General features: G+C 39.2%; 1 protein-coding gene and 1 pseudogene across 2 annotated transcripts; one reads left to right on the forward strand and one right to left on the reverse strand.

Annotated features, from left to right (window-relative positions):
- Window positions 1-3,626: 3,626 nt before the first annotated feature.
- On the forward strand, window positions 3,627-9,415 carry LOC138168025 (carbonyl reductase [NADPH] 1 pseudogene; annotated as a pseudogene).
- Window positions 9,416-14,800: 5,385 nt separating this feature from the next.
- Window positions 14,801-59,973, reverse strand: PPP1R16A (protein phosphatase 1 regulatory subunit 16A). Of its 2 annotated transcripts, XM_069096986.1 has the most exons (5): window positions 59,691-59,973; window positions 54,923-55,067; window positions 42,926-44,612; window positions 18,723-18,793; window positions 14,801-18,494 (listed from the first exon to the last, which is right to left on the reverse strand). In XM_069096986.1, the coding sequence occupies exons 3-5, from the start codon at window positions 43,302-43,304 to the stop codon at window positions 18,321-18,323; spliced, it is 624 nt and encodes a 207-aa protein (XP_068953087.1). In that variant the 5' UTR covers window positions 43,305-44,612; window positions 54,923-55,067; window positions 59,691-59,973; the 3' UTR covers window positions 14,801-18,320. The 2 variants fall into 2 exon arrangements, with proteins under 2 accessions (XP_068953087.1, XP_068953089.1); XM_069096988.1 differs by lacking the exon at window positions 54,923-55,067 and having other exon boundaries at window positions 59,691-59,972.
- Window positions 59,974-72,089: the final 12,116 nt, after the last annotated feature.

The following is a 72,089-nucleotide window of genomic DNA, read 5'->3' on the forward strand; positions in this document are numbered from 1 at the left end:
ATGTATTCCAATCTGCTCCTTTCAGAGCTAAATCTGCTAAATCATATATGATTTTGACTTAACACCTCACTCCTTGAAAATTTTCTGGCTGCTTGCAGAAGTTTTTCTTTGACCTGGAATCTAGAGATTTTGGCTATGATTTTTCTGAGAGTTTTTGTTTTGAGGTTTCTTTCAGGAAATTACTAGTGGATTCTTTCTATTTCTACTTTGCCCTCTGGTTCTAAGAGATCTGTGCAGTTTTCTTTTAAGATTTCTTGAAATTTGATGTCAAGGCTCTTGTTTTGGTCATGGTATTCAGAGTCCAATGATTCTTAATTTTTTTCTCCTTCATTTGCTTTCCTTGTCAGTTGTTTTTGCTAGGAGATATCTTATATTTGGGGCAGAGCCAAGATGGTAGAGTAAAAGCAGGAACTTGCTTGAGCTCCTGCTCCAACCACCTCCAGAACTTGTAAAAAAAAAATGACCCCAAACAAATTTTAGAGTTACAGAACCCATAAAGTGACAGAGAGAAACAAATCTCCCACTGAAGGTAGCCTGGCAGGTCAACAAGCTGGGAGCAGCAGGAAGTCCCTCGTGAGTCAGTCACACTGGCCCAAACCGGCCTGAACAGATTTCAGGGGACTGATTCACTGTGGTGGTTTCCACACTCCTCAAGCCATAAACACCAAAGAGAAAGTAAAAGGTCAGTCAGGAATTTATCTCTGTGCTTTTATCAGAAAGAAGCTTGCATACATCTTCTTCCCATATTATAATATACTTGTTTAGTCCTTTATGATTTGCTGTTTTATCTTTTTTTTTTTTTTAACTCCTGTGCTAGAATTTCAAAGTTTCCACACAGCTGTGGTCTTTTTATCAGGAATGCTTGGAGATTCTATATTTCATTAAAGGTCAATTTTTCCTCTGTCAGATGATGACACTCAGTTTTGTAAGATAAGTTATACTTGACTGTAAGCCTAATGTTATCATTTCATTTTGTGAATAATTCATTCTAATCTGATCCTTTCAGAGTGGTGGCTGCTAAATCATATGTGATCCTGATTTGGCACTTCATTCCTTGAAAACCTTCTTTCTAGCTGCTTGCCTTCCACCATTTCCAGCCAGAACACTACCCTGGGTGCACATCTCCTCTTTAGTCCTCCCTGGATTGTGACCCAAAATTGGATAATGGGCAACAAAACTTCTAGTTGGTACATATTCCTGTCTCAGTGCCTTGGCAGGGTATCACTCTATGAGTCTGGGACCTTCTCTTCCTTGGTATACAGCCTTTCCCTGGGCACCAGAGTGCTCCTAGCCAAACCCCTTCCCCAGCATTCACAGTCCTTTCTCTGTATCTCTCTGTGGTGACCTAAGGTGGAAAAATGATTCACTATGACTTTTTCTTGGATTTCCCCATCTGGATTAGGCCTGCTGAATTTGCTACACCTGTTTGGAGTTGTTTTGTTTTTTGGTGCTTTTTTGTTTTGTTTGCGGGGGAGGGAGAATTGATAGTTCATTGAACTGTTTCCTGGTATTGCTTCATCATGGTTCCCTTTCTAGATTGGTTTATTTTAAACAAGGTATATTTCTTTCCCACTGCTATATTTTCTATGATTTCTATGAAGCCAAGGTTACCTCTTGTGTTCACACATACACAAAGCCATTAATGTTATTTTCAGCTTCTCAGTTTTTTTCCTCTGAGAACGGTAATTAATGTGCACCTCCTCCACTGTCAAATCTTCCACACCATACCTCCACATAATAACCATGTTTAATCTGGGTATTCCTCAACCTCCTCCCTCTTGTCATTTTTAGTTTAAAGCTTTCTTAACAAATCCATTCTTCTTAATCCTGGTGACGGATTCTAGATTTTAGAGGTAATCTTCACCTCTAAAAAACAGCACATATTCTGGTATTTTAGGCCATGGTCTAGAACATCTAATCCTATTCTGTCATCATCTGTTCACTTCTCATATCTTCCTTTCTCATGTGAAATTCTAATCCAGAGATGAAACTGCCATCCGTGGCCCCAAGGCCTATTATTTGTGACCCAAAATTTCAGAATCTCTACATAATTTTTAAGGGCTTTTTTCCCCCCTAGCCATATCATTTATGCTCACACAAATTATCACAACTGGTTAGGCTGATGAGTCTTTTAGCAAATTCTTGGTCACCACCCAACTATACACCATATAAAGACAGACCACCTCCTAAATGTTCCCATTAGGTTTATATCCATACCTCTTGGCGCTGAATTCCTGAACCAAGCCTCCTAGAGAAAAGAAAAGTAAACGCTACACCTGGGGGAGTTTTAAGGGACTGAGTCAGGACGCTGAGGAACAAAACTGCTATTCAGATTGTATAGGTCTTATTGGAAAGGTGCTGCCTCTCCACCAAGCCTAGACCATCTTCTATTTGACTATCCTTAAAATACTTCCATATTTGCTAGCTAAACAACCCTAGTTTCACCAACCAGTTCTCATATGGCATTATCTGCAGTCTCTTCATCATCTTGGTTACTCTGCTAGGAAGCTCTCCAGCATTATCAAATGTTAATTCTATGCTGTGACACTGAAACTGAGTACAATGTTACACATGTGGTATGAACAGAGCAAAATACAGAAGTACTATCACTTTCCTGATGCTGGAAACTTTGCCACTCTTAATGCTGCCTAGGACTGTATTAGCTTTTTGGCTGCCATATTACATTTGGGACTTATACTGAGTTTGCAGTCTACTAAAACACCCAACTTTTTTCAGATGAATCATAAATTTGAGGGTTTTTAAAAATGCAAATGTAATGAAAGCAGTCCCTATCTTTAATACCAATATCCTACTCATACAATATGGCTATAAGTCACTGAACACTACAATTTTTGAAGAATTATGAGTGTTACTCAGAGAACAATGGACAAGCACAAAAAGGATATGAATAGGCTACCAATTTTTGACAAGTAAGGAAAAATAAAGTATTGGAGTAAAGGATGTCAACCTAACTCAGTAAGCAGTCCCAGACAATGCTTCCTCTATCATCTAGTCATCCACCATGATACCAAACCCTGACATGGGCACTTTACCATGTGCCTAATGCTATGGGAATCCTCTCCACAAGAGGTTTCCATTTCTTGCTGTCATACTGGGAATAACAATTAAATCAATGCTACCATTGTCACTGGAATGACAATCTACTTGCCTTATATTTCCACAACCTCCCCTAGACCTAAACTCCTTTTCTTGGTCCCTATTCGCCTACATATGCTGTGACTGCCTGGTTCTCCTACCTTTCCTTCTAAAATTACCTTGCATTCGCAATGTACGTGTCTTAGATGTGCACAGCTGTTTGTACATGGTCTCTCCCATTAGGATGTGAGCTCACTGAGAGCAAGAACCATATTTTTGTTCTTCTTTATACCCTAGTACTTAACACATTGCCTGGCACATAATAAGTGTTTAATAAATGCTTGTTGATTTACTGTCTCCTGCTAGAATGAAGGCTCTTTGATAGTATCACCCTAAAAGATAAGAAAGAAAAGGAGGCTGGACAGCTCCACATGCTTCCCTGTACCAGTGAGCTGTATTTGTTGGCTTGCATCCCCAGATCAGTCCTTGGTCAGTGTCTTGGAACTCCTGCCCTCTCCCACAGTTGAGTCATGTCTTGCAGCAGTTGAGTGGCTGTGGTAACCAGGAGTAATAAGAGGATGGGCTTCACCATCGTGCATTATCTGTGCAAGAAATTCTCCAGAGATATTATTCTTATCTCTTGGGACATGACCTGGAACCAGGAGGCTATGGAAAACCTGCAGGAGAAGTCCTCTTTTCCAACAGCTGGACATCAATGATCTGAGGTTTTGACCCTGTGGGATTTTCTGAAGGAGCAGTGTGTAAGGGTGTGGACGTGCTGGTCAACAATGCTGGAATCATGCTGATAGCATACCTTTTCCTATTCAACATGAAATGACAATAAAAACCAACTTTTTTAGCAACAGATCTATATCTACAGAATTACAGCCTCTAATAAAAATCCAAGGTGGAGTGGTGAATGCCTTTAGCATGATGAGTTTACATTCCCTTGAAAGCTGCAGCCCAAAACTATAGCAGAAGTTTTAGAGTGACAGAATCACAGCAGAAGACTCAGTGGGGCTCATGAGAAAGTCTGTGGAAGCTACAAAGAAGGGAATGCATGAAAAGGAAGGCTGGCCTAATGGTGCTCATGGAGTGACCAAGATGGTCCTGTCTAGATCTGTGTCAGGCAGCTGAATAAGCAGAAGAAAGGTGATTAATGCCTGCTGCCCAGGATGGGTGAGAACTTACATGGTGGAGCCTAAGGTTACCAAAAATCCAGGAGGAGGAGCTAAAACCCCAATTTATTTTGTGTTTTTGCCCCCAGATATTGCAGAACCTCATGGCCTGTTTATAATGGAGAAAAAGATTGAAAAATGGTAAACTTAATATGTGAATCTATTCTAGTAATAAAAGAGTATTAAATATGTTAGATTTGACTTAAAAATACATTTAGAAAGAAATAAAAAAAATTGGGAATGGCTGAACAAATTGTTTTATGTGACTGTGATGAAATACTACTGTGTTATAAGAAATGACAAGTAGGATGCTCTCAGAAAAACTTGGAAAGACTTACATGAACTGATGCAAAGTAAAATGAGCAGAACCAGCAAAATATTGTACACAGTAACAGCAATATTGTATGATGATCTATTGTGAATAACTTAGCTATTCTCAGCAGTATGATGATCCAAGACAACTCTGAAGGACTTATGATGAAAGGTGTTGTCTATCACCAGAATAAGAAGTGGTGGAATCTGAATGCAGAACGAATATACTTTTTCTTTGCTTTCTTCATTTTTCTTGGTTTTTGTTTTGTTTGTTTGCTTTTACTTTGTGTTTTCTTTCACAACATGATTTACATGGAAATGTGTTTTGCATGACTACACATGTATAGCCTATGTCAAACTGCTTGCCTTCTCAATGAGGAAGAGAGGGGAGGGAGAGAATATGGAACTCAAAATTTGAAAAAAGAATTTAAAAATTGTTTTTACATATATTTAGGAAAAAATAAAATGTTAAATTAAAAGAAGGAAAGAAAAATAAAAGTACATTTTGTAGCTTTACTAATTGTCACAGCTAAATCCTATTAGGTATTCTCCTTGAGTTGCCTACTAATTATGTGATTTTATAATAACTGAGATTTGTAATGTTGTAGTAAAAACATGTACAATTCATACTGTTTAAATGGAAAAGTTTTCAAAACAAATAAAAAATAAAAGAAATTAATTGAAGCATTTTTTAAAAAATATACAGATGTTCAGAAGGAAACACAGATAAGCAGGATACCTTGAAAGTAATATTTTAAATTTATTATTTTATAAAAAGCAAGTTGTACACATAGTAGAGATTCATGGTTTCACATTTTTCCTCTTCTGCTTTGTATATGCAAATTGAGTTGGTTTTTTTTGTTGTTGTTAATCTCAGAATTTAAAATTTTACTGAAATAAAAAAGTGTTCTTGAAAAAACTTCAATAAATAAATTTACTGAAATAAATAAAGTGTTCTTGAAAAAACTTTAAATAAAAAAGCTTCTTGAAAGCAGGAACTGTCTCAATTTTGTCTTTGTATTTCCAGAGTTTGGCACATAGTAGAGGCTTAATAAATGTTTGCTTGCTTGTTGTACTGATCAAGAAACATATGACCTGGGGGTGGCTAGGTGGCACAGTGAATAGAGCACCAGTCCTGGAGTCAAGAGGACCTGAGTTCAAATCCAGCCTTAGACACTTAACACTTAAGTAACTGTGTGACCTTGGGCAAGTCACTTAACCCCAACTGCCTTCCAAAAAAGAATAAAAAAGGCAAAAAAAAAATATATGACCCTAAAAGAAGGCTGGGGGGAGGTTAGGTGGTGCAATGGGGTGGCTGGGCGGTGCAGTGAATAGAGCACCAGCCCTGGAATCAGGAGGCCCTGAGTTCAAATTCGGGCTCAGATACTTAACACAAAACTTGCTGTGTGACCTTAGGCAAGTCACTTAACCCCAATTGCCCTGCCTTCCCCCCTCCAAAAAGCAAAATAATAATAATAACAAAAATAAAATAAGGCTGGCTGATCAAACAATATATAACCAATAATCAGCCCATTTGCTCCACTGTGAGGTCAAGAGGAAGGCCCACAGTACATTGGGTAGAATGACTGCAGTGAATTTATGGGAAGACCTAACCAAAAGTCACATAGAAAGGGCAGGTATACACAGAATGGGATTTGTACTGATGAAATCATGGGTCCATTGGAGTAACTAAGTAATGTAAGGCCTTCAGTTTACAACCATAAAATCTCATTTGTTTGATTTGACCCAATATGCCGGCCTGCCAAGACCTTGGGATCACTACTTCTTTTCTAGATGTCCACTGACTATTCCCTTAATAATAACATATACTAGAATTCTGTCAGGAAATTAAATAAGGTCACTGGCCTATAGTTTGAAAGACCATTCTCTTCTTTTGAAAATCGGGGCATCTAGGATACTGTTCTTCATGACATCTTAAAGATTGCTGATATTGGCTCAACAGAGAACTGAAAAAAACTTAAGAGGCCAACTGGTCCATACCATACCCGAATAATGTCCCCTGGTCAGAACACAACAGAAACGTAGTATTCACTTCTAATTGCCATATTTTAGGATGGACAGAGATAACCTGGAAGGCAATCAGGCTGGCAGGTATATTGTAGAGCAGTGGTGTCAAACTCAAATAAAAATGAATCCCTGCCAGCTACATATTGACTTAAAAAACCAGAAATCAATATTGTGTTTTAATATATTTTCTTTATTTTGTTAAACACTTCCCAATTACTTTTTAATCTGGTTTTGGGCCTCAACAGACCACAGGCCATGAGTATGACCCCTCCTTTGTAGAGGAGATTCTTGTTCAAGTATGGACTAAACTGGCCTTTGAGGTCCCTTCCAGTGCTGAGAATTTTTGTTCTCCTTGGCCTTTCTGCAACTCTGGCCAATATTAATCTTTCTTTCTGGTCAATACTGTACTATTCCATCTCTTCCTACCTACTGTTCTCCAGCTCTTCGTTATGGTGTTGTCTTCCTCCAGTAGAATATAATAAGGCCCCTGAGGACAGAGACTGCTGTTTGTATTTATAACCTCAGTGCTTAGCACAGTGTCTGGCCCACAGCAAATGCTTAATAAATGCTTTATCTCTACATTTAATCTGCAGCTATTATTACTGTTACACTTGATTCTGCCTATTAGTGACCCATGTAGGAGGAGGGAGTGAGGAACTGTGACAATAAGCTTTATCTTATCCTATATATATATCTCAAGGTCAGTTTTCTTCATGACAGGCCAGCACCTTCATGTGTTCCAGTTGAGGTTATGCTGATAACTTAAGTATACTCTGAACCAGTTTAGATGTGATACCTTTTAATAAGTTCAAATATACCCTACCCACTCAGGAACTGCCCAGGAGATTTAAGAGGCCTCCCAGAATACACAAGGTGATAAACAAATAAAACTAGACAGATGAAGTTGGACCTTTGACCATTCTAGATATCATTCAGATATCATCTCCAGAATGGAAGTGATGCAAAGTCTAGGTCTAAGGTTCATTCAGAACAAGTTCCATCACATACTCAACTCTTCCCTCATCCTCTGTTACCTTTGAACTAACCCCTTTATACCTGTGCTTTAAGATCCTAACCTCATCCCCAGGATCAATCTCATTTCTATTCTTCTTCTTTTTATCTACAATCTTCACTCTTTCCCTCTCCTGGCTCCCTTCCCCCATATGTCAATCCTAAAAAATATCCTTCCATGGACATCAGTGCCTACACAAATTCTTTCTTTCCTTGCACCACCAAGCACACTAGATGGATTGGAAGTCAAAATACCAGGACTTTAGTTCAGGCTGGCCCCCTTCACTAGATGTTTTAAGAAGCATTAAGGGAGTGGATCCAAGATGACAGAGTAAAAGCAGGACCTCCTCTGAGCTATCCCAAATTCCTCTCCAAACAACTTTAATACTGCCCCAAAATCAAATTCTGTAAAGACACAAAACCAACAAAAAGTCAGAGTGAAACAATTTTCCAGTCCAAGACAACTTAGGAAGTAGGCAGGAAAGGTCTGTCTCACTGGGGTAGTGATCAGGCCTGGAACACAGTGCAAAGCAGACTATGCCTCAGGAAGCTAGCTGTGGGCTTTGGGGGCAGCTGATGTCTTTGGGAACGCTCCTCCCTCAGACAGTAAAGGGGTCAGACAACTGGTCAGAAGAAGATTACAGAGGATTCTTTGGGTGTAGGACTCTGCATTACCCATACATAGTTCTGGGCCGCAGTCCCGGGGCAAGAAGCAGCACTAGTTCACAAGTATACAGCTACAAGGGAGCAGGAATTCTGGATAGAGTTTCAGGGCTGAAAAGAGTACATGTAGTCACTCATAGCTTAGAGCATAGGTCAAGAGAGCAGTGACCTCACCTCTCCTTAGATAAGACCACCTTGGAAAAACCAAAAACTTACATTCCCACTGAACTAGCTCTGAAGACTGCAGCAAGAAAAACCTGAAACTTAACTCCAGAGCAGAGCCTAATTTTAACATAAACTTCAAAGCCAAGAAATAGGCTGGGATAATAAAAGAACCTGATCACAGCAAGTTACTATAGTGACAGGGAAGGGTAAGACAGAAACTCAGAAGAGGACAGCAAAGTCAAAACACCTAGATGTAAAGCTTCAAAGAAAAATGTGAATTGGTCACAGGGTTAAAAAAATTTGCTGGAAGAGCTCAAAAAGGATATGAAAAATCAGAGAGGTAGAGGAAAGACTGGGAAAAGAAATGAGAAATGCTTAAAAAGCATATTTAGCCAAATGGAAAAGGAGATACAAAAGCTCACTTAAGGAAATAACTTCTTAAAAATTAGAATTGGGCAATGACTCCATGAAACATCAAGAAACAATCAAACAAAACCAAAAGGATGAAGAAATAGAAGAAAATGTGAAATTTTTCATTGGAAAAACAACTGACCTGGAAATACAACAAGGAGAGATAAGTTTAGAGTTATTGGACTACCTGAAAGCTATGATCAAAAAAAGACCCTAGAAATCATCAGAAATTATCAAGGAAAACTACCCTGATACTCTAGAAACAGAGGTTAAAATAGAAACTGAAAGAAATCCCAAATTGAAAACTTCCAGGAATATTACTGCCAAATTCCAGAGCTCTTGGTTCAAGGAGAAAGTACTGCAAGCAGCCATAAAGGAATAATTCAAACATCATGGAACAAGAATCAGGATAACACAAGATTTAGCAGCTTCTACATTAAAGGATCAGAAGATTTGGAATGTGTTATTCCAGAAGGCAAAGGAGCTAGGATTACAACCAAGAATCATCTACCCAGCATAACAGTATAATTCTTCAGGGTAGAGGTGTGGGGTAGGGAAGGGGGATGGATATTTAACAAATAGAGGACTTTAAAGTATTCCTGATGAAAAGACCAGAGCTGAAGAGAAAATCTGACTTTCAAATATAAGACTCAAGAGAATCATAAAAAGGAAAACAGTAAAAAGAAATCATAAAGGATTTAATAGGGTTAAACTATCTACATGGGAAGATGATACTTGTAACTCCTAAGAACTTATCATTATTAGAGGAGTTAGAAGGATTATACATAGACAGAGGGCATGGGCATGAGTTGACTATGATGGGATGATTTCAAAAAAATAAAATTAAGGGATGAGAAAGAGGAATGCACTGGGACAAGGGAGAAGGGAGAGGTAGAATGGGGTAAATTATCTCATATAAAAGAGGTGAGAAGGGGCGGCCAGGTTGCGCAATAAGAGCACTGGCCCCAGCATTGGGAGACCTGGGATCGGTTCCGGCCTCAGATACTTGGTACCCACACAAAAATAACTGGCCATGTAACCTTGAACAAGTTACTTTACCCCAACTGCTTTAAAAAAAAAAAGAGGTGAGAAAGGAAGAGCTTTTACAGTGGAGGGCAAGATAGAGGTATGGTGTGCAACACTTGAACCTTACTCTCACTGGAACTGGATCAAAGAGGGAACAACACACACACAGTTGGGAATAGAAATCTATCTTACCCTATAGGGAATTAAGAAAGGAGGGGAATGGGGGAGGGGGAGGGAATTGCTGATAGAAGGGAAGGCAGATGGTGGGAGGTGGTACTCAGAAGCAAAAGAGACTTTTGAGGAGAGACAAAATAAATGGAGAGAGAGAGAGAGAGAGAGAGAGAAGGACAAACAAAGGAAAACATAGGATGGCAGGAAATACAGTTAGTAATCATAACTGTTAATGTGAATTGGATGAACTCGCCTATAAAGTAGAAACAGACAGCAAAGTGGATTTAAAACAAAAATCCTGGGGGTGGAGACAAGATGGCAGCATAGAAACAGGAAAACATTAACTCTCCCCATAACTACCTCAAACACCTATAAAATATGACTCTAGACAAACTCTAGAGCTACAAAACCCACAAAGTGTGACAGAGACACAAATTTCCCACTGAAGGCAGCCTGGCAGGCTGGCAGGAAGGGTCCATCACAGCCCTGCATGAGCCCATGGTTTTAGCCTCAGGGTGGCCCTGACCAAAAGTAGCTGAAGTTGACTTCAGGACAGTGGATCACCAGCAGCTGTGGCAGTTACCAGAATTATCAACCCACAAATGCCAAAGGCAAAGTAAAAGGTCAGTGTGAACTTTGTGGGAACAGGGGGACTGAAAGTGTGGTCTGGCCTCTGCCCCTGGGGCAAGAAGGTGAGAAGAGGCGGAGGCACTGCAGCATACAACCACCACAGTGTGGCTGCTTCAGAGCTCCTGGCGCGCAGATTGTAGAGGGACCAAGCAACCATTCTGAGGGGTAATTGCTCTTTTTTTAATCTGCTTAGATCTGGATTGCTGTCTTGGGTGGAGGTCCTGGGGTATGTGACCAGGTGCCAGAGCCTGTGGAGGCTTCAGAGAGGGCACCCAACTAATAGCTCCAGCAGCTGCAAAAAACCCAGTGATTTGGGACAAAGCTCTCTTCTCTGAAAGCAGAGTTCTACTGTGGCAAAAAGCTCAAAAGTCAAGTAATTGAGTGGCAACATGAGCAAGCAAAGGAAGCAAAGCAAGCACAGCAATCCAACTTTGGATTCCTTTTTTGGGGACAAAAAGGATCAAAGCATGGAATAGGAGGAAGACAACAAAGTCAGAACTCCTGCACCAAAAGCTTCCAAGAAAAATATTAACTGATTACAGGCAATAGAGGAGCTTAAGAAGGATTTTGAAAACCAAATAAAAGAAGGGGAGGAAAAATTGGGGAGAGAAATGAGAATGATGCAAGGAAATTATGAAAAGAGAGTCAATAACCTGACTGAAGAAAATAACACCTTAAAAAACAGACTAACTCAAATGGCAAAAGAGACTCAAAAAGCCAATAAGGAGAAGAATGCCTTAAAAAGCCAAATTTGCCAGATGGAAAAAGAATCTCAAAAGCTCACTGAAGAAAATCATTCCTTCAGAATCAGACTGGAGCAAATGGAAATTAGTGACTTTATGAGAAATCAAGATACTATTAAACAGATCCAAACAAATGAAAAAATAGAAGGCAATGTGAAATATCTCATTGGAAAAACCACTGACCTGGAAAATAGATCCAGGAGAGATAATTTAAAAATTATTGGACTAACTGAAAGCCATGATAAAAAAAAAAAAGAACCTAAGATGCAGTGAGTAGAGCACTGGCCCTGAAGTCAGGAGGACCTGAGTTCAAATCCGGCCTCAGACACTTAACACTTACTAGCCGTGTGACCTTGGGCAAGTCACTTAGCCCCAACTGCCCTCCAAAACAAACAAACAAAAAAGAACCTAGAAATCATCCTTCAAGAAATTCTCAAGAAAATTGACCTGATATTTTAGAACCAGAGGGCAAAATAGAGGTTGAAAGAATTCACCAATCACCTCTTGAAAAAGATCCCCAAAAGAAAACTCCTAGGAATATTATAGCCAGGTTCTGGAGTTCCCAGATCAAGGAGAAAATATTACAAGCAGCCAAGAAGAAACAATTTGAATATTGTGGAAACACAATCAGTATAACACAGGACTTAGCAGCTTCTACACTGAGGGACCAAAGGGCTTGGAATATGATATTCTGGAGGTCAAAGGAACTGGGATTAAACCAAGAATCACCTATCCAGCAAAAATGAGTATCATGTTTTAGGGGAAAATACTGTCATTCAATGAAATAGAGGACTTTCAAGTATTCTTGATGAAAAAAACAGAGTTGAATAGAAAATTTGACATTCAGATACAAGAAGCAAGAGGTGCATGAGAAAGTAAACAGGGAAAAGAAATAATAAGGAACTTATCAAAATTGAACTATTTATATTCCTACATAGAAAAACGATCATTGTAACTTATGAAACTTTTCTCAGTATGAGGACAGTTGAAGGAAATATAAATGTATATATATGTATACATACATATATGTGTCTATATAGGAGGGTATATATGCATATGAATACTTATGTGAGTGTGTGTATATATGTGTACAGGTATACATAGACAAGAGGATACAGGATCAATTGAAAAGGAAGGGATGATATTTAAAAGGTGAAACTGAGAAGTGAGAGAAGAATATAATGAAAGGAGATGGAGACAGACAGAACGGGGTAAATTATCTCATATAGAAGAGGCAAGGGAAAACTGTCACAATGGAAGGGAAGAACAGGAAGGCAAAAGGGAATGGGTCAACCTTACTCTCATTGAATTTGGCTTAGGGAGGGAATGACATACACACTAAATTGGATATCTTGCCCTACAGGAGAGTAGGGGGGAAGGAAATGAGAGGGGGAATGATCGAGGAGAGGGCAGATGGGGGTAGGGAATTAGAAGCACACACTTTTGAAAAGGGACAAGTGGGGGACAGGATAGGATGGAGGGAAATATAGTCAGTCTTTCACAATATATCCACTATGGAAATGTTTTACGTAGCTACACATGTACAACCTACATTGAATTGCTTATCTTCCCAGTAAGGGTGGGTGACGAGAAAGGAAGGGAAAGAATCTGGAATTCAAAGTCTTAAAATCAATTGTTAAAAAAAATATTATTATTATTATTATTATTTTACATGCAACTGGAAAATAAGACATACAAGCACTGGGATATGGAGATCCATCTTGCTCTACGGGAAAGTCTGAAGGGCAATGGGGGATGATATAGGAGAGAGCAGATTGGGGGAGGGGGTATATAGTGGGATCGCTGTTTTAGGGTAGTGAGTAGGAGAAAGATGGGAAGAAAATGTGTAACTCAAAATCTTGTGGAAATGAATGATATAAACTAAAAATAAACATAAAATTTAATTTTAAAAAATTAAAAAAAAAATCCAGAATCCTACCATATCTTGTTTATAAGAAACACACTTAAAGCAGAAAGACATACAAGGTAATGGCCCAGAGAAAAATCTATTATGCTTCAGGTGAAGTAAAAAAAGCAGGGTTAGCAATCATGATCTCAGACAAAGCAAAAGCAAAAAGAGATCTAATTAGAAAGACATAGGGGCGGCCAGGTGGCTCAGCGAGTAAGAGCACCGGCTCCAGTGTTGGGACGACCTGGAGATCGAATCCCAGGCTCAGACACTCAGCACCACACCCAGAAATAACTGGCCGTGTAACCTTGAGCAAGTTACTTAACCCTAATTGCTTAAAAAAAAAAAAAAGACATAAGCAAGGAAACTACATCTTGATAAAAGATGAAATAATATCAGTAATAAATATATGTGCACCAAATGGTATAGAAACCAAATCCTTTGGGTGGCTAGGTGGAGCAGTGAATAGAGCACCGGCCCTTGAGTCAGGAGGACCTGAGTTCAAATCTGGTCTCAGACACTTAACAAAAAAACTAGCCATGTGACCCTGGGCAAGTCACTTAACCCCAATTGCCCTACCTTCCCCCCTCCAAAAAGAGAAAGAAAGAAAGAAAGAAAGAAAGAAAGAAAGAAAGAAAGAAAGAAAGAAAGAAAGAAAGAAAGAAAGAAAGAAAGAAAGAAAGAAAGAAAGAAAGAAAGAAAGAAAGGAAGGAAGGAAGGAAGGAAAGAAAAGAAAGGCAGGAAGGAAGGTAGGCAGGAAGGAAGGAAGGAAGAAAGAGAGAGAAACCAAATCCTTAAAAGTTACACTGAGTTAAAGGAAGAAATAGACAATAAAACTACACTAGTGGAGGACCTCAATTTTCCCCTCTCAGAACAAGATAAAATCTAACCACAAAATTAGCAAGAACAAAGTTAAGTAGGTGATGTGAATTTCAGAAAAGTTAGATGTGAAAAACCTCTGGAGAAAATTGAATGGGAATAGAAAGGAATATACCTTTTCCTCACTGGTATGTGGCACCTATATAAAAACTGACCCAAGTATTAGGGCATAAAAACTTCACAGAAAAGCAGAAATATTAAATGCATCCTTTTCAGACCATAATGCAAAAAGAATTACATTCAATAAAGGGTCATGGAAATAGAGATTTAAAATTAATTGGAAACTAAATAATCTAATCCTAAGAAATGACTGGGTCAGGGTGGCTAGGTGGTACAGTAAATAGAGCACCAGCCCTGGAGTCAGGAGGACCTGAATTCAAATCCAGCCTCAGACACTTAACACACACAAAAAAACTAGCCATGTGATCTTGGGCAAGTCACTTAACCCCAACTGCCCTACTTTACCCCTTCCAGAAAGAAAAAAGAAATGACTGGGTCAAAGAACAAATCATAGAAACAATAATTTCATTAAAGAGAATTAAAATAGTGAGACAACATACCAAAATTTATGGGAGTACTTGGGGGAAAATTTCTATTTCTAAACACTTATATCAATAAAAGAGAGAAAGAGCAGGGCATGAACTGGGCATGCAACTAAAAAGAAAAAACCTATAAAAAGAACAAATTAAAAATCTCCAATTAAACACCAAACTGGAAATCCTGAAAATCAAAGTAGAGATTAAAAAAACTGAAAGTAAGAAAACTACTGAATTAATAAATAAAAGTAGGAGCTGGGGTTTTTTTTATGAAAAAACAAAACAATAAATAGATAAACCATTGGCAAATTTTATTAAAACAAAACAAAACAAACTGCCAGTATTAAAAATGAAAAGGGTGAATTCATCATTCATGACAAGGTAATTAAAGCTGTTATTAGGAGCTATTTGGGCCAATCATACGTCAGTAAACCTAATAATCTAAGTGAAATGGATGAATATTTACAAAAATACAGATAAGCCAGATTAACAGAACAGGAAATAGAATACAACCCCATCTTAGAAAAAGACATTGACGAAGCCATCAATGAGCTCCCTAAGGAAAAATCCTCATTCCTGGATGGATTTACAAGTGAATGCTACCAAACATTTAAAGAACAATTCATTCTAATACTATATAATCTATTTGGAAAACTAGGCAAAGAAGTAGTGCTACCAAATTCCTTTTACAGTACAAATATGGTACTGACATTAAACCAGAAAGAGCAAGGACAGAGAAAGAAAACTCTAGATCAATTTTCCCTAATGAATATTGATGCAAAAAAAAAATTAAATAAAATACTAGCAAGAAAATTACAGCAATATATGACTGGGATGATACACTATGATCAGGTGGGATTTATACCAAGAATACAGGGCTGTTTCAATATTAGGAAAACTATTAGCATAATTGATCATATAAATAATAAAAACAGCAAAAATCATCTGATTATCTTAATAGATGCAGAAAAAAGCTTTTAACAAAATACAACTCATTCCTATTAAAAACACAAGAAAGAATATGAATAAATGGAGCTTTCCTTGAAATAAATAGTATCTATCTACAGAGATGGGGAACCTGTGGCTTCCAGGCCACATGTAGCCTTTAAATCCTTAGGTATAGCCTTTTGACTAAGTCCAAGTTTTACAGGTTAAATCCTTTTATTAAGGGGATTTGTTCTATGAAGTCTGGATTCAAAGAGCCCCTTAATAAAGGATTTGTTCTTTAAAACTTGGACTTAGTCAAAAGGCCACACCCAAGGACCTAGAAGGCCACATGTGCACTCAAGGCTGCAAGTTCCCTAAATTAAAATTTAGATTAAAATCTAAAAGGATCAGTAAAAATTATCTATAATAGGGATAATGATAAGAACCTTTCCAAGAAGATCATGGGTGAAGCAAGGATGGCTATTATCATCACTATTATTCAGCAGTGTACTAGAAATACTAACTTTAGCAATAAGAGAAAATGAAATTGAAGGAATTGGAAGAAGCAATGAGGAACAAAACTATCACTCTTTGCAGACAATATGACAATATACTTAGAGAATCCTAAGAAATCAACTAAAGAACTAGTTGAAATCACTAGTTGAAATCATTAAAAACTTCAGCAAATTTGCAGGATATAAAATAAACCCACAAAAATCATCAGTATTTCTATATATCATGAACAAAGTCCAGCAGAAAGAGATAGAAAAATTTCATTTAAAATAACTGTAGACAATATAAAATACTTGGGAGTCTACCTGCCAAGACAAACCCAGGAACTATATGAACACAATTGCAAAACACTTTTCACATAAATAAAGTCAGAGTAAACAACTGGAGAAATATTAATTGCTCATGAGAAGACCAGGCCAATAAAATAAAATATAATTCAATATAATAGAAATGACAATTCTAACTAAATTAATTTATTCAGTGCCACACCAAGGAAACTATCAAGCATTATTTTATAGAGCTACAAAAAATAACAAAATTCATCTGGAAGGTCAAGAATATCAAGGGAATCAATAAAAAAAAAAAACCATGTGAAAGAAGGTAGTCTACCAGTACCAGATCTCAAACTGTACTACAAAGTGGTAATAATCAAAATAATCTGGTGTTGATGCCCATTGACTGGGAAATGACTGAACAAGTTGTGGTATATGACTGTGATGGAATACTATTGTGCTATAAAAAAATGATGATCAGGATACTGTCAGAAAAACCTGAGAAGACTTACATAAACTGATACAAAGTGAAGTGAGTCAAACCAGAAGAATATACACAGTAACAGCTATATTGTGCAATGATCAAGTGTGAATGACATGGCTATGCTCTGTTCAGCAATATGATGATTCAAGATAATTCTGAAAAATGCCATCCACCTCCAGAGAAAGAACTGATGCTGTCTGAATACAGATTGAAGCATACCTTTTTAAACTTTATTTTTCTTGTGGCCTTTCTTTGGGGGAGATTCAGGGGTTTGTGTTTTCTTTCTCAATGTAGTCAATGTAGAAATATATTTGGCATGACTGCATATGTATAATCTATATAAAATTGCTTGCCTCCTCAAGGAGGGGAAAGGGAAGGAAGGACGGAGAGAATCTGAAACTCAAAATTGTAAAAAACGAAGGTTAAAAATTATTTTTACATGTAATTGGGAAAAAATAAAATATAAAAATTTAAAAATAAAAAGCATTAAGTAAAATACATAGGGTTACAAAGTAAACAAAATTTTACTAACCAAAAGGTAGCAAAAATAAAGATGCATTTTTCACACCATTCAAGTTCATAAATGAACTAATAAAAATGAAATATCTATTAAGCAACTTACAAACCTTAAAATACTATATAAATGCTAGCTATGATGATGATTATGATAATGACAAACTCCCTGAAATCTATTCATTGACCCCCTAAAGTCCACGGATGCCAGGTGAAGAACTACTGCCTCAGTTTTAAGATTCCGATCAGCTATGCATGATGTAGTAGAAAAAGTAAAAGATTTGGAGTCAGAAGACCTGGAAACAAGTCCTAGGAAAGGGGAATTGACTTCCCCAGCTTACTCTATTAGGTGGAAGAAGTTGATTCACCTTTCCTAGGCTCAGGAATTCATGGTCTGAATTACGTAGGATTTAAACTAGATGAACTCTGAAGTTCATTCTAACCCTAAGAATATCTTTTAAAAACTAGGCCATGATTTAAGGTTTCCTTATAAGTAGTAACTTTGAGCACAAATATTTGTCCTCACTGGGCTGCTGGAAGTATCAAAAAATAAAACGCTTTATAAACCTTAAAGCACTAAGAAACATGAGCCATTCTTAATAGTGGATCCTGCTGCCTGGGCTCTTTGTTCAATATCTGGAGAGTGGTCTTGGACATGGCTGGTTATTGAGGCAGCAAATTCTATCCAGAGAACACCCAGAGCCATATGCTCTCTCCCCTGTGGCAAGGTCAATATTCTTTAGAGCCCTAGTCAGTTGTCCTCACATTTTCCAGACCCAGAGTTGAGTCTAACCCTTGAACCATCCCTCCAACTTAATTCAAGAATATATGAAGTGCCTGCTGTGTGTACTTGCTAGAGGCCTGGCCTCACATCTACATACTTGGAAATAAGCAGCTCCACGAGGTGGAGGTGGCCACAAGTAGCAGCAGCATGCAGGGGCGTCCAAAGTTCACTGTCACAGGCATTCACATCAGCCCCAGCCTCAAGAAGCTGCTGCACCATCTCCCCGTAGTCATCGATGCAGCACTGTAAGCCACAGAGCATTCCCTCAGAGACCCATCAGAAAACCTTCCAACTCCCGACTCACCCCCAGAGTCCAGACAGACTTTACCTTATCTGTTGAAGGCATAAATCACTCACTGCTGCAATGTCCAAAATGGACATTAGTGACCCCACATCATCCCCAGAAATCTGTTACTTCATGCCCCTGGTCAGCATCCCCCCTGGCTTGTAAAGAGCTCTCAAGATACTAACCTGATGCAGGGCAGTAAGGCCATCCTCGTTGCACAAATTGGGGTTCACACCATTCTGAAGGAACTGTCGGACTGCCAGGAAAAACCAGGACACAGTTAGAGGCCAGGATTGTTGGGAGCAGCTGCAAATGTGTCTATATCAGTGGGGGGGGTCCGGGGAGAGGGGGTGTTGTGTTAGAGGAGAACTACTATACCATTACCTAAGAGATATCCCAGGCGAGCCTCAAGGACAAGGCTTGCACACAGTCCCTTCTCTAAAGCCCCAAACTCCTCATCTCCTGGAGGCAGATGAGATCAGGTTAAAAGACTGGGCTGTGGCATAAACCAAGAAAAGGAGAGGAATTTCTTTTCAGAAATTTTTCCTTTTTCCACTATATCATTTAGGTCCATGTGGATTAAATAAAAGACAGTTTAGTAGAGCCTGAGAAGCTTGATTTCTTTCCCACCTACATCTGCCTATATTCAAATGATAACCCTGAGCAAGTTACCTTAGGCCAGCTTTCTGGTTAAAATGGCAGAAAGGCCCCTAACCTCCCAAAAAGCCTGCTTAATTAGGGCTCTGACCAATCCCAGCCAGCAAAACACTGACCCTGTAGTGTTTGGTCATCTTGGTAGGGTATTGGCATGGTATGTTATGTGGGGTATACTGAGGTCCCACTTACTCTATATCCCCTTTAAAGAGATGAGCTGAGGCTGCAGCAGGTCATAGAGAGGAAACTTCCCAAAGGGAGATCCTGGAACTGATGCCAGAAGGAGACTGAGGACTAGCCATCTAACACCCCCCAGTCTCTTGTGTACCTCTGGATAGGGTAGGACAGTGACAGAACAGGGAGGAGCAAAGCAGGACAGACCTAAAGAGAGCTAAGAAGCATAAGGATCCATCATTTTGACCTGCACCTCCCAAACTTCACACTCCCCAAACATCAGAGAAACATGGTAAGGGATAGCTTCTCCCTCCCCCCAACCAGGGTTAAGGGTATCCTCCATAAAGGGAAGAAGAGATTGTCATCTAAGCAGCCTCACATCTGCTCCTAGGCACTGCCCAAAGTCAGGGGCCATTTCCTGTTTTCTCCTCTTGCCCCACATTCTGCATTTATTTACTCTTTTTCTTCTTTTTTATTTTATTTTATTTTATTTTATTGGAGGGGGGAGAGCAGGGCGATTGGGGTTAAGTGACTTGCCCAAGGTCCCACAGGTACTAAGTGTTAAGTATCTGAGGCCATATTTGAACTCAGGTCCTCCTGACTCCAGGGCTTGGTGTTCTATTCACTGCGCCACCTATCTGCCCCCATAAATATACTGGGTATCCATCACTGGTATTCTTTTTTTTTTGGAAGGCAATTGGGGTTAAATGACTTGCCCAAAGTCACATGGCTAATAAGTGTGTTAAGTGTCTGAGGCTGCATTTGAACTCAGGTCCTCTTGACTTCAGGGCCGATGCTCTATTCACTACACTACCTAGCTGCCCCTATTTACTCTTTTAATAATAATGATGTTTAGCATTTATAAAGCACTTTAAAGTTTGCAAAGTGTTATGTGTTAACTTATTTGATCATCACAACAACCCTGAGAGGTAGGTGCTATTATTATCCTCATTTTACAGATAAGGAAACTTAGGCAGACATAAGTTAAGTGACTTGTCCAGGGTCACAGCTATTAAATGTATAAGGAATGATTCAAACTCAGGTCTTTCTGGGGTATTCCAGTGTTCTATCCACTGTGCCACCTTGCTGTCTCATCTTCCCCTTTGGCTTAAACTCTCCTCCATCTTGACTTCTCTACACTTTCCAAATTCTCTTCCATTTCTTTTGTTGTTTGGTTATTTCAGTCATGTCCAACTCTTCATGACCCCATTTAGGGTTTTCTTGGCAAAAATACTGGAGTAGTTTGCTATTTCCTTCTCCAGCTCATTTTACAGATGAGAAAACTAAGGCAAATAGGGTTAAATGACCTGCCTAGGGTTACAGAGCTAGTAAATGTCTGAGGCCAGATTTAAACTTAGGAAGATGAATCTTCCTAATTCCAGTCCTGGAACCCTATACACTGATCCACCTAGCTTCCACCTTTAAGGCCCAGATATACTTTAGGCAACAATTACCTCCCATTTCTGGTTATTTAGAACAAACTTTTAAAATTATGAGCCTCAAACAGTAAAACATTTTTGAACATTCAACCCCAATATGTCCACATTTACTTATTTATTATATACTTGTACTAATAATTATATCTATTATAAAACATTAAAAAATGAAAATAAAAAAGGATGAGATAAAGATGAAATTACATTTGACCTTAAAATCAATACTCTACTGAGTAGGAGAGTAACATGGTCTTTAGGAAAATTACTTTAGCAGCAATGTGTAGGATAGACAGAGAAGTGAGAAATTTGAGACAGAGAGATGGAATAGGAAGCTATTGCAATAATTCAGGTTAGAGGTTATGAGAGCCTAAGCTAGGGTGGTGACTCTGTGACTAGAGAGAAGGAGATGGATGAGAGGTTATAGAAATAGAATCAATAAGATTTGGTAACTGATCAGATATGTGAGGTGAAGGAGAGTGATGAGGCATAAGTCTAAAATTATACAGAGACTGTGAACCTAGGCAACTAGAAGGTTCATGGTTGTTCTTTCCAGTAACAGGGAAGTTTGGAAGAGGCCTGGATTTGGAGGATAATGTATTAAGATCTGCAATACAGATCACAACTCAGTCCATGCCTGCTTTTCTCTGTGAGTCACCCTGTCTCCTGCCCAATTTAAAAAAAAAAAAGAATGGGCAGGAGAATTCTTAGAAATAGTATCCTAGAGCACAGAGCTCACCCACTGAGAGAAGGCACCTGCTGAAGCCAGGAAATGATCTGGGGAGCAAAGTATGGAGATGCTGGGATGTAAAGCATATAGTTATGCCTGGGCAACTGCTCCAGGGGTCTGCACTGTGCTTACATTATAACTGCCCTGTAGAGCCAATGCCTGTGCCCAGACAACTTAGGAGTTCAGAGGTGAAAGAGAGTGTAGTGGGGGAGTGTTGCATGATAATGGGTGAAAGACATGGTGTAGCATTGGAGACAAGCTTATGACTGGCCATTTCGAGAAGGATGGGATTAGAACTATCTTCCTGAACTCCAATTAGTTGATTGCATACTACTTGGGGTCATGCCGTGACCTCCCCAGGAGTGCACAGCCCCTTTTCCAGAGACCAATGTTTTACAATTAATTACTTAGTACTACCATGTGCTCTAGGCCTCAAGATCACAATCAAAAAGGAAACAGAATAGGAAGCACCCTTACTGGCCACCAAATCTAACTCTTTAACTATCCAAAGGAAGATACCAAGGCCAGGGAGCAGAAAGGATATAGTCAGGAACACATAGAATTAGTGCTTCTAAATGTTAGCCACATAACAAGTCAGCAAAAAACTTAACCTGATCTTGCTGGTGGCGCACTAATAAAGCAAAGTCCTGTTGTCCTCAGCCTTGGTCAGAACATCTCTGGAATACTGTGTTCAGTTCCAAGAGTCACATTTAGAAGGACACTGATCAGTTGGAGAGCATCCAGAACGCAGGTGGCAAAGAACCTCAAGACAATGTATAGGAGCCCTGGATCAAAGAACTAGAGCTGTTTACCCTAGAAAAGAAAAAACTTACAAAGAAGCACTGTTACTGCCTTCAGGTATTTGAAGAGCTTTCCTGTGCAAGAGTGATTAGGCCTGTTCTTCTATGCCCTAAAAAGAAAAGAGGCCAAAGCTCTAGTAGAGGAGGAGCTCTTTGGTGTGTGCAGATCTGATGAAAAAGGGGATTACCTCTTCAGCTGTCATGTGCAAGACTGATTAGGCTTGGTCTGCTTTGGATCAATCAGGTGAAGTTGCAGTTAGATATTAGTTCAATGAAAAGAAAAACTTCCTAGCAATTGAGAGCTGCCCAAAAGCAGAATGAGCCTCCTGGTGAGGTAGTAGGGAAACTGAAGGTCTTCAGGCAGAGGCTGAAAGATCACTTGTCCAGTATTCAGTAAGAGGGGATTCCTGTTAAGATGAAGTTAGACTAGGATCACAGGATCATAGATTTAGAGCTGGAAGAGACCTTAGAAGTTATTTAATCCTACCCTCTCACTTTACAGATGAAGAAACTAAGGACCCAGAGAGGTTCTTTTGCCCTGGGTCACACAGTAAAGTCCTTTGACTCTAAATTCAGTACTATTTCCATTGTTCCACACTACCTCCCATAGATTACATCTGAGGACCCTCCCAACTCTGAGATTCAGTGAACTCTGTCCAGAGTCCCTGTCTCTCAGAATCCTCTAGCCTGTGAAGGTGGGGAAGAGAAGTCACCTGGCAAGGGTAGTTCAACCTATACTGTTTTGCCCTAGGGAAAGGCCTCCCCTACCCTTGGTACTGTGGGGGAAGAGATATCTAAATTCACAATGGAATGGCACTGGGTACTTCATGGACATGAACTTCACTGACTGTAACCACTCCCTGTCCTTGTGCAGTATAGTAACCTGAGGGTGATGTCTGGCTTTCTTAGTTCAGTTCACATGCCTAGGAAAGTGAAGAGACTTTCATCACTGAGCAGCACCACTGTAAGGAGACATGGCTCTGTGGTGCACCAAGGACAGACTGTAAATTCAGCAACTGCCAGAGCTAGCAAATAAGGATGTCACAGAGTGCGAAGGCCTTGCCAATTTCACTGGGCAATCTCCTAGGCTTCTGGCAGCAAGAAGGGAGAATTATATGGAAAGGGCCAAGAAGAAAGAGGAGAGCAGAGACAATAGTTAGAATACCATGTTATTTCTACAGCTCAATCAGGTCAGATTCTGTGGCAAGAAAAACTGTATTGCTTGACACCAATGGTGGAGGTGAAATCAAGACTACCTCCCTGTCCACCTTAGGGTAGCAGCTGTGCCCAGAAAGATGTCAGCATCAGGCAAAGGGCAGAACCATGACAAAGGGCATGGGCAGGATCTCTGTGATAGACAAGAAACAGGAGGATAAACACTGCCTCAGGCTCTGATAGGTTCTCAGCTGGAAGGACTTTGGAGGTCATCTAGTCCAATGTATATATGAGCAGGGATCCCCTATACACCATTCCCAAGTCTTCATCCTGCTCTACCTTCAGACCTATAGAAATGAAGTATCCACTATCTCCCAAGAAGCAGAAATCTGTCTTCCTATAACTTCCACCCTTTGCTCCTTCACAGGATAAGGAGAAAAAGTTGAATCCCTCTTCCAAATGAAATGTCCTTTAAGTACAAGGACAGTTGTCATGTTCCCACTGTCTTCTCTTTGCCAATCTAAATATCCCTAGCTCCTCCAGCCAATCCTCATATGACATGGTTTCTAGGCCCCACATGACAATCTTAGCCACTCTCCTCTGGATGAGCCCCAGAATTTAGGGAGGGGAAGGTTATTTTCTTATCTCCACTTTAAAAAAGTATAAACTAGGAAAATGATAAATATTGGAGATGTGAGAAAATTGGAACACTAGTGCATTGTTGGTGGAGCTGTGAATTGATCCAACCATTCTGGAAAGCAATTTGGAACTATATACAAAGGGTTATAAAACTCTCCATACCTTCTGACCCAGCAATACCACTTCTAGGGCTATATCTCAAAGAGATCATCAAAATGGGAAAAGGAACCATTACAAAATGGGTCAAAAATACTTATAGCAGCTCTTTTTGTGGTGGCGAAGAATTGGAAATTGAAGGAATGTCTATCAATTGGGGAATGGCTGAACAAGTTATGGTATGCAAATGTAATGGAATACTATTGTTCCATAAGAAATGATGAGCAGGTAGACTTCAGAAAAACCTGAAAAGGTTTTCATGAACTGATGCTGAGTGAAGTGAGCAGAACCATGAGAACATTGTACACAGGAACAGCACACTGTGCAATGAACAACTTCGATAGACTTCTAAGCAATGCAAGGATCAAAGACAATTCCAAAAGACTCATGATGGAATATGCTATTCACATCCATAGAAAGAACTATGGAGTCTGAATGCAGATGGAAGCATACTATTTGCTCTCCTTTTCTTTCGTTGCTTTGTTTTGTTTCTTCTTTCTTGTGATTTTTCTCATTGGTTCTAATTCTTCTTTACAACATGACTAATGCAAAAATAAGTTTAATATAAATGTATATGTAGAGACTATATCAGATTGTATGCTCTCTTGGGGTGCAGGGAGGGGAGGGATAGGGGGAAAATGTGGAATTCAAATTCTTATGGAAGTAAATGTTAAAAACAAAAAATAAATTAATTGATAAAACTTTTTTTTAAATAAAACTCTAAAACCAGGGTAAAGTTTGACAAATGAGAGGGGATTAATCACAGGGGTGGCTGAGAGCCTATATGAATACAGTTGCAGAAAAACAGATTAGACAAAATTAATCATAAGGTACTGCTGTAAAAGAAGAACAAAATAAATCCTTGTTTATTTTATTTTATTTTTGGAGGGGGAAAGACAAGGTAATTGGGGTTAAGTGACTTGCTCAAGGTCACACTGCTAGTAAATGTTAAGTGTCTGAGGCCAGATTTGATCTCAGTTCTTCAGAGAATATGCACAGTTCAGTGATTTAGGAGGCATTGTTCCAAACTGCTTCCCAGAATGGCTGAACCAATTCACAGCTTTAACAATGCATTAATATACCTAATTATCCCAAACTCTGCAATTTTCTGAAAATAATCCAGTCTATTACCTTCCTCTTGGTTCAACTCATCAGTTTGCATACAGTTAAACTTACTTTGATATGGCAAGCTCTACAGGATGTAAATCCAAATGCAAGTTGAAATCTGGACAGCAGACATTATTTATCCACTCAGTCTTTCCTATGTGGATGGACAAATCAAACTATTTTGAGTGATTTCAAGTCTCTGTAATGTTCTGGAGCTGATATAATCAATATGATGTTATTCAAAAATAGGAGCATCTGAAGGACCTTATCATTTACAATCATTCTTTCTTCCTGTATTCTGTACTGGATCTCCTCCATAACAGTAAAGAATATTTTTGGTGAGCTTACACCTCCCTGTTTCATGGTTCATAACCAAAGGGTAATTAAACAGGGTTATTTCTGTTAAATTTTTGAAGGAATTCAGAATGATCATGGTTCTTAATGTACAAATGCAATACATTGTGTTGCAAAAGAACCCGTTATGGAAGGAGATAGAAGGAAGAGAAAGCAAATTTTTGTTGATTGAAAAAACCTTTTAATTTTATAAAAAAAAAAAAAAAAGAAAAAATTTAAAAGCCTATAATGCAGCTTTCATTTTTTACTGAATAAAATGCTTATTTTTCTTGGAGGGGGGTGGGGGTAATCCATAAACTATAAGCACAATGGAATTTTATATTCTCTACATCTGTCAATTAATTATAAAATGGTAAAGATGTGGTCCATGGTGGGGAGGCAGAGCCAAGATGGTAGAATAAAAGCAGGAACTTAACTTGAGCGCATCCCCAATTATCTCAAATATCTGTAAAAAATGACTAAACAAATTTTGAAGCTATAGAACCCACAAAAAAAAGAGTGAAATATGTCTTCAGCTGAGGGCAGCCTGGCAAACCCAATGGAAGAGTCTATCACACTGGGCTGGGATCAGAGCACACTCCTCTGTGGGTTGTACCAGCACAGACTGGTCAGAGCAGACCTCAGGGGATTGAATCACTGGCAGTTGTGGCAGTTTCCAGACTTCTCAACTCATAAACGCCAAAAGGAAAGTAAAAGGTCAGTGGGACAACTCTGTTGGAACTGGGTGAGAGAAGAGCACGATCTGGCCCTTGCTCCTGGGGCAGCAGAGGGGGCAGTAGCTGCTGCTGTGGCAGTTGCTTTCAGAGATCCAGACCAACAGATGGTGGGGGGACCAAGTGATGGACCAGAAGAAGGCAACTGCAGGAATCTCTTTGCTGGCACTGTGGCAGGATTCTCTTGCTTTGCCTTGCCTCAATCTGGGTTGCAATCTTGGGTAATGGTGCTGGGGTGAGGAGAGCTGGAGTGGCAGAGCTTGTTGAGGCTGTGGAGAGGCAGTCTTTCTCATAATTCTGAGGCAGGTGCCTAGAAGAAGCTCTGACAACAGCTGTGCAAAAACCCCAGAAATTTGGGACACAGCTCTCTCTGCTCTGGAAGCAGAGCTCTACTGTGGCAAAGAACTCAAAAGCCAAGTAATTGGCTGGCAAGATGAGCAAACAGAGGAAGAGTAACCAAACTACAAGATCCATCTTTTGGTGACAAAGATGATCAAAACAAAAAGTCAGAAGAAGACAACAAAGTCAAAACGCCCACATCAAAAGCCTCCAAGAAAAATATGAATTGGTCAAAAGCCATGGAGGAGCTCAAGAAAGATTTTTTTGCCTTTTTTGGAGGGACAATTGGGGTTAGTGACTTGCCCAAGGTCATATGGCTGGTAAGTGTTAAGTGTGTGAGGCTGGATTTGAACTCAGGTCCTTCTGACTCCAGAGCCAGTGCTCTATTCACTGTGCCACCTAGCTGCCCCATCAAGAAAGATTTTGAAATCAAGCAAGATAAGTAGAGGAAAAATTGGGAAGAGAAAAGAGAGTGATGCAAGAAAACAATGAAAAATGAGTCAAAAGCTTGCTAAAGGAGACTCCCCCCAAAAAACGGAAGAAAATAACACCTTAAGAAATAGAGTAACTCAAATGGCAAAAGAAGTCCAAAAAGTCAATGAGCAGAAGAAAAAGCCTTAAAAAGCAGAATTGGTCAGATGGAAAAGTAACTTCAAAAGCTCATTGAAGATAATTATTCCTTCAAAATTAGGTTGGAGCAAATAGAAGCTAATGACTTTATGAGAAATCAAGATGTTATAAAACAGATCCAAAAGAATGAAAAAAATAGAAGGCGATGTAAAATATCTCATTGGAAAAACAATTGACCTGGAAAATAGATCCAGAAAAGATCATTTTAAAATGACAAAAAAAAAGATAGAGCCTAGACATCATCTTTCAAGAAATTATCAAGGAAAACTGCCCTGATAGTGTAGAACCAGAGGATAAAATAGAAATTGAAAGAATTCGACAATCATCTCTTGAAAAAGGTTCCAAAAAGAAAATTCCTGGGAATATTATAGCCAAATTCCAGAGTTCCCAGGTCAAGTAGAAAATATTACAAGCAGTCAGGAAGAAACAATTTCAGTATTGTAGAAACACAATCAAGATAACACAAGATCTATCAGTTTCTACATTAAGGGATCGAGGGCTTGGAATATGATATTCCAGAGGTCAAAGGAGCTAGGATTAAAACCAAGAATCACCTACCCAGCAAAACTGAGTATAATACTTCAGGGAAAAATATGGATATTCAATGAAATAGAAGACTTTCAAGCATTCTTGATGGAAAGATCAGAGCTGAAGAGAAAATTTGACTTTCAAATACAAGAAGCAAGAGAAGCATGAAAAGATAAACAGGAAAGAGAAATCATAAGGAACTTATTAAAGTTGAATTGTTTACATTCCTACATGGAAAGACGATATTTGTAACTCATGAGACTTTCCTCAGTATGAGGATAGATGAAGGGAATATATATGTATATATACACATATATGTGTATGTATAGGTGGGTGTATGTATATGTGTGTGTACATGTATACACAGACAGAGGGCACAGGGTGAGTTGAATCTGAAGGGATGATATCTAAAAAATAAAATTAAGAGGTGAGACAGGAATATATTGGGAGGAGAAAGGGAGAGCTAGAACAGGGTAAATTATCTCACATAAAAGAGGCAAGAGAAAGGTACTACATTGGAGGGAAACAGCAAGGAGATGAAAGGGAATGAGTCAACTACTCTCACTGGATTTGGCTTAAGGAGGGAATAACATACACAATCATTTGGGTATCTTACCCTATAGAAAAGTAGGGGGGAAGGGGATAAGAGAGGGAATGAGAGAAGGGAGGGCAGATTGGGGAAGGGGTAGTCAGAAGCAAACACTTTTGAAAAGGGACAGGGTCAAAGGAGAAAACAGAATAAATGGGGGGTGGGATAGGATGGAGGGAAATATAGTTAGTCTTTTACAAAATGACTACTATGGAAATGTTCTGCACAACTACACGTGTATAACTTATATTGAATTGCTTGTCTTCCCAGTGGGGGTGGGTGAGGAGGGAAGAAAGGAGAGAATCTGGAACTCAAATTAAAAAAAAAAGTTTAAAATTGTTGTTGCATGCAACTGGAAAATAAAATATACTGGCAATGGGGTATAGAAACTCATCTTGCCCTACAACAAAGTAAGGGGAAAGAGAGGAAGGGTAAGGATGGGGGGATATATGAGAGGGAAGACTGGGGGAAGGAATAATCAGTATGCTTGCCATCTTGGGGTGGTGGGTAGGGAAGAGATGGGGAGGAAATCTGGAACTCAAAATCTTGTGGAAATGAATGTTGAAAACTAAAAAGTAATAAATTCTGGGGGAAAAAAAAGATGTGGTCCGGTGTTGAATATTGTTTATGAAAGTACTTTTTCCCTACTAATACCCTCATTCAGAATGCCCTCCATTCATGTATAAAGAACTCTCATAAAAATTCTGTATATATGAGAAGACATATAGTTCAGTAATTATTGATGCTCTTTAAACATATAGAGCAGTGGTTATTGATGTTTTTTGTATTAATAAGGTTCGAGGGTTTAAAAAAAATTATTTTCCTTCCTTCAGATACTTTGTTTTTTGTTTTTTTTTTTATATTTTTAAGCAATCGGGGTTAAGTAACTTGCTCAAGGTTACACGGCCAGTTATTTCTGGGTGTGGTGCTGAGTGTCTGAGCCCAGGATTCGATCTCCAGGTCGTCCCAACACTGGAGCCGGTACTCTTACTCGCTGAGCCACCTGGCCGCCCCTAAGCAATTGGGGTTAAGTAACTTGCTCAAGGTTACACGGCCAGGTGTTTCTGGGTGGGTGCTAAGTGTCTGAGCCCAGGATTCGATCTCCAGGTCTTCTCAACACTGGAGCCGGTGCTCTTACTTGCTGTGCTACCTGGCCGCCCCCCTTCAAATACTTTGTATATTGATCCCTCAATACCTTCACAATTATATTGCCCCCAGTATGGATTTCCTCTATTTATATTTGTTCCAATCCAGCTGTGTTTCCCTCACTTGTTCTATTATGTGTCATATGCCTCTGAGCGTATCTGAGACTATGATAGTCCAAATGTGGCAGTTTCATCATCTTTGATGGGAGAGTCTGTTAAAATGGTTCTTGTAAATCTTTTCTATTTTATTTCTGTTCTCCTTCCATTTTCACCTTTAAATGTGCTCAGAGTGACTTTGTTTAGTTGTATATCTTGTCAAGTTTCTCTCCACTGCTTCTCTCTATAACACTTCTCATCATTATTCTTCATAAGATTCATAAACAAATTTATATTTTAACCATGTATTACCTTTGGCAACCATCTCTCCATTTAGCAAGTATTTGCTAATGAAGACATTTCCTGAGTTCTTATGGTGTCCTTGTTGTGGCAATTAATTTACATTAGTTAAACTTCTAAATGAAATTGTTATAATTGGTGTAAATGTCATTTTTGTTGTCCATTTCCCATTTTAAAATTTTCAATTATTTAAATAATTCAGATAGTAGGTACTTAATAAATGCCTGTTGATTAATAAAATACATCATATAATTGATGTAGGGCCAGAAAAGGAAGTGAGATGGTCAAGCATCAAAAGAGATGCTACATAGGGCAACTCATGTGTATACATACAACATCAAGAAACCTAGAGGAACACTTCCAAGACACTGCGTAGATCTCTTGAGAAGGCCTTATAGGACAACAAACAAGTGCTGCACAGAATGAAGTATCTACAATCCTGGAGAGAGTATTCATGTGATAAGATGAAAGAGCCTTTTAAGTATACAGAGTGAAAGAACTTAAATTCCCATTATCTTAGATGAATCTGATATGAAATTGTATTTTGAGTGTTCATAAATAAAATGAAATAATATATTTTGAGTATTATATTCAGCTCTGGGAGTCAAATTTTAGGAACAAATTTTAGAACAAACTGGAGTGTGTCCAGGGGAGGGTGAACAGAATAGTGAAAAGATTGAAAACCAGGTCACAGTAGGAGTGTTAATGAATACTTAGTCTAAGGATGAGAAGACTGGTAAGCAGGGAAGGGGAAGGAGGCTAGTAATATACAAGAAATAAAAGGGTTTTCATGGAATTGTATAATCCCACAGTTCGAAGAGACTTCACAGGTTATCTAGTCCAGAGGTATCAAACATGCAACCTTTAATACAGTCTTCAACACTTATGAGTGCAGCCTGAACCAGATTAAAATACAATCAGGAAATACTCAACAAAATAAATAAAAACACAATAGAACATAGATAAAATGTGGTAAATGTTATTAATAATAATGGCAATAATAAAACATATGGCTTTCTATGTCAATATACTGCCCACAGGGATCTTTATGTATAGTTTAGTGACCTTAGTTTCTATTTGAGTTTGACACCACTGGACTAGTCTATCTCATAACTGAAAAAGAATACCTTCTATAAGACAGGCACCATGGTCCAGTGAAAAGACAGGAATCAAAGAACTTGAGTTCAAATTCTACCTGTGAGGCTTATCATCTCTACAAGCCAGGACAAGTCATTTAATCTCCCTCAGTCTACCTTTCCTCATTTGTAAAAGAAGGGAGTTGAACTAGAAAATCTCTGAGATCAGTTCCAACTCTCTATATATGATCCTATCTCCAATAAGACCTCTAGTGAAGTGCAAAACATTCTATTTTTGGATAACTATTGGAAAAGTTTTCCTTCTACTAGGAAGACTAAATTTGCCTCTGCAACTTCCACCCATTGTGCCTAGTTCCTTCCTCTAGGGCCAAGCAAAACAAATACATAGCCTCTAAAACATAACATCTCTTCAAATACTGAAAGACAGCTATCATGTTTCCCTAACTCTTGTCTTCTCCAGGTCTTTCAACACATCCTTGTAGGGCATGAAGTTCTTCTCCATATTGGCTATCCTCTTCTGGATGCTCTTCAGCTTATCAAGGTCCTTCCTAAAATGTGGCATCCAGAACTGAACATGACAATCAAGATGTGGTCTGACCAGGGGTGAGTGCAACAAAACTATCACTTAATGTAGCCTAAGATCATATGAGCTTTCCTGGCTGGTATAATCACATTGTTGAATCATAGTTAGTTTCCATCCCAGTAAAACTCCCAGGCCTTTTTCTGGAGAAACCTTGGCTAGCCATGTCTCTCCCATCTTGCCTTTGTGAATTTAATTCTTTTGAAACCAAGTATAAAAGTTTAGATTTATCCCTATCAACTTTTATCTCATTTGACACAGTGCTCTGGTCTTTCAAAAATCTTTTTGGATTTTGTCATCCAATATCTGCTCACTCTCTTGGCTTTTTGCTGTATCTACAAATTTGATAAGCATGACAGTTATCTAACTATATAACTGATTGATCAAACTGTTAAACAGCATGGGGCCAAGCACAGATTTGTGAAACCCTCCACTGGAGCCCTCCTTTCAAGCTGATATTAAACTATTATTTGGGTCTTGCCATTTAAAAAGTTCCAGAATCCACCTAACTATATACTATAATCTAATCCACAGCTGCCCATCTTTTCTACAATAATACCATGAGAGACCATCAAAAGTTTTGTCAAAATCTAGGTTAACCATATCTATAGCACTCCAGTCTAGCCATCCTGTCAAAAAATAATTTGTTCTTCTGGCATTACCCATTCTTGATGGAGCTATGCTGGCTCTTTGTATTTTCACTGTTTAATTTTCAAGATGTTCACTGATCATGCTTTTAATAATACATTCTAGAATTTTGTCATGAATCAAAGTCAAGTTCACTAGCCTATAATTTGCAGGTCCTTTTTTGAAAAAAGGGATAACATTTAGCCTTTTCTAATCCTGAAGTACCTCCCCCATTCTTCATAATCTTTCCAAGATCAGTGATAATAGGCAGAAACCACATGTTGGTTCTTTCAGTTTACAAGGATATTGTTACTCTGCTCTGGGCATATATATCATAGTAGTATTATGTTCTGTGTTGAGTACCACAATTTAGGAAGACCATTGATAAATAGATAATGTCAAGAAAAGAGCGACCAAACTGGTGAAGCTCTCAAATCCATGCCACCTAAGGTTCAACTGAAGGAAATGGAAATATTTGGCATAGAGAAGAGAAAATTCAGAGGGTACCATGACAGTAGTCTTTAAGAACATAAAGAGCCATCAGGTAGAAAACAGATTATACTTCTTTGGTATGATTCCACAAGGCAGAATAAGGAACAATGAGACGAAGTTATAAAGAAGCAAATTTAGACTTGATTTCAAGAGGAATTTTCTAATAACTAGAAGTATCCAAAAGCGGAATGGGCTGCCTCAGGAGGATAGTAGGTTTCCCCTCATTGATGATTTTCAAATACAGACTGTATTAATATTTGTTGGGTACATCCTAGTGGGGATTAATCTTTGGTTGGTATGGAATGAACTAGATGGTTGCTAAACTCTCTTCCAACTTGGAAATTCCATTCTTCATGATTAGTTCATCTGAACCGTGTGATATGAGCTGATTAAGGGCAGTTAGAGTATCTTTTTTTACCTTCCCACTTATCTTGGGTATCATTTTTTTCTGTCATTTCCAATCAAGAGACAGATTATTCTCCTTGGCAGAGATAAAAAGAAGCAAACGAAGTGTTTTCTGTTATTATCTAAACTAGTCAAATTCAAATAGAAAAAGTAGTGGGCCACATTAAATCATGCATAAGGATCCCTGTAGCTACAATATTGACTTATAAAACCACATATTAACATTATATTCTATCATATTTTTATTCATTTTGTTAAATATTTTCCAATTATATTTTAATCTGGCTTGACCTGCACTGGGAGCATAATGCCTAGACTGAGTGTGTGACAACTCTGATCTAATCTATCCACAAATAATGGTACTATCCCTTTTCTCTGATTCTCCTATTTTCCCCAACACAGCTAAAAAAACAACTTTTTGTTGTCCATAGTTTTCCTCCCTAATCTCAACCCATTTTGGGATTTCACATTCCTAACATTATTCCTACAGGGATATGCCAAACTTCTGTATTCATCTTCCCTTATCTACCCTTACTTCTATCTTCTGCACATGAAAAGGCAGTATATTAGAGGACAGTGTTGACTACAGAGTTAGGAAGATCTGGGTTCAAATCCCACCTTAATCACTCATTAACTTTGTGAAACTGGACAAGTCACTTAACCTTTCTGAGTATCAGGTTTTCATCTATAAAATAGGGATAATAATATCATCTATGTCACAAGGTTATGGTGAGGATCAGATCAAATAATCTATGTAAAGTGTCTTGCAAACCTTAAAATGCTATTTAAATATAAGCTATTATTATTATTTTGTTGTTGTTCAGTTGTATCCAACCCTTTGTGACTGTAATGGTAATATAATTTTGAATTTGAAGATCCCTTTGTGTTGGCAAAAGTAGCAGGTACTTAGCACTCAGTAACTGATCAAGCCTCTGTTGGGGGAACAGAAGGTATGAACTCCTGTCTCCTATTACTGATGTAACAGGAAGGGGTTGGCTGAAACAAGAAGTAGCTAATGCTATGTATATAAGAAAAGCCCCAGAGAGGCACAGGCAGAATTTTCTTGAGACTAAGATCTGGTGGCAGAGCAGCTACAGAAGAATGGAGAACTGAGCCAGAATTTCCTGGGAGCTTGTAGTGGTGGAGCTTCTTCTGGACGGGAGCCCGGAGCCCAGGAACCCAGCAGCCCAGGAGCCCAGAGCCCAGAGCCAGGAGGCAGGAGGCAGGAGGCAGGAGCCTGGAGCCCAGGTGACTGAAGTATGACTGGAATGCTGAGACTTTGTTTGTTTGTGGCTTGGTTGAGCCTTGAATTCCCTGCAGCGGAAATAGTGAAGGAGCTAACATGGACCAGACCCTGTGAACTTCAGTGTAGAGCAGGACCTGCCTAGGAAGCTGGTCAAGGAACTGGGAGATGTCTGCCATTGAACCCAGGTGACAGTCTGGTGAATCCAGGTAGAATCTGGGACCATGGAAGGGGATCCAGGGAATCTGAGAACAGTCCCCAAGTCAAAATAAAGAAAAGACCTCTCTTGGGTACAGAGTAATTATGGAATTATAGTTTACTAGTGACATAAGGGGTGAAGGGGTTTGTGTATGATACTTAGTAATTGATTGATGAACAAATAGGGTTTTGCGTATTATACTTAGTAAAAGACTTTGCTGAATAAGTGACTGATTGAGTTAATCAAAACTTTGCCCCATGAGTAGAAGACTTTGACTATGTACTTTGAGACTACTGATAAGTGACTGATTGAGTTAACCTAAGAGTGACTATTTTACTTTGAGACTATGTTGTAAATATTATATTGTGATTTTCTATGATAAATTGTAATATTGTGAATGCAGTACCTTGATTTTCTGTGGATGTTTTGCTTTTGCCATGGAACAAATAGAGTGATCACTATACTGTGTAATCAGAACCTTAAAAGCTGTTCACAGCAGCATTCTGCTGGGAAGCTTCTGTGCATGGCATTGTGGGTTGCCATTTCCTTCCCCAGATCATTTTACAGATGAGGAAACTGAGGTAAACAGGGTTACGTGACTTACCCGGAATAACACAGGGCTAGTGATGTGTGAGGCCAAATTTAAACTCATGAAGATGAGTCTTCCTGATTCCAAGCCCAATGCTCTATCCACTGTGCCACCTCGCTGCCTGAATTATTATTGTTACAATCTTAAAAGTCAGTTGGTTTATGTGCATTCACAGCAGTATCTTTAGATAACTTTGTTTTGTTCTCCTCACTGCAATTGTTTCTCTCTATAGCTTTAGCAGTTCATTCTTGAGATGACCATTACTCCTAGATAAATTTTAGCCCTTTTTTCTGAAACTTTTGAAAATTTAAGATGCATGTCAGATTCTGTTTGCCTTCCTCTATCACAAATTCTAAGATGGATTTGTCTGTCCTCAACAACCAATTCCTTCCTTGGTGGTGAGAATCAATCCAGGAAAACAAGTACCTTCTGGTTCCTCTGCCTTTTGAACGATGATATAATCAATAAAGCAAATCAAAAAATGCTCATGTGCACTGCTTTGGAAGAATTCTATTTGGGAAGAAGGATTAGACATTTTTCTGTTTGGCCCCAGATGGCAGAATTCAGAACTACTAGTGATAGATAAAGAACTAGTAGTGAGGGTTGACAGATAGCACAGCGAGTAAGAGCACTGGCCCCAGAGTCGGGATGCCCTGGGATCGAATCCGGGCTGATACTTAGCACCACACCCAGAAATAACTGGCCATGTAACCTTGAGCAAGTTGCTTAACCCCAAATGCTTTTAAAAAAAATTAAAATAAAAAAAAAAGAACTAGTAGTGATAGATACTGAGGCAGATTTGTACTTGCCATAAGGAAAAACTTCCTAGTAAGAACTATCCAGAAAATGGAGTGATGTCTTAGGAAGGGTTGCCTGCCCATCACTAGAGGTCTTAAAGGCTGTATGATCACTTGGTGGACATACTGTAGAAGTAATTTAAAACTTTTCAGGGATGCATTTGATTAGACAATGACTACTGGGATTCTGAGATTTTGTGACAGTGCAACACTTTCATTTTACTGATGGAAAAAGTGATGTTTTACTTTCTCTCCTATTTGATGTATGTGAGTTGTTTCTCCAAATAGCCAATAAGGTTCCCAGAGGCAGGAATTCTTCTTTCCTTCCTTCTGGAATAAGTCTGAACACTGAGTTTAAAACAGCTTAGGTTGGTATGGAATGAACTAGATGGTTGCTAAACTCCCTTCCAACTTGGAAATTCCATACTTCGTGATTAGTTCATCTGAGCCTTGTGATTTGAATTGATCAAAGGCAGTTAGGCATTTTCTTTACCTTCCCATTTATCTCTGTCAACGAGCTTAAAACAGTAGGACCTTTCTAAGGTTCTTCTGAAAGAGTAAAAGACAGGCTTAGGAGCCAAGATGGCAGTGTAGAAGCAGGAAAACTCTCTGTGCTCCCCCCACAACCACCTCAAATACCTATAAAAATGACTCTAAACAAACTTTAGGGCTACAGAACCCTCAAAGTGACAGAGAGAAACAAATCTCCAGCTGAAGACAGCCTGGCCAGTGGACAGGAAGGGTTCATCACAGCCTGCTGGGAGCAGAGCCCAGCGGCTAGAGAGACGTTGGGAGAATAGATCACCAGCAGCTGTGGTGGTTTCCAGAATTATCAACCCATAAATGCCAAAGGCAAAGTGAGAGGTCAGTGTAGACTTTGGGAACAGGGAGTCCAGGAGTGTGGTCCAGCCTCTGTCCCTGGAGGGAGAAGCGGCTGAGGCACAGTGGCCACTGACGCATGGCTGCTTCAGAGCTCCTAGCCTGCAGATTGTAGGGGGACCAAGCAACCGTTCTAGGGGTAATTGCTCTTGCTTTAACTTTCTTGGATCTGGATTGCTGTCTAGGGTGGAGGTCCTGGGGTATGTGACCAGGTGCCAGAGCCTGTAGAGGCTTCTGAGAGGGTACCCAACTAATAGCTCCAGCAGCTGCAAAAACCCCAGTGATTTGGGACAAAGCTCTCTTCTCTGAAAGCAGAGTTCTACTGTGGAAAAAAGCTCAAAAGTCAAGTAATTGAGTGGCAACATGAGCAAGCAAAGGAAGCAAAGCAAGCACAGCAATCCTACTTTGGATTCCTTTTCTGGGGACAAAAAAGATCAAAACATGGAACAAGAGGAAGACAACAAAGTCAGAACTCCTGTACCAAAAACTTCCAAGAAAAATATGAATTGGTTACAGGCCATAGAGGAGCTTAAGAAGGATTTTGAAAACCAAATAAGAGAAGGGGAGGAAAAATTAGGGAGAGAAATGAGAATGATGCAAGGAAATCATGAAAAGAGAGTCAATAACCTGACTGAAGAAAATAACACCTTAAAAAATAGACTAACTCAAATGGCAAAAGAGGCTCAAAAAGCCAATAAGGAGAAGAATGCTTTAAAAAGCCAAATTTGCTTGATGGAAGAAGAATCTCAAAAGCTCACTGAAGAGAATCATTCTTTCAGGATTAGATTGGAGCAAATGGAAGTTAGTGACTTTATGAGAAATCAAGATACTATTAAACAGATCCAAACAAATGAAAAAAATAGAAGGCAATATGAAATATCTCACTGGAAAAACCACTGACCTGGAAAATAGATCCAGGAGAGATCATTTAAAAATTATTGGACTACCTGAAAGCCATGATCAAAAAAAGAACCTAGAAATCATCCTTCAAGAAATTCTCAAGGAAAACTGTCCTGATGTTTTAGAACCAGAGGGCAAAATAGAGGTTGAAAGAATTCACCAATCACCTCTTGAAAAAGATCCCCAAAGAAAACTCCTAGGAATATTATAGCCAGGTTCTGGAGTTCCCAGATCAAGGAGAAAATATTACAAGCAGCCAAGGAGAAACTATTTGAGTATTGTGGAAACATAATCAGGATAACACAGAACCTGGCAGCTTCTACACTGAAGGATCAAAGGGCTTGGAATATGATATTCTGGAGGTCAAAGGAGCTGGGATTAAAACCAAGAATCACCTACCCAGCAAAACTGCGTATAATATTTCAGGGGAAAATATAGTCATTCAATGAAATGGAGGACTTTCAAGCATTCTTGATGAAAGAGTAAAAGACAGAAAGCAGCTCTGTGGGTCCCTGTTCCTCTCCACAATGCCTACGATGCTGCCCAGAGTTATGTAGGGAATAGCTTCCAGTATAGAGCACACTCTGCCTATCCTTTCTTCCAGTATCTTTTCTGTCACTGTCCCTTTCCAAATCAACAAATGCTTCTTTTAATGCCCACTCAGGGCAAAGGCCCTATATTCATATAAATTCTCTTGTAGTAGTCTTAAATAATCCCTCTTCCTATCTCCTCCTGGTCCCTCTCATTCTCTGTTTTTCCTCTCAAAGCAGATGGGACCGGGGCCTTATAATGCTGAGACTGCAGAGCATGGTGGGTACAGTGCTGGGTGCAGCATTCAGGCAACACGTGCTGGGCTTAAACACCATCCCCATACTTAGCAGCTGTGTGACTTCACTCCTCTTAGCTTTATCCTTATCTGGGATAATATGAATGATGATGATTCCTAGAGTACCTGCCTCATGGTGATTCCCTCAAATGACATAATATATGTCATGTACTTTGCAAATCTAAAAAGGATATATGTATTTATATGTGTATATGTGTGTATACACATACACACCCCCCCCAACTACCATCCTCCTCCTCATGACTATTAAATCCTATGGAATAGTGGTTACACACTGTTCAGAACTTCCCCCTGGAGGTTTTAGGAATATCTCTAACATTAGGATCTCCACACCTAAGATGCTAGACTCATGCCCTGGACTTGAGGATGGACCTGACTCATGCTCCAGGACTAGAATTTCTGAGTAAAGGAAATGCCAGTGAAACTGTCCTCTACTGCCTCTTCTCAAGCTTGTCATGAAGAACAGAGGGACCTGGGAATTGTAGCCTGTGGCCCAGGTAATCTGGTGATGCGAGGAAGGAGGGAGCTAAGCAAACCCTTGGAGTTTTGGTTGAACCTGTGCGGTCAGAAATACAGGAAGTGTAAAAGAGTTTGTGAAAAGCAGCTACAGTTAAGAAGCCTGCCCAGTGAAGAGAAATACAACTCCCCTTTGGAGATTACAATTCTATAGTGCTTTAAGGTTTATGAGGTACTTTCTTCACCACAATGTCTCCAGGCTGCACTCTAGACTTCTTCCACCCCCACCTTGGGTGCTTTTATCCCCTGATCACTTCTAGTTTCCTCTTATGTGTAGTCTTCCTCCACTCGAATGCAAATTCCTTGAAGGCCAAGTTTGTCTCTCTATTTATATTTGTATTCTAGGCCCTTAGCACAGTACTTGGCACACGGTAAGCCTTTAATAAATGTTAGGTGACTGACTTTACTGTATAAGTTATTTTACATATATGGAAACTGAGAGTTAGAAAAAGGAAATGAATGACCTAGAGTTACAAAAGTGATAGTGATGGTGATGGTGGTAATACCAACTAACATTTATATAGCACCTAAAGATTTGTAAAACACTACAAATATCTCATTTTATCTTTACAACAATCCTGATATTATTATTATTTTGCAGACAATGAAACTGAGACATACAGAGATTAAGTGACTTCTAGAGTCACATAATAAGTATCTGAGGCAGGATTTGAACTCGGGCCTTCCTGACTCCAGGTCCAGTTTGCCATCTACTTCACTACCTGGCTGTCCACTATATGGATAGTAAGTGGCAAAGCTGATACATAAACCCATGCTCTGATACATGCTCTTTGTGGTATGATACTGAGACTGCCAAAAGTCTTTTCTTTCCTGTCTTCATAATCTGGCCCTGCCCACAATGACCGTCTTCCCTGCTCAAACCAGAATTCAGACTGCTACTCTGCACATCTCCAAAGATGTACAAACTAAGGAAGGAGTCCTATACTGAACTGATGCAAAAGTGTATTTGTGAGAGAAGGCAATCCTTTAGAGGAGTGTCTGGCTCACCAGTAACAAAAGACCTTCATGCCTGGGAACCTTCCTCATAAATGGTGGTAGCAGTATCCTCAGGTCCCTATGGAAGGTGGTAGAGATAAAAACCTTGCCAAAAAGTTCAGCAGGAGTAAACTCTGGGTGCTGTTCCTTTTCTCCTTAGGCTATCCCTTATACCCTAAACACAGTGTATACCCTAAGTGGAACATTTCTGCAACTTTTCAAGCTGTGAAGTAGATCAGCAATTTGAGAGTGCCACATAGCATGGCACCTCTGTGCCACCGGCCAGAGGTTGCTGACCCCCAGCAGTTCAAACTTCTCAACCTGCCATTCAAGGCTTTCCATAGAGTGACCCCACCCAACCACACCAGCCTTATCTTTCCAGGTTTCCCAGACACACCCTCCACTCCAGCCAGACTAATCTTTTCCTCACAGCTAATTGAATCTAAGCTATATTCATTCATGCGCTCCCTCATCTGATTATTTAATATGGAGAAATAATAATAAAGCTTTACCTTAAGATACAGGTTTACTTTTAAAGTTATTTTTGGCATTCTCATGGCCCCTCCAGCTCATCTCACCTCCTTTATAAAGCCCTTTGGACAGCCCCAGCCTACAGTAATCTCACCCCTTCTGACTTCCCCATTTATTAACAATGTTAAATGACTATTTCCAGTCTAAATAATGTAGGCCTTGGCTATACAATGCTGGTTACTGCCTCATCTGGGTGGGTTAATCTAGGGGAATCTATCTTCTCCTATCCCACAATGATTCTAGAACAGACTAAAAATTGACAATTGTTTTCTAATTATTTCATGGATACTAATGTTTCCTCTCCAACAGGCTCTAGGTTAGGACATCAAGTTAGGAAGTCCTAGGTTCAAAATCCTGCTTTAGGCATTTACTAGCTGTGTCACCCTAGACATGTCACTCTATATATCTGTGCCTCAGTTTCCTCATCTATACAATAAGAGGGTTGGACTCAGTGGCCTTTAAGGTCCCTTCCAGATCTAGATCTATGATCCAATGATATGTGTACTTAATCTATTCAACACAATGCACAGTTTAAGAAACACTAAATGGGTCACGAGTGGGAAAAGTTTAAGAAGTCCAGCTCTATATAAGGTACAGTGTAATAGAAAGAATACTAGACCAAAAATTACTAGGCATTAGGACCTTGGGCAAGTCATTTCTCCCTCTGTAAAGTGAAAGGGATGAACTTGATGATTTTCATGTTCCCTTCCTTCTCTGACACCATGTGTTTAAAATTCTAAATTACTATCTTAGTATTACTTTGCATGGGGCTGGACAAAGAGTAAAGCCCTTGAGGAATACTTGTAGTAGAACAGCATATTGGAAACAGCTCTGGATTTGAAGTCACCATGCCACTTAATAGCTGTATGACCTTAAAACAAACCCCTTTCACGCTCTGGGGCCTCAGTTTTCTTATCTTTAAAATGAGAATTGAATCAGATGATCTCTTGGGTACCTTTCAGCTCTCAAGCCCATGAATCTATGCTTGATGTATAGTTCAAGGGGTGCCAGATTGGCAAAAGCTGAGGCCATGGCTAGAACTAGACCAGAGAAAGGCTTTTCTCCAACCCCACTCCTGTTTTAGACACTCTTCTGATTAATAGGAGGGCTTGGGGCGGCCAGGTAGCACAGCAAGTAAGAGCACCGGCTCCAGTGTAGAGAAGACCTGGAGATTGAATCCCGGGCTCAGACACTTAGCACGCACCCAGAAACACCTGGCTGTGTAACCTTGAGCAAGTTACTTAACCCCAATTGCTTAGGGGCGGCCAGGTGGCTCAGCGAGTAAGAGCACCGGCTCCAGTGTTGGGATGACCTGGATCAAATCCAGGCTCAGATACTCAGCACCACACCCAGAAATAACTGGCCGTGTAACCTTGAGCAAGTTACTTAACCCCAATTGCTTTAAAAAAAAAAAAATAGGAGGGCTAAAGTGTCAGTGTATATGCTTCTGTCTCTGAGGAGGAGGACCTAGGGAGAACAGCAGCTGTCCTGAGGTAGGTCTGCTCCCTTCTCCTCTGGAAACCCTCAGAGCCTTTCCTCCCTCTTTCATTGCACAAAGAGTGATCATAAATCATATTTAAATATAGTTCACAAAGAGCTCACAACTACCCCATGGAGAGTTAGCAAAAGCATTATTATGCCCAATTTGCAGATTAGAAATATGAGAACTAGAAAGGTTAAGTAACTTAGAATCCAAGGATCATAAATCAAGAACTAAAAGGGACCTCAAAGACCATCTAATTCAATCCTCTCATTTTGCAGATAAGAAAACTAAGGCCTAGAAAGTTTAAGTGATTTGACAAAGGTCACACAGGTGGTAAATTTCAGACATGGGAACTGAACCCAAAGCCTTTGCCTCCAGAGTCAGGGTTCACTATGCCACTTTCTCAGGATCATACAGCTAGTACAGGGCAGAACAAGGATTTGAGTTAAGACCAATATTCTTTTCACCACACATCTGTTGTCCCTAATTTGGCAAGCTGAATGAAGGAAAGCTGACTGCCCCACAGCAGGAGTCCAGGAAAATAAGCTGCATCCCCATATGGGATGTTCTGGCTCATTCCCAATCCACTCAGGGAACCAGAGGCCAGAATCTTATATAGGTTAGAGTGACTCCCTACCTAGAGGCACCATTCCCAGGACCCTTACCTTCTTCTAGGTCATTGCGTGCCGCTGCTTCCAGCAAGGTGATACTTGGGGGAAAGAGTACTTGTTTCTCCTTGACTCCAGCAGTGGTTTTACACTTCTTTTCCACACGACCCTTCTTGCCCTGGGCTTCCTTCTCAGCCTGGGCCCACTTCTTCAGTTGTTGGGCCCGCCTCTTTTGTGCATGCTTAAGCCGTTCTTGGGTGCCCATCCTGCCCACCATGGGCATCTCTGCCAGAAGCTCCAGATGTTCAGCCATGGTAAAGGGCTGCCTCCAGGTAAGTTGGGATAAGTCAGAGTAAGGGAGGGGAGGGAACAGGCTAGCCTGGGCCTGGACCCAAGGGATGAGGCTGGTGGCCTGATCCAAGCTCTCTGGGGGCATCCCCTGCCCAGCGCCTACTCCTCCTTGGGATTTCGCTGTAGCTGTTGATCAGTTAGCTGCTCCGTAGTTTGAGCCTTTGGCCCCAAAGGCAAGAAACTGCTTCATAGTGCTAAGCCTGGCTCTCAATAATGCTACCTAGACAGTCTGTGGGGAAGGCTGGGGTCCAAGCAGCAGTATATCCAAATGACTCAATCCTAGTCTGGGAACTGGTCACTATCTGGCCCCCAATCCACAAAGCTCCCCAGTTCTGGTTCCTGAAGACCTAGACCTCAGTATCCAGAGACTGGGTGGGGTCCAAGTACCTCTCCCTATGACAGCTGGGGAGCAGGTAAAAGGAAAAGTTGGGCAAGCAATCCCCTCAGTGCCCCTGACGCTCTGGGCTGTCACTGTGCCGATTTAAGTTCAGTGCCAAAGGCACTGAAGATCTATACCTACCCCCCCCACCTTGTTCCTGTCTCCTGTCACCACCCCCCACAGGGTCAGGGTGCACAGCTGGTATGTGTGGTGCACAGCAGGCAGGATCCACTCAACAGGGAAGCAGTCATTGAGACAGAGGCCAGTCTCAGTCCAGGGTCTGTTGCTAATTACCCTGATAAGAAGGCTTCAAAAAGCTTCAAAGCTTCCCAAGCCACTAAAGGTCAGGGGAAGGGAGAACAATCACCAGTAAGTGATGGTCCCTCCAAGGGTCCTAGCAGTACCCCTGATCTCCTCCTTCCAAGTCAGAGAATCAACAGATCCAACCAGAGAGCTCCCCATCATCAGACCCTCTCAATCTTCTGCTCCTTTCTCCTTCTGCCCCTCCCAACTTAGTCAGAATGTTGAGCTTTCCAGTGTCAGTTTATAGCCCCCATTACCATCATAAACTGATGGAGTGCCAGTGGGGCAGCTCCTCCCCAAAGGGAGGGAACAGGAGATCAGCTATCAATGGAGGAAGGGAAGGAGGTTGTCAGGATGGTATGCTGATGGGGTCTTTCTCTGCCAAGCTCTAGAAGCTTCTCCTTTCCAAGACTTGAAACTGGTATCTGTTCCACCAAGGTCTTGCTGGAGCTGGGCTGGCCAGCTTGCTCCCTTCTTGGTAGTAAGTCGATTTGCCCAAGTTTTCTGGCTCCTGTCCAGCAAAGGAGTGGGCCTTTCCAGCACAAATGCAGGGGAGGGTGGGCAAGCAGGTAGATGCACAGGTGGGCTGCCAGGTCAGTGTTGTGGCAGCACCTCAACTCCTCCCCAGTGCAATATGCCTGGGTACACACTACCTTTTGCTGCCCTGCCACCCCACTCACGAAGACAGACAGGCAGGTGGCTCCCACACACCTGAGGAGGAAAGAACAAGGAAACATCAAAGAAGGCATGGAGGGGGAGGGGAGAGGGAAGGAGGGAGAAGGCGTCGGCCCTCTCAAACTGACTGAAAGGTGGCCAGGTCAATATCTACTGACAGACACAGTTCAGACAATAGCATAAGATCTTACTTCCATACAATACAGGCCTGAAGTTCCCCCTTGTCCCCCGATCCATTCTCTCATTACAGCATACCTTCCTTCCCTCTCTACACACCCTCAACAGAATGGAGAGGGTTCTCATTCAGTATGAACCTATGTCATGTTTTCCTGGGGTGAGGCAAATGGAAAGCCACTGTTTAAAATGTTTTAATGCCCTTAAAACCCAATTGCCTGGTGAATGAAGATCAAACTCCTCACTTGGACACTGAAGACTTCCCACAATCTACCCTCCTCAAATATATCTTCAGTTAAATGAGAGTGCTGCCTGCCTCTTAATGTATGTAACCCATGCTTTCCCATACTGGAGCTTTTGCTAACTGTCTCCCATCCTAGAATGTCAGCCTATTTTCACCTCCCTACCCTTCTGCTGTCCATCAATGGGCTGAAATCCTACTCATTCTTTTTTTTTTTTTTGCTTTTCGGAGGGCAGTTGGGGTTAAGTGACTTGCCCAAGGTCACACGGCTAGTTTTTGTATTAAGCGTCTGAGGCCGCATCTGAACTCAGGTCCTCCTGACTCCAGGGCTGGTGCTCTATTCACTGCACCACCCAGCCGCGCCCCACTCATTCTTTAAGAGCAAACTCTAGTGCCACCTCCTTTATGAAGCCTTTCCTGATTCCCTTTCATGAAAGTCATCTCCACTTCATCAAAACTCTTATGACATCTTGTACACCCCACTCTCTGTAATATAGCTATTTCTGTCCATATGTTGTCCACACTATTACACAGATAAGAAGGAGGAGGGATCTTGTCATTGGTAGGGATACACATTGCTATATCCCCAATGCCCAAACACAATGTTTCAGACTTAGGAGGTACTTAATGTTTGTTGAATAAATGAATGAGTAAACAAATAACAGAATACTAGTACTGGGTGAGTGCCAGACTTAGATTCAGGCAAGTAGGTTTCAAATATCTCCTCATACAAAATTGTGTGACTGTGCAAATCACTTAACTTCTCAAAGTCTCAGTTTCTTCATCTGTAAAATGGGGATAAAAGTATTTGCACTACTTAGCACCATGGGATTACTGTGAAGAAGGTGCTTTGTAAATCCTAAAGTACTACATAAATATGAGTTACTGTTGCTATCTAGCCTAGAATTGAACATCTCAGAGTTGGAAGGAACTTCAAAGGTCTAGTTCAACCTTAGTTCTAGTATATTCAATCCACTTTACCACAGACTTGAAAAATAGGCATCCAATCTTTCCTTGAAGAAACTCTAGTGAGGAGAAACTCACTACCTCCCACAGGGGCTCATTTCACTTTTTTTTTGGAGGGCAATTGGGGTTAAGTGACTTGCCCAGGGTCACACGGCTAGTTTTTGTGTTAAATGTCTGAGGCCGCATTTGAACTCAGATCCTCCTGACTCCAGGGTCGGTGCTCTATTCACTGTGCCACCTAGCCACCCCTAGCTCATTTCACTTTTACATAGCTCTGTTAGAAATTGCTTTTTTTTTTTTGCACAGAGCTGAAATCTTTCTGCCATCCCTATGCAGTGTAGAACTAGGATTTAAAAAGGACAAATCTAAGCCCTTTTTCACAGCTAGTTCAAATGCTTAAATACAATGATGACATCCCCCTAAAGTTTTCTACACACTAAATATATTCCGAGAATCTTCAGATGCCACAATCACAATCACTCTGGTCATGCTCCTCTGGACATGCTCCGGCTTATCGATGTTCTTTCTACACTATGGCACGGAGTCCTGAATGTAAGGCTCCAGATGGGATCTGAGCAGGGCACCTTCTTAGTCCTGGGGTCTCTCAGAGAGGCCTAAGGCTGCATTTCAGAAAAGGAAGCTGAAAAGGAGACTGGAGCACCACACTTGACTCTGACAAACAACAAATGGGTACTGCAGCAAAAATCAATGGAGCCAACTTCTGGCAAGGATGGCTACCTGAACAAGAGAGTAAACCACCTAGCTTACACATAACTACTCCAACAAAACCCTAAAATTCATACTGGACCCAAAGTGATCTAGTAGGGGCAGCTAGGTGGCGCAGCAAAAAGACCACCAGCCCTGGAGTCAGAAGGACTTGAGTTCAAATCCAGCCTTAGACATGTGATCACACTTACTAGCCATGTGACCTTGGGCAAGTCATTTAACCCTGATTGCCCTGCCTTCCCCCTCCAAAAAGCAAAAAAATTAAGATTAAAAAAGTGAACCAGTAACATCTTCCATCTCAAAACTTTCAGAAATCTTAAGGACAAGAGGAAAGGAGGATCCCCCTCCTTTAAGCAAAAATATTGCCATGTTACCAGAGATAGGACAGTTGTAGCCTTTAGGTTGAGAGGCAGCAAGATCAAAGAATTCCCTTTAGAAAGCCCTAGCATGATCAGAAAGTTCCACACTGGGGACCTTGAAAGCCTTAGGGAGCAGTACCAGGTAATAACCAGCCAAGTGCTGACCAACATAGTGCAGACAGACTGGGATAGTAGGGGCTATTACTTAACACTTTGTCCTGAGATAAGGTCCTAAAGATACAGTGCTTTGAACCTCAAAGATCCAGGGGAATCTAAACCCAAGAAGTAGATGTCAATCCCTAGTACCCAGGGGACCCAAGGTCAGACCAAGCAAGGCTGATCATTACACCCAAAAGTTTCAGCAAAGGATAAACTCTGGATCTGGCACAATGATGAAATTCAGGAAATGAAGCCAGAGAGATAAATAAATCAAAGAACACCCCCCCCCCACAAGTATCAATAATTATTGCAAGTATGACTCCATAACAACCATAAGCACAGGAAAAATTGATTCCACAAGGATTATATGAATATACCTAGAAAAAATAGGCCAAGAGATATAAAAATGAAATAAAAGCACTGAAGGAAATAACTGGGAGATGACTAAGTAGTTTAAAAGATAAAGTGGCAAACCCTACCCAAGAAGGAAAATCCTGAAAACCAGAATAGGCTAAGTAGAAATAAAATCTCAATGAAATAGTAAAGACTATTAGAAGAAAATCAAAAGATTGGAAAAAAATGGAAGAAAATTTAAGATACTAGAGATAAAAAACAACATATATGGAAACAAGCCAAGAGAAAATTTAAAAATCATTAGACTTCTTAAATACCATGACCAAAGGGTTTAAAAGCACCTAGGTACTCTATTACAAGGCATAACTCATAAAAATTACTCAGATCTATCAGAAACAGAGGACAAAGTAAAGACAAAATGAATTCACCAATCATGCTGAAAGGAACCCCAAAAGCAATAGTCCCAGGAATGTCAAAGCCAAAATTTAGAACTCTCATATCAAAGAGAAAAATTGCAAGTATCCAGAAAGGGAGTTCAAGTATAGTCAGTCAGGTTTACATAGAACCTAGCAGCTTTGTTCCAAATGGCAAGAGATATGAGCTTATAATCAAGAACAACTTACTCTGCAAAACGGAATATAATCCTACAGGGAAAAAAGAATTATTAATGGAATTGAGGACGTTCAAGTATTTCTGATGAAAAGACCAGAGCTGAGTAGGAATGCTGAAATGCAAACATAAAGGTGTAGAGAAACCTAGAAAGGTATATTTATTTGAGCATTTGGAAAGAGCTATATGATAATATAGTGCTAATGTTCTAATGGGGGAAAAGAAACAATAGGTCCTCCAAAACTTTAATGTCTTCATGGGGTACTGAGGGAGTTCAATTAGAAAAACAGAGGTTCAGGGTGGCTAGGTGGCACAGTGAATAGAGAGAGCACCGGCCCTGGAGTCTGGAGGACCTGAGTTCAAACGCAGCCTCAAACACTTAACACAAATTACTAGCCATGTGACTTTGGGCAAGTCACTTAACCCCAACTGCCCTCCAAAAAGCAAAAAAAAAAAAAAATAGAGGTTCAGGGTGGCTAGGTGGCCCAGTAAATAGAGTACCGGCCCTGAAGTCAGGAGGACCCGAGTTCAAATCCAGCCTCAGACACCTAACACAAAAAAAACTAGCCACATGACTTTGGGCAAGTCACTTAACCCCAATTGCCCTCCAAAAAGCAAAAAAAAAAAAATAAATAAGGAAAAAGAAAAGAAAAATAGAGGTTCTAGGGTAGACTGGTTCTATTCTGATAGTATGATGAGGTAAAAGAGAAGGAAGGTAAAAAGAGGAATATACTAGTGTAGAAAGGAAAAACAAGGATATTGAACTTGCTACTGGCAGCTAGATGGTGGTGTGGATAAAGTGCCAGGCCTAGCGTCAGAAAGACCTGAGTTCAAATATGGTCTCAGACATTTAATAGCTGTGGAACCCTATGAGAGTCACTTCAGCTCTATTTACATTCAATTACCTCATCTGTAAAAAGGGGATAATACCTACCTCTCAGCGTTGTTGTGAGGATCAGATGACATAATACTTGTAAAGAGCTTAGTATAGCGCTTGGCACACGACAAGGGCTATATAACTATTGGCTATTACTATCATCACTATCATCATCATCATCATCTTACGAATGGGGTGTATGAGGAGAATAATATGCAAACATGGAAGAAAGGGCAAGGGGAGTAGGCATCAGCTGAACCTCACTCAGCTGAAATGGACAAAGGTGAGTTAACATAGACATACACAAGAGTTTGGTGCGAAAACACATAAAACTCAACAGGGAGATAAGTTTGGAAAGGAAAGAGGAGAATTAAAAAGGGAGGATAACACCAGAGAGAAACTAAGCGAAAAGCAAAGCAAATCTCCCAATCTTTAAGGGAGGAATTAAAGGGTCAGAGATTGAAAAGAAATAGAATCCAAGGGAATGGATGAACAAATTGTGGTAAATGAATGTAATGGAATATTACTGGACCATAGCAAATATGAACTCATTTAGAGTGAAGTGAGCACGACCAGGAGAACAATTTATACAAAGAAAACAACAATGTAAATGAAAATAACTTTGAAAGAACTCTGATTAAAACAATAACCAACCATGGGTCCAGATAAACTATGATGCAACATGTAAACACACCTCTTGACAGAAAGGTGAGGGATACAAGGGGCAGAAGGAGATATACATTTCTGGACACAGCTACTGTTTAGATTAATTTTGATTGGCTATACTTATTTGTTACAAGTTTGGTGGGGGGTTTTGCTTTTCTCTTGGTAAATGGAAGAGAGAGAAGTGTGTTGGGTAGGAAGCAATAGTGACGTCCAAAAAGAGGGTCATTATAACATTTTTTTTTAAAGCATACAGTGAGGAGGTGGAGCCAAGATGGCAGAGAAAAGGCAGGGACTCTCCCGAGCTCTCCCAAATTCCCTTCCAACCAACTTTACAATAATACTTCAGAATGAATATCTGGAGTGGCAGAACCCACAAAAGGACAGGGTGAAAAACACTATTCCAACCCAAGGTCTGGACAATTTAAGTCAGGCAGGAATGATCTGTTGCACTGGGGTGAGAGTGGAACACAGCACAGTGCAGGCATCTCCCCAGCAAGCCAGCAGTATGCAGTGCCTCAGTAAGCTTTGGGGGCAATTGAATTGGCAGAAGCAGTGTCTGGAACTGTTAGCCCACAAATGATAAGGAGGTCAAGGCCACTGTCAGGAGAAGATTACAAAAGTCCTTTTGCTGGCACTGGGTACAGGACTTTGTTACATTGTCCCTATTCAGATCTGGGTCACAGTCCTGGGTCCTAGTCCCACGGCAAAGAGGAACACTAGCACATTGAGCTTGTAGCTGCAGGGGAGCAGGGACCCAGGTAGTTCCAGGGTAGAAAAGAATGTATGAGATCACTCACAGAGCATAGGCCAAGAGAACAATAAACACACCTCTCCTTAGATCATACTGTCTTGAAAGAACTGAAAACTTATAGACCCCAGAACTAGCTCTGAAAACAAATGCAAAAAAATCTTAAGCTTCAGACAGTGTCCCCTCTACTTCAGAAGCAGAGCCCAACTTTTACATAAAATCAAAAATCAAGAAATAGGCTCAAAAAATGTTCAGGCATTTTTCAATCACGATTGACTCTTTGGGACCCATCTGGGGTTTTCTTTGCAAAGATATTGGAGTGGTTTGCCAGTTCCCTCTCCAGTTCATTTTATACATGAAGAAACTAAAGGAAACAAGTTCAAGTGACAGGCCCAGGGTCACACAGTCAGCAAGTATCTTAGGTCACATCTGAATTCAGGTCTTCTTGACTCTAGGCCTGGAACTTTAGTCACTGGGCCACCTAGAGTCCCCTGAAAAAAGTGAGCAAACAACAAAAAGAACCTGACTTTAGAAAGTTACTCTTGGGGCAGCTAGGTGTCGCAGTGAATAGAGTCAGGAGGACCTGAGTTCAAATTCAGCCTAAGACACTTAACACAAAAACTAGCCATGTGAACCTGGGCAAGTCACTTAACCCCAAATGCCCTCCAAAAATCAGCAAAAAAAAAAAAAAAGAAAGTTACTCTGGTGATAGGGACAATCAAAACACAAAATCAGAAGACATCAAAGTCAAAACAGGTACAATCAAAACCTCAAAGAACAATGTGAATTGGTTTCAGGCCCACAAAAAGAATTCCTGAAAGAGCTCAAAAAGGATTTGAAAACTCAAATAAGAGAGGTGGGAGGAAAATTGGGAAAAAAAATTAGAGTAATGCAAGAAAATAATGAAAAAAGAATTAAGAACTTGGTAAAAGAGGCAAACAAAAAAAAACACTGAAGAAAGTAACACCTTAAAAAACAGAACTGGTCAAATAAAAGAAGCACAAAAATACCACTGAAGAGAACGCCTTAAAAAACAGAATTGGACAAATGGAAAAAGAGACACATAAGTTCACTGAAGAAAATAACTCCTTAAAAATTAAAATTGGGCAAGTTGAAACTAATGATTCCATGAAATACCAATAAACAATCAAACAAAATCAAAAGAATGAAAAAATAGAAGAAAATATGAAATATCTCATTGAAGTTTAGAATTATTGGACTACCTGAAAGTTTTCAAGAAATTATCAAGGAATACTGCCCTGATTCTAGAACTAGAGGGTAAAATAAAAATGGAAAGAATCCATCAATCCCCTCCTGAAAAAAATCCCAAAATGAAAACTTCCAGGAATATTATACTAAATTCTGGAGTTCCCAGGTCAAGAAGAAAATACTGCAAGCAGTCAGAAAGAAAAACAAGTGAAATATCATGGAGCCATAGTCAGGATAACACAAGATTTAGCAGCTTCTACATTAAAGGGTCAGAGAACTTTGATTGTGATATTCCAGGGGGCAAAGGAGCAAAGATCATAACCAAGAATCACCTACCCAGCAAAACAGTATAATCCTTCAAGGGAAAAATGGATATTCAATAAAATAGATGAATTTCAAGCATTCCTGATGAAAACAACAGAGCTGAAAAGAAAATCTGACTTTCAAATACAAGACTTAAAAGAAGCATAGGTGTAAAAGCTTTTATACTGTAGGAGATGATGGAGAAAGTTGGGGGAGGGAAGGGAGCACTTGAAATTTACTCTCATTAGAATTGGCTCAAAGAGGGAATAACATACACACTCAGTTGGGTATATAAATCTTATCTTGTCCTAGGAAAGTAGGAGAGGAAGAGGATAAGAGAGTAAGAGAATGGAGGGGGTGCTGATAGAAGGGAGGGCAGATTGGGGGAGGCAGCAGTCAGAAAGAAGCAAAACATTTTTGAGGATGGACAGGGTAAAATGAGAAAGTATGATAAATGGGGAAAACAGGATGGAGGGAAACACACAGTAATCTTTAATTATGAAAATTTTTTTTTTTACAAATTTCTCTGATAAGGCCTCATTTCTCAAATTTATAGAAAACTAAGTCAAATTTATAATACAAATTGTTCCCCAATTGCTAAATAGTCAAAGGATATGAATAAGCAGTTTTCAAACAAAATAATCAAAGCTGTCTATAGTCACATGAAAAAAATGCTCTAAATCAGTATTGATCTGAGAAATCCAAATTAAAACAATTCTGAGGTACCATTCTACTGACAATATGACAGAAAAGGAAAATGATAGATGTTAAAGGGGATGTGGGAAAATTGAGACAATAATGCATGTTGGTGAAATTGTGAACTGATTCAACCACTCTGGAGAGCAATTTGGATCTATGCCCAATGGGCTATAAAACCATATACCCTTTGATCCTACAATACCACTACTAGATTTGTATCCCAAAGAGAGTAAAAAAAGAGAAGAAAAAGGACATATATGTACAAAAATATTTATAGTGGCAACTTTTTTTGTGGTGGCAAAGAACTGGAAATTGAGGGGATGCCCATCACTTGGGAAATGGCTGAAAAAATTGTGGTATGATTGTGATGGATTACTATTGTATTATAAAAAATGCTCTCAGAAAAACTTAAAAAAAAAAAACCTCAGATGGATGTTCTCAGAAAAATCTGAACTTACATGAACTGATGCAATGTGAAGTGAGCAGAACCAGGAGAATAGTGTACACAGTAACAGCAGTATTGTACAATGATTAACTGTGACTGACTTGGCTATTCTCAGCAATACAATGATCAAAGAAAATTCTGAAGGCTTATGATGAAAAATGCTATCTACCACCTCCAGAGAAAGAACTGATGGAGCCTGAATGCAGATAGAAGTATACTTTTTAAAACTTTCCTTATTTTTCTGTTTTTTTTTTCATATGTGTTTTCTTTCAGAACATGACTAATATGGAAATATGTTCTGAATGACTACACACATATAATTTATATCAAAATGCTTGTCTTCTCAAGAAGGGAAATGGACAAGGAGGGAATAAGAGAATGTGGAACTCAAAATTTAAAAAAAGAATGTTAAAAATCATTTTTATATGTAATTGGGAAAAAATATTAAATTTTTAAAATGCACAGAGAATAGAAAATTTAGAAGGAAACATGAGCTAGATTATTTTGAAAACCACATACAGAGATTATTACATGTATGTATATAATATCTTTTTAAAAGTAAGTAGTGTGAAATAGGATTTTATATGAAACTAAATCTCCCTTTTGTATTCTGCTGAGGGTATGAAAATGTTCTTTTTTGGTGTTTATGTCCAGAATAAAAAAGAAAATAATCGAATGAAGCCCAGGTAATGTAAATACAAAAGATATAACATCTCATTTGATCCTCATAACAACCCTGTGAGGTAGGAATTATAATTATCCCCATTTTACAGATGAGGAAGAGCAGACAGAGGACAAGTGACTTCCAAGTGACAGCTAGGAGGTATCTACAACCCAGTCTGAACTCAGGTTTTCTAGACTCCATGCCCAGTCCTCTATCCACTGTGCTATCAAAAATATACTTATAAATAAAAATCATCTTTAAAAAAAGAAATTAATGGAGTCATGAGAGGAAATGACCTTACTATCTTTTTTTTTTTTTTTGCCTTTTGGAGTGCAATTGGGGTTAAGTAACTTGCCTAAGGTTACACGGCTAGGTTTTTTTGTGTTAAGTGTCTCTGAGGCCAGATCTGAACTCAGGTCCTCCTGACTCCAGGGCCAGGGTTTTACTCACTGCGCCACCTAGCCACCCCATGACCTCACCATCCTAAACTTGGTGAGAAATAAGGAAATAGCAGTGTGTATAGTTTGATACAAAGTCCAGCTTTCAGTTAAGTAAATTTCAGAGTTTAAAGATAGAAATAGGTAGGATCCCATGGCCTGAAATTCTAGAAGGGAAGTCAACTCAAGAACTCTTACCATGTTACTTCTATGTTCAAGAACCTTCATTGGCTTATTATTGCTTCCAGAATAAAGTACAAACTAATTTGCCTAACACTGATAGTCCTTTAGCAGTATGACTCCAAATTTATCTACTTAACGCTGCTTCTTTTAAGGGCAGCTAGGTGGTAAAGGGGCTAGAGTGCCAGACCTGGAGTCAGGAAGACCTGAGTTCAAATGTGGACTCAGACATTTGCTAAATGGGTGACCCTGGCACTTAACCCTGTTTGCCTCAGTTTCCTCATCTGTAAAATGAGCTGTAGAAGGAAATGGTAAGCCAGTATCTTTGCCAAGAAAACACCAAATAGGGTCATGACTGAAATGACCGAACAACAACAACAAAAACTCGCCCTTAACCACTCTACATTCTAGCTAAAACTGGAGCGTTTAGTTGCTGTTCCCCAATCTTGGACCACCCTTTCCCACTTTCATGTATTTGTGTAAGCCATCTTCCACGCCTTGAAAGCACTCCAAATTCAGCCTCTACTCACCAAATCACAAAATCTCAGAGTGGAAGAAATCTTTGTACTTCTCCCATTTTTAGATGGGCTTCACTTCTGCATCTCTGACTGACCTTCAGCAGTTCCCCACCACTGGTCTAGTCCCAGAAGTTGAAGGCTAGAAAAGTACTTGCTCCTAGAAATAATGGTGAGATATACAGTACAAAAATTATCATCCCCATTTTACACAGGAGGAAACTGACGCTCAGCCAGGTAAAGTGATTTGCCCAACAGCTCTCACAAACTGGTACTATTATTTGAACTCAGGTCTCAGACTCCCAAATATATGTTCCTTGTACTACACCATGCAGCCACCACACACTAGCCTGGAAAAGAGCCCAGGATTCCAGGCTCCCTCATCTGTCAATCTTTCTATCAGTCTCATGATTGTTCCCTATGCAGAAAACCAGATACTCCAGAGAAAAGCAATACCCAGAGGAAGTGGGCCTAAATACAGACAGTTAACTCCCAATTATTACAGTTGATATTGAAACTCATCTCTGATACTAAAAATAGTAAGACCTCACATAGTAGTTTAAAGTCTATAAAGCACTTTACACAGATTACTTCCCTTGAGTCTCATAATATGCTATAAAGTTGGTAGTGCATATATTATTCATTCCAATTTATAGATTTAGAAACTGAGGCTCAGAGAGTTTATGTGATTTACCCATGGTGACACAGCAGCTAAGCTGGATTGAACCCAATTTCTTCTAACTTTCTGCCTCCATGTATTTGCTCAGACTATCCTATATGTCTTCAAACTTACATGAACTGATACAAAGTGAAGTGAGAAGAACCAGATCATTGTATACAGTAATGACAATATGGTACAATGAAGAATTGTGAATGATAGCCATTCTAAGCAATACAATAATCTAAGACAATCCCAAAGGACTCATGCCTCCAGAGAAATAACTGATGTCTCTATTCCACATACTATTTTTCTTTCTTTTCTTCTTGCACAAAATGACTAATATGGAAATGTTTTACATGATTGCACATATATAACCTATATCAGATTGCTTATCACTTCGTATGTGTGGGAGAGATAGAATTTGGAACTCAAACTTTTAAAAAACGTTAAAATTGTTTTTACATGTAATTGAGGGAAAACAATTTTTTTTTTTAGAAAAGGACATGCAGGAAGGAAGAAAACAAGTCTATATTCAGCATCTAATATGATAAGTGCTTTACAAATATTATCTCACTTGATCATCACAATAACTGTGTAAGGTAGGTACTATTATTATCTCCATTTTACAGCTGAGGAAACTGAGGCAGACAGTGGTTAAGTGACTTGCCCAGGGTTACACAGCTAATAAGTGTCTGAGGCTGGATCTGAATTCAGGTTTTTCTAACTCTAGGCCACTCTATACTCTATCCACCATGCCACAGAAGAGATAAGAACAAGAGAAGGTAACTGTGGATCAATACAAAAGAGTACCACGATCCTACAGTTAGAATGCTAGGGAAGCTAAAGCCCAAGTTGAGTTGAAGCTTGTGAAAAATATTAGTAACAATGTTAATTATTATTATCATTAACAACTTCTATATCTGACTAAGGTTTGCATATCATTTTATATACATTTAACAGGGCTTCATTAGCTATGGTTAAAGGAAGTGGAAGATCAAAGAAAGGACCAGTCTTGCTTGGCTAGTGTGTTCTAATGATCTACTTTTCTATTTTTTTAACAACTATGAAACAGTTTTGATGATTATACCTTCATAATTAGTTTGGTATCTTCTAATGATAGACTCCCTTCATTCCTACCTTTTTTTATTTTCTCTTAAGGCCTAGACCTTTTATCCTTCCAACTAAATTTTGTTATTTTATCTAGTCCTATAAAGTTTGCCCTTGATAGTCTAATTAGGAGAGAACTAAATCTGTGAATTAATTTGAGAGTATCACCATTTTTTATTACACTGGCATTGGTGAACCACAAACAGTGAAGATATCTCCAATTATCTAAGTCTTTCTTTATTTCAGGAAAATGAAGGAAGGACCTGACATCCATGTTCAGGTCAGAGTTCTGCTGACCAGGGTCAGACCAGAGAGGGGTCTGGGTCAAATCAGGCTAAAGAGGTCCCACTGTCAGGGGTCAGTTTGGGTCAAGAAGATAGAAAAAGATGAAAATTCAGGATGAAAGATATGAGAACACTAAAGGAGCAATGTTCATTACACCAGGCCTCTAATTAACCAGTCCTACCTGGTTACCCAAACTGCTTTATTCTGATGCTCTGAAGCAACACTAAGTATGGCTTATTATAGATTCCCCACTCAGAAGAGGATCCTAAGGAGGCTTTGCCAGAAATTTGAAGAAGTTTGGTATAGTAGAAAGAACACTAGAATGTTTTGTTGGATTTGAATCCCAGATCTATCTTCCTAACTTCTGTATCTATCTTCCTCACTAACTGTGTGACCCTGGGCAAGTAACTTAACCTGTTTGCCTAATCCACTGGAGAAATGGCAAACCAGTCTGGTGCCTTTGGCAAGAAAACCTTATACATGATCACAAAGAGTCCGACACAACTGAACAATAACAAGGAGAGGGAGGTGAATGGGGAGCACACTGACCCACTACCTCCACAAAAAAGTCCATCCTACTTTTAGACAGTTCTGTTAGGTTTTTCCTCATAACAAACCTAACTCAAAGACTTACCAATTTTATTGTTCCAAGAGCTGGACATTCCATTTCCCATCTCTATGCCTTTATATAGCCTGGAATGCATAATCCTCTCATTTCTACTTCCCAGAATCAGTGGCTTCCTTCAAGGTTCAGCATGTGCCACCTGATTCCCCCTAGATGTAAGTGCTCTCTCCTTCTTCAGAGTATCAAGCACTTACTTATCTGTTTACTGGTGGCACCGCCCTAGGAAAATGAAAATTTCTTGAGGATAGGGACTACTTTTCATTTTGTCTTTGTATCCCATTGCCTGGATCAGTGGGCATGTAATAAAGATTTTGTAAATGTCTCCACCCTTTTCTAGACTTCAAGCTCCCTGAGGGCAAAGCATGGGCTGCTTTTCACCTTTGTACCCTTTGTCCATGGTCCAGAATCCTATATCCATAGAAAATGCTTAATAAATGTTTGCTGAACTGAATGGCAAAAGGGCTTAGAAAATAGTAACTAGAATTCTAGATCCTACTCTTAACTACTTCACAAAATGGGAAATCAGAAACCCATTGAGCAAGGGATAAAAGAGAACAGGGAGCATCTGAAGGAAAGAAGAGGAGGAAAGCGGCTTGCCCAGGACCACAAGAAGTAGAGAAAGGACTAAGGCCCAGGCCTCCTGCCTCCCTCTAGGCCAGGTCTCTTGTCATTACCCTATAACTCCTCCATCTGCCTTTGGGAGCCCAAGAGCCCACTAGACATTTCCAGCTCCTGTCAAAGATAGCCTTGCTTCCCCCCAACTATCCAGATTTTTTCACTTGTCTGTTATTCCAAAATGTTTTTTCTATAAATCTAATATTCTATATCTTTCCTCTCATGACCTCCCAAACCTCATGTTTTGACTCTAATGTAACCTTTCTGTACATTTCATTGCCTTACCTATTCTTTCTTCCTCACTCCAGATCAAAGCTTAGTAATCTATGCTACCTCAGTCAGTGATGATAAACAGGAAGGTTTCAAGGACATCAACAACCCAAATAAACAGCACCCTTTCTGTATCTCAAAAGAGATAAAAAAAAAAAAAAAACAAAAAGGAAAGGGACCTATATGTACAAAAATATTTATAGCAGCTCTTTTCTGGGGGTAAAGAATTAGAAGTTGAGGGGATGCCCATCAACTGGGGAATGGCTGAACAAGTTGTGGTATGTGATTATGAGGGAATACTATTGTACTATAAGAAATGATGAGCAGGATGCTCTCAGAAAAACCTGGTAAGACCTGAATAAGCTGATGCAAAGTGAGATATGCTGTGTACAAAGTAACATCAATACTGTACAATGATCAGTTGTGAATGATTTAGCTATTCTCGGCAATACAAAGATCTAAGACAACTCTGAATGAAGAACTTATGATGAAAAATGCTAACCATCCTCAAAGAAAGAACTGATAGTGTCTGAATACAGATCGAAGCATACTTCTTTTTTACTTTATTTTTCTTGAGGTCTTTTTTTTGTCTATGTTTTCTTTCACAACATGACTATCATGGAAATGTTTTGCATGACTACACATGTATAACCTATATCAAATTTCTTGCCTTCTCAATGAGGGGGTGGGGTGGGGAGGGAGGAAGGGAGAGAATCTGGAACTCAAAGTTTTAAAAAGAAATGTTAAAAATTGTTTTTACACGTAAATGGGAAAAAATAAAATACTAAAGAAAAAAAGAACATTTATTAAAAAAAAAAATCACCCTTTCTGTCCCTGAAGAAGGTTACCAATCACATACCACAGATAAGGACCCCAGGAGCAGCCAACAATATTTTCATGCAGAAGAGCCCACCTACCCATCCCCTGCCACCACAAACCACTTCTTCACAGGTCACAAAACCTTGGACCTAGCTCCTTTCCTAGGGTGAGCAAAGGAAAGAAGATGGTACTCTCTTCTTTTGAGTGATGCTGCTCATCAGGTCTCATGCCTGATCAGCCCCATCCTAGCCATGCTCACCCCTACCTAGTCTTGGTCTGTCAGCTCCCCTTCCAGTTGGTCCCCCCAAAGCCCTTGCGAGGCACCAGCCTTCTGCCCAATCCCAGTCTCTAGTGCTAGGGCCACACATTGCCCAAGAAAGCACTGAAAATTCCACACTTACCATGGCAAAGAGCCTCCAGCCAGCCCAATCCAGCCCAGGCCTGCCCCACAGCCTAGACAGGAGAGAGAGAAGGCAAGCACTGCTAACAAATCCTCCTCCCAGGCTCCCTGGAATTTCAAACAAAGATAATCTCCTTAACTCACTGTTGGGAAAGGCATTCCAATGCTGCAGCCATAATGTCCCCCTATTCTGGGTATGGCCCAGACCTCCTAGAGGTAAGAAAGACAGAAGGGAATCAGTCTGCCTACCCAGAATGGCTCCACTTTCAAGGCTCACTACTATACATTCCAAGAGAGGCCACCAGCCAGAGGACTGAGCCCTTCCTCAAATAACCTGAGAGCTGGCTAGACTCAGGAGCCAGGAATTTAACACTCATAATTGGTCATATTCAACTTTGGGTGTGGCATCCCTCTCTAGGACTTTCAATTCCTAGTCTTGTTTCCTAAGGCTTCTAGCCCTTCTCCCCAACCTCACTTTACCAGGAGCCCCAACTCCCTATATTACCCCAACACACATATACCTATCAGGGGTTCAATAAAGTGCTTATTGACTTACTGCCCAGATTCCAGTGAGCTCCCAAGGGCTTAGCCCAAACAGATTGAAGGGAGCCCTTCACCTCCCCTAACCCCAGCCCTTATTTCCCAGTTCCTACCAGATACTGAATACACCCTTCCCCAGCTGGATGATGACCTCAACCATCCCCAATTCCAGCAGAGGTAACCGGCTACACTCAGACCCCAGAACCACTACCACCTTCTCAACAGTCCCTCATCAGCTAGGTGGCACAGGGGATATAGTGCTGGGCCTAGAGTAAGAAAGACTTGAATTTAAATCCAACCTCAGACAATTAATAGCTGTGAGACTTTGGGCAAGTGACTTAACCTCTGTCTATCTAAGTTTCCTCAGGTATAAATGGGGATAATAATTATCAGATTTGTTGTGAGGATCATAAGAGCTAATATTATTATAGCACAGAACCTGGCACAAAATAAGTGCTTAATAAATGCTTGTTTCTTTCCTTTCCTCCTTCATAAAATAATATGACCACTCACATTGCTTGAGCAGGTCACAAACTACAATTTTACTAGGTAATATGGTAAACTACTGAATCTTACTATTTCCAATCACTGCTTCCTAAGGTCCACTGGACCCTTCTATCTGCCCTATAGCTAACCCTCCAATAAGTACTACCTACCCTAAATTAGAGAAAGCTAAGTGGTGCAGTGAATAGATAGAGCACCAAGCCTGGAGTCAAGGAAGAAATGAGTTCAAATCCAGCCTCAGTCACTTATTAGCTGTGTGACCCTAGGTAAGTCACTTAAAACTGTTTGCCTCCATTTCCTTATATGTAAAATGAGCTGGAGGAGAAAACCCCAAATATGGTCACGAAGAGTAGGTCAGGAAGAGTCAGTCACAACTAAAACCACTGAACAACAGAAACCCTAATTAGAGTAAGAATTAGAAGCTCCCACAGAGTCGAGATTATATTGCTTTTCTTTACATAGCTGTTACACTTAGAAAAACACTTAAGTGCTTAATATGGCACAGTGGTAGATCACTAGACCAACCTCAGTTCCTTACCGGTTTTGTGACCTTGAACAAGTCATTAACCTCTGTTTCAGTGTCCTTATCTGTAAAATGAAGGCAAATAATATGGACAGCTAGGTGGCACAGTGATTAGAGCACCAACTCTGGAGTCAGAAGGACCTGAGTTCAGATCTGGCCTCAGATACTTGACAAACTTAAGAGCCATGTGACCTTGGGCAAGTCACTAAACCCCAATTGCCCTCCAAAAAAAAAAATAAAATAAAGATAATCATAGCACCTACTTCCTAGGTTTGCAAGGATGAAATAATATTTTTTTTTAAAGAAAAACTTTTGCAAACCTTAAAGTACTATATAAAAGTTAGCTATTATTAATAGATGCTTTTCCATTCCATTCCCTCACCACCTTTGTCATCTTTTTCTGGAACCTCTCCAGTTTGTCAATGTCCCTCCTAAAATGCAATATCTAGAACTGAAAACAATGCTCCAGATATGATCTGACTTGGTCAAGGGAGCAGGGGGAACATCAACTCCATTCTTTTTTTTTGGCAGCCACTATTGACTCACATTAAGTTTAAAGTCCACTAAAAAACTAAAATTTATTCACATAATCATCCTACCTCTTCCATTCTGAATAGATTAAATATTTATTAAGCACTTACTATGTGTCAGGCACAATGTGTCCACTGTTCCACCTAACTTTTCATGTCTATTAAAACAGGAATGACTATATTACCCAGGGTAGTTGCAAAGCTTCAATAAGGGGCCACTTGGGTGGCACACTGGATAAAACACTGAGCTGAGAATCAGGAAGACTCATTTTCATCAGTTCAAATCCAGACTCAGGCATTTACCATCTGTGTGACACTGGGCAAGTCACTTAATCCCGTCTGCCTCAGTTTCCTCATCAGCAAAATTAGCAGGAGAAGGAATTTTTGCCAAGAAAATCCCAAAATGGAATCTTTAAGAGTCAGACACAACTAAACAATGGCAACAAAGCTCCAAGAAAGTTATATGTGTGTGTGCATATTATATATATGTACACATGGCCAAGAAGGGACAAGAGAGGGGACAGCTTGATTTCCCTGTGCCTTAGTTTCTTTATCTGAAAAATGAGGTTTGGGGGAGGGAGATTGGGTTAGATGGCCTGGTCCCTTCAAGCTGTTAACTCTTATGATTCTTGATTGTTGGACTATGAAGAACAACTATTCAAGGTGAGTGACTGGATTCTGACAGGTGCTTGATACATAATAATACTTATAATACATAATTATTAATAATTATAATTATACATAATTATTAATAGTTCACATTTATATAACTATTATGCTTATAAAAGTGTTTTACATATATCTCACTGATGCTCAGAATGCTATAAAGCAAGAAGTGCAAATACTGTCCCCATTTTACAGATGAGCAAACTGAGGCTGAGTTGTGACATGCCTAAGATCACCCAGCTTGAACACAGTTGAAACAACTAGTTTTCTGACTCTAAGCCTAGTGCCCATTCTACTATATCACACTGAAATTGGTTATGCCATGAATATCAGAACTGACACAGTAGTAACATAGAAGAAAAAGAGATTTGTTGTTCAGTCATGTCCAACCCTCTGTGATTCCATTTGGGGTTTTTAAGTGGTTTGCCATTTCCTTCTCCAACTCATTTTACAGATGAGGAAACTGAAGCAGACAGGGTTAAGTGACTTGCCCAGGGTCACACAGTAAGTGTCTGAGAGCAGATTTGAACTCAGGAAGATGAGTTTTCCTATGTCCAGGTCCTGCACTCTATCCACTGCATCACCCAGCCATCACAGAAAGGACAACGTATAGGGAGTCAAGAGACCTGGGTTCCAGTCCTTGCTCTGCCCCAACTTACTCTATGACTCTGAACAAGTACCTTTCCATCTCTGGGCCTCCGTTTCCCAGGCTCCTGGGCTCTGTATGGTATCCTGTTGTAACCCTCAGTGGAACAACACATGTCCCGCCTGTATGAGGTACCACATCATATAAGATAAGGCAACAAAAAGGCAATAAATTTGCAGAGGCCCTAGGTTGGAATCATGTTTCTTCTTACTCTCTAGTGCGATCTAGGTGAGTCATTTAATTTTTCTTGTCCTCAGTTTCCTCATTTATAAAATTAGGACCTTTGACTAGATAACCGCTGAGCTCTCTTCTAGTTCTAAGTCCATGATCCTATAAAGCAGTGCCTGGAGGTTTCTACCTTGGCTGACCACATTCAGGCTCCTGGCATCATAATCTTTTCCCCATGAATCATTTCTCTGAGATCTCTCACCCATTCCATTCAGTGCCTGGCACAGAGCTGTTGCCATAACAGGCATTACTAAATACCTAAATACATTTCAGTAGCTGCTACTAGGTCAGGCCAGATTGGAGTCTCAACAACTTGGATTTTTAAAGAAAATTCTATTATCTATTAATGCTAGACTCAAGAAGACCTGAGTCTGAATTCTGCTTTACTAGTTGTTTGATGCTGGACAAATCACTTAACTTCTCTCAGTCTCAGTTTCCTCATCTATAAAACAGATAATAATATCACCAACCTCACAGGACTGTGAAAATCAGATAATACATGTAGAAAGCTCAGTTTCCTCATCTAAAAAATGAATGGGTTGAATTAAAAGAGCACTAACTCTTTTCTAGCTTTAAATTCTATAATCTTAACTGTGTTCTCCCAGTTACGTTACCTTGGGTAAATGACTTCACCTATCTGGGTTTCAATTTCCTCATCTATATAACAACAATAACAATTATACTACCTACCTTCTAGGGATATTATGAGACTCAAATGACTAATACATGTAAAGCTTGCTCTCCTCTCCAACTCACTCTTCACAGACATGCAGATCAGTCTTCTTAGATATTGCTCTGATCATTTTATTTCCCTCCTCAAAAAAAACTTTCAAAGGTTCCCCACAGACTATAGATGAAAAATGCAAACTCCTGATTCTGACCTTATGGTTATGCCTTTTCCACAGCAAAGACCATGCTTTTGGCTCCAAAATACCAGTGGGCCCTGCTGTGTTCTGAATACAATTTGATTCCTTGTGTTAGTTATCCCTAACATGGCACTCTCAGTGCCTCTGCTCACATCATTTCCCATGCCTGGAGTACCCCACCCTCATTCAAACAGGTAGAAAGGTCAGATTCCAATTGTGTATTCAGAAGCCTAACCATGCAGTTCAGTTATCTAGTCTAATGTTCTCATTTTACAGATAAGGAAAATGGCAAAGTAGCCTGCATTTTCCCGCACTGCCATACTGTAGCCTGCCTGTACTATAAGTATACATAGATTATGTATTACACACCAGAATTCAAACTCAAATCCTCTCACACAAAACAGGGTATTGTTTTTAATAGCTGGCATCCACCATACTACTAAATATTATACTAAGTAAATACATAATACATGATACTAAGCAAAGCTAAGAGAGGGCTGGACTTGGAGTAAGGAAGACCTCTGACACTTCTTAGTTGTGTGATCTGGGTAAGTCATTTAATTGCTCAGCCTCAGTTTCTTCTTTTGTAAAATGGGGATAGTAACAGCACCTACTTCAATAGGTAAATCAAATCAAATCAAATCATATATGTAAAGCAACTTATGAACCTTAAAAGTTCTATATAAATATTAGTTAGAATTATTAAAGACAGATAAATATAGGGGTGGCTAGGTGGTGCAGTGAATAGAGCACTGGTCCTGGAGTCAGGAGGACCTGAGTTCAAATCCGGCCTCAGACACTTAACACTTACTAGCCATATGACCTTGGACAAGTCATTTAACCCCAACTGCCCTGCCCTCCCCCCTCCAAAAAAGGCAAAAAACAAATAAATAAATATAGCAAATTTAATCAGAAAAGAAGAAAGAAAACATTACAAAAATTAGTCATTTGGAAGTAAAGGTTACTGTAAATACAAAAGAAATATTTAAAATTGTTAGAGAGTACTACGCTAAAACACACATGAAAACTTAGAAGAAACCTATGACAATCTCCCAAAATACAGACTATCCAAACCAACAAAGCAGGAAAAAAAAAACCTAAGTATTAGAATCTTAGAGGGGGAAAAAATCAGATAAACCATTAATGAGCTTCCATTTAAAAAAGGTATCAAAAACATAGTCACAAATGAATTTTTTCAAACTGTCAAAGGACAAGTAATCACTATTAAATCCACTATATCTTAATATAGAAGAAAATAGTATACTATCAAAATCTTTCTATGAAGTAAAACAGCTTTGCTTGTCAAACACGGCAAATACAAGAATGAAAAAGAAAATCAATCAATCTAATAATATTTCAAAAATATGAATATGTGGAATAAACCAATACATTGGAAAATTATTCACTATGACCAATTAGGATTTATATTAAGAATTCAAGGGTGATTTAATGAATTATGTATAGGAAAACACTGAATGCAATAAACTGTACTCCAAAACCCTCAAAAACATTATATCAATATAGAAAAAGGTCTCTGAAATACAGAATCCATTTATGATCAACAAGATTTTTCTCTAATGCAGTTTTTTAAGGCATGTTTTAAACCACAAATTAATCTTATACATGTTGGAGAAATATTTCAAGCATTTCCTCTTTAAAAAAAAAGCCCGAAATACAGTTATTCATTTTCATCATTTCATTTTGACAATGTTTTAGAAATAACAGTTATGGCAATAGCCATGCAAAGGAAAATAAACAAGTATTAAAAATGAAGAGATTAAAATATTTCATTTATAGATGGTATGACTATATCTAGAAAATTTAGGAAAATGCAACAAAAATGAGCTAATAAAGTACTTTAGTAAAGTAGTGAGTTTTATCTACAGTTAGCGTTCATCTACTTTTATAAAAAAAAATTTGTTGGCATTGCAGAAAATCTATGACCCAATTTGTAAAGTATTAGGTATTTTTATTATCTTTCCTCCTTCTCTTGAAGAAGGGATAAGCTGCCTTTATCCCTATACACACACTGCTGAACAAAAGTGAAGAAAATCACACAACCATCATGACTAAATCCGCTACAAATTTATGTTACATGGCCTCAACTAAGCCCTCACTGTTTCTGGGCAGTTCTTTTACACCTTCCTGATTAACTCATCCAGTGGCAATTTCTCAAAATATTATTATCTTACTGCATCCTTTGACACTGTCAATCACTCTCTTCTCCTTGATACTTTCTTATCTCTAGGTTTTCTGGATACTACTTTCTCCTGGTTTTCCTCCCACTTATCTGACAGTTTCTTCTCTGGTCTTCCTTTCTGGATCTTCATCAAGGTCATGATTGCTAACAATGGGTATCCCACAAGGATCTACCCTGGACCCTCTTCTTTTCTCCATCTATACTATTTCACTTTTAATGATTTCATCAGTTCCCGTGGATTTAATTACCATCGCTATGTGGAGAACACCCACATTTACCTAACCTTCTTCCATCTCTCTGACCTCCAATCTTGCATCTCTGACTGCCCTTCAGACATTTTGGACAGCATATCCAGGATCACAACCTATTTGTCACCCTCAATTCCTCACTATCTTTCACCCCTTCTATCCAGTTTGTTGCCCAGGCTTGTCAATTTTGCCTTTGCTACATTTCTTGAATAAGCTTCCTTCTATCCTCTGATACTCTCACATGTGGTACAGACCCACATCACTTCAAGCCTGGAGTATTTCAATTGTCTGCTTGTTGGTCTGCCTACCACAAGTCTCTCCCTCCTCCAATCTATCCTCTACTGAGACATCAAAGTGATTTTTCTAAAGCTTCAGTTTAACCATGTCACCCCACTACTCAATAAATTCCCAGTGACTCCCTATCACCTCCAGGATCAAATAGAAAATCCTGTTTGGTGTTTAAAACACTTCAAAACTAAACTCTGCATCACTCCCACCCCCATCTTTCCAGTCTTTTTACATATTATATTTCGGTGTGTACTCTTCAATCCAAAGATACTGGGCTCCTTTCTTTTACAAGAATAAAAAACTTCTCTCAACTTGAGCATTTTCACTGGCTGAAATGCTCTCTCTCATCTCAACTTCCTGATTTCCTTTGAGTCCTTTTGGTTAAATCCTGCCTTCTACAAAAAACCTTTCCTAACCCCTGCTAATTCTAGTGATTTCCCTCTGTTGATTATCTCTTATTTATCCTGTATATAGTTTATTTGTATATAGTTGTTTGCATGTTGTCTCCCCCATTAGATTGTGAGCATCTCAAGAGTAAACTATCTTTCATCTTTCTTTGCAACCCTAGTACTTAACATGGCACACAGTAAGCATTTAATAAATGTTTATTGGCTGACTGACTACAATGTCAATTAAAATATTACTAAAAAGAAATTGAAGTCTGAGTCAATTTTTAAACAACTGATGGGCCTTAACAGATAGTGAAACACAGTACTCTAATCATGGCAGGAAAGCAAGGGCAGTAGAATGGAGTAGAATGTTTAATATACGGAAAAAACACTGTATACATTGTTACACATGTAACAATGTAGTCAGTATTTTTTTTGCTTGTTTCTTTGTTAATCCATATACATTAATTAAATACCTAGCATGAAATAGGCTCATGGTATTCTTCAGCTTTATGGAATCAAATACAAAAGCAAGATAATTCCTAACCTCAAGAGACTTACATTCTATTGGAAGGATACCAAGTAGTTACGACATACACAAGTTCAAATTCCATCCTATCCAATTTCTACTTTATTCTCTGGCTGTTGGTTCTTCATGCTTTTTTCAAGAAGATATCTCCACTAACCACTGAACCATGACACAGCATGGTCACAAATATGTACATACAGGATATCTACAAAGTGAAGGGAGGGCAAGACCAACAATTGAGGGAATCAAAAAAGGTCTCTTGAAGAGGTGGTACTTGAGCTGTGCCTTAAAGGTAGCAAAGGACTCCAAAAGATAATAAATACATAAATAATAAATAAAATAAAGATGAGGAAAAGTATTCTAGGTATGAGGGATGCCCTGTGCAAAGGCACAAGGGTGATATAAAATTCACGTATGGGCAACAGCAAGGAAGCCAGTTTACCTGGAACATAGTGTGAAAGCTGACTGGTTGGTTATTGTCCTTTGTTCTAGAAGAGGCCTAAAATGACATCACTATTCAAGTTACAGTGTGTCTGACTGTGGCTGATCAGACCAACACAAGCTCAGAATGTACTACCACAGGTAGGGCACAAATGATGCGCATCTCACATTTCTTTTGAGCTACTTCAATTCTACTCTCTGAAGTGGGCACTCCATGCTGAACGGTCCTGTGACAGCATCTCCCATATCACAAATCAATTCCAAAGTTCTTCAGAGAAACCTTGAGGGTATCCTTGTATCACTTCTTCTGACCCTCATGTGAACACTTAAGAATAACATGCAATCAGCCTGAAATAAAATAAACTGGAGCCAGATCACAAAAGGACTTTAAATGTACAGGAGTTTGTATCTTTTCCTAGAGGCAAAAAACCCAAAGTGTAGACCCATCAATTTTGAATAAATTACTATATGTGAGTGTAATGGAATATTATTATCACTTTCAGAAATGAAGAAAAAGACAGTTTCAGAGAAAAGACCTGAAAAGACTTGCATGAATTGATACAGGGAAGTAAGCAGAACTAGGAGAGCAATGTGCACAATGATTACAATACTGTAAAGGAAAACAACTTTGAAAAGCTTAAAAACTCTGATCATTTCAGTAAGGGGACAACCATGATTCCAGGAGACTAAAGATAAGGCATATTTCCTATCTCTTGACAGTGACGATGGACTTCTGTAGCTACCTACAGAATAAGGCATACATTTTCAGACACTATTAGTGTCTTTACTATGTTTATTAGTTATAGGGAGGACTTTTAATTCAAGAGAGGGAAAGAGAATAAAGGAGGAATGGATTTAGACAGACAATGATTAAAAAAAAGTAACAGAAAGGAAAGATTGTCAAAGAAACATTTTTAAAATACACAGAAGAGTCAGTAATGCTAAATTTTTTGTTGCTCTTCAATAATTTCAGTCATGTTCAACTCTTTATAAACCCATCTGGGGTTTTCTTGGCAAAGAGTAGTTTGCCATTTCCTTCTCCAGTTCATTTTACAGATGAAGAAACTGAGGCAAACAGGGTTAAGCAACTTGATCAGAGTCACCCAATTAATCAGTATCTAAGGCCAGATTTGAACTCAGGAGGAGGAATCTTCCTGACTCCATGCCTGGCACTCAATCTTCTGCTACCTAGCTGACCTAATGTTAATTTAATAAGTATTTATTAAGCACCTGCCATATGCCAGGCAGGCACTATGCTAATCACTGGGGATATAAAGAAATGAAAAAGACAATCTTCACTCTCAGAAGAGTTCACAGTCTAATGGGAGGGAAAACATGAAAACAAAGTAAGTATGTTTTTCAGAAGTTCCAAGGAGACACAGACAAGCAGGGTAATGCTGGTATTTCTGAGTTAAATTTAATACTCTAAAAAACAATAATATAATAGATCTAATACAGATTTCATTGTTTCATATACATTCTTCTTTTCCTGTTCTTTACAAATAGAAATGTTTTATGTTTCTTGATGTCTGTAAAGTTTATAATTTTGAAAAGGAAAAAAACATTTAAATGAGGGGTTAGATGAGATGACCCCTAAAGTCTCTTTGAGGTTCAAATCTATGACATTCTATGACACAAAGTATATATTCAAAACGAAGAGCTAAAGTTCAGTGCAGAACAATAGGCCTATTTTCTGTAAAAACAAGTAGCAAGATGTACCTTCTAACAGGGACAGTCTTTTGTCTCTTTTTGTATCTCCAGTATTTAGCATATAATAGGCACTTAATAGAAGCTTGGTGATTGCTAGCCATTCCTATATATCACTGTCTTTAAAAAGCTAGCAATAGCACTAAGACAAGATAAAGAAGTTAAAGGAAAAAGTATTGGCAATAAGAAATTTGAAATATAATTGTAAATAGCATAGTTATACAGCTTTAAAAAAACCAAATGAACAAAAAGCTTACAGTAATAAATTAATACAGTCAGGATATAATATAAAGCAAAAAATTTATCAATATTTTAATATAATAGCAATAAGAATCAAGAGAAATAAAAATAAGCCTTTATAATCATGTCAAAATGTATCAAATATTTGGACATTAGTTTATCAAAACAAACAAGAGATCTACATCAAAACAACTCAAAAATAATTTTGACAAAAATTAAGAAAGAACAAAATAAATGAAGTTTTATCTCCCTGTTAGGTTATGTTCATACAATAAGAATACCAATTCTTCTCAAATTAATGTACATAGCAATAAATGACTGTCTCTTTGATAGAGTTTGATAAAATCATGAAAAAATTCCTGTGGGGAATTAGGTAGGCAAGAGAAAACAGAAGAGCTACTAAGAAAAGAGCTGGTGGAAAGCAGTTTGCCCTCAGGGGTCTCATAATATACTATAAAAAGTTATTACTATAATAACTAGAGAAAATATAGAAACGTAGACCAATGATACAGAAAGGATATGAATTTGGTGACAGAAGGGTTCCTTACCAGCAAGGAGTCTATGAACTTGCTTTTCTAATAGTTTGGTGATTGTATCAATCTAATTGGTTTCCTTTGTAATCCTGTGTACTTTATTTTAATCATTTAAAAACATGATTCTGAGAAAGGATCCATGGGTTTCACCACTGCCAAAGGAGTTTATGAGAGAAAAAAGAATCTATACTATAGACTATAACCTATAAATTATAGGTTTCACCCATGCCTAGAAAAAAAAATCACTGGGTCAATTTATAGCTCTACCAACATATATTGGCCTGCCTAAACCTTTTGTTGTTTGTTAACTCATGTCCAACTCTCTGTGACCTCATATTGGAGTTTTCTTGGCAAAAATAATGGACTGGTTTTCCTTTTTCTTCTTCAACTCATTTTACAGATGAGGAAACTGAGGCAAACAGTGTAAAGTGACTTGCCTGGGAGCACACAGCTAGTAAGTGCCTGAGGCAGGATTTAAATTTAGGTCTTCCAGACTCCATGCCCTGGACATTCTATCCACTGAGCCACATAGCTGCAAATGCTATTGCCCAATGTTTTAGCGTAACTTCTATTTCAATTTTTTATTATTTTTGGAACTTTGAAAAGTATGAGGTAAAACTTCAGGGTTGCTTTAATGAGCACTTCTCTTATTAGTGATCTGGAGATTGAAAATTTTTTTTTGAAAATTACTCATAATCTTTGAATACCTGACTGAAAGCTCATGTTTGAGTGACAGTGGAAAGGGAGACACACATTTTTGGAAAGGAATATGGAATATGCTACAAAAGTTATAAAAATATTCATATCTGTTAACCCAGTGATCCTACTACTATAACTGAGGTACAGGCAGGAAAGAGACCCATCTGTACAAAAATATTCCAAGCAATACTATGGGCATAGCAAAAAATTTAAAAGCAAGTATGAATTCAATGATGGAGGATAATTCAACAAATTAGAGTATACAAATGTATGAATATAACAAATCCAAAGAAATAACAGATGACTTATCTGAAGTAATGTAAACTAAAGAAATTAGAATATGTGTGTATAGTCAATCCTCAACATTAATCATGTGATTTTATTAGTAACCTCATTTTGACTTCTGAGTTGGCAAATCTGTACCTTTGAGGGTATGCAAAGCAAAGAAAAAAATGAGAGGCACAATGCAGCAAATTTATATCCACAAAAAAGGAAAGTATTAGTAAAAGTGTGTATGAATCTGCTCCAGAAAGTGCTAAAGTAACTCTCAAGTGTGTGATGAGAACTGAAAAAGTGGAAAAAGAGGCTAAGCTTGTGGGTATAGGAGATGGTGTTCACCCCCC

The sequence above is a fragment of the Petaurus breviceps genome, unplaced genomic scaffold (assembly GCF_028583685.1).
Source record: "Petaurus breviceps papuanus isolate PSGF00001 unplaced genomic scaffold, PetGlider_PUasm1.0 350, whole genome shotgun sequence".
Taxonomy (NCBI): domain Eukaryota; kingdom Metazoa; phylum Chordata; class Mammalia; order Diprotodontia; family Petauridae; genus Petaurus; species Petaurus breviceps.

Bases quoted from the DNA above. Each gene is read 5' to 3' on its own strand.
- PPP1R16A (XM_069096986.1), bottom strand. From the start codon at position 43,304: ATGCCCCCAGAGAGCTTGGATCAGGCCACCAGCCTCATCCCTTGGGTC. The intron at 18,794-42,925 runs GTAAGGGTCCTG...TTTTCCTGGCAG, and splicing joins ACGCAATGACCTAGAAGAAG to TCCGACAGTTCCTTCAGAAT. The intron at 18,495-18,722 runs GTTAGTATCTTG...TGTGGCTTACAG, and splicing joins GCCTTACTGCCCTGCATCAG to TGCTGCATCGATGACTACGG.